This window comes from Coccinella septempunctata, chromosome 2, assembly GCF_907165205.1.
Source record: "Coccinella septempunctata chromosome 2, icCocSept1.1, whole genome shotgun sequence".
Classification (NCBI taxonomy): domain Eukaryota; kingdom Metazoa; phylum Arthropoda; class Insecta; order Coleoptera; family Coccinellidae; genus Coccinella; species Coccinella septempunctata.
Window position 1 is genome coordinate 42,901,975 of NC_058190.1, and position 70,318 is coordinate 42,972,292.

General features: G+C 33.3%; 11 protein-coding genes across 13 annotated transcripts; 4 read left to right on the top strand and 7 right to left on the bottom strand.

The window, feature by feature from the left end:
• Nucleotides 1-4,377: 4,377 nt before the first annotated feature.
• On the bottom strand, nt 4,378-14,478 carry LOC123306739 (adenylosuccinate synthetase). Its single transcript, XM_044888860.1, has 7 exons — nt 14,209-14,478; nt 9,909-10,011; nt 6,664-6,949; nt 5,728-5,933; nt 5,159-5,565; nt 4,943-5,063; nt 4,378-4,881 (listed from the first exon to the last, which is right to left on the bottom strand). The coding sequence occupies exons 1-7, from the start codon at nt 14,386-14,388 to the stop codon at nt 4,820-4,822; spliced, it is 1,365 nt and encodes a 454-aa protein (XP_044744795.1). The 5' UTR covers nt 14,389-14,478; the 3' UTR covers nt 4,378-4,819.
• On the bottom strand, nt 11,150-12,464 carry LOC123306740. The gene is made up of 2 exons (XM_044888861.1): nt 11,404-12,464; nt 11,150-11,226 (listed from the first exon to the last, which is right to left on the bottom strand). Exon 1 carries the CDS (start codon nt 12,399-12,401, stop codon nt 11,583-11,585), a length of 819 nt encoding a protein of 272 aa, XP_044744796.1. The 5' UTR covers nt 12,402-12,464; the 3' UTR covers nt 11,150-11,226; nt 11,404-11,582.
• Nucleotides 14,479-14,889: 411 nt separating the features above from the next.
• Nucleotides 14,890-16,433, bottom strand: LOC123306741 (N-alpha-acetyltransferase 40). The gene is made up of 5 exons (XM_044888862.1): nt 16,218-16,433; nt 15,914-16,161; nt 15,571-15,732; nt 15,326-15,481; nt 14,890-15,125 (listed from the first exon to the last, which is right to left on the bottom strand). The coding sequence occupies exons 1-5, from the start codon at nt 16,221-16,223 to the stop codon at nt 14,957-14,959; spliced, it is 741 nt and encodes a 246-aa protein (XP_044744797.1). The 5' UTR covers nt 16,224-16,433; the 3' UTR covers nt 14,890-14,956.
• A 549-nt stretch (nt 16,434-16,982) lies between these two features.
• LOC123306742 lies at nt 16,983-17,608 on the bottom strand. The gene is made up of 2 exons (XM_044888863.1): nt 17,265-17,608; nt 16,983-17,147 (listed from the first exon to the last, which is right to left on the bottom strand). The coding sequence occupies exons 1-2, from the start codon at nt 17,485-17,487 to the stop codon at nt 17,041-17,043; spliced, it is 330 nt and encodes a 109-aa protein (XP_044744798.1). The 5' UTR covers nt 17,488-17,608; the 3' UTR covers nt 16,983-17,040.
• Nucleotides 17,609-17,802: 194 nt separating this feature from the next.
• Nucleotides 17,803-19,794, top strand: LOC123307986 (tubulin--tyrosine ligase-like protein 12). Its single transcript, XM_044890502.1, has one exon. The coding sequence runs from the start codon at nt 17,969-17,971 to the stop codon at nt 19,790-19,792; it is 1,824 nt and encodes a 607-aa protein (XP_044746437.1). The 5' UTR covers nt 17,803-17,968; the 3' UTR covers nt 19,793-19,794.
• A 280-nt stretch (nt 19,795-20,074) lies between these two features.
• LOC123306588 (trafficking protein particle complex subunit 13) lies at nt 20,075-21,957 on the bottom strand. The gene is made up of 7 exons (XM_044888649.1): nt 21,771-21,957; nt 21,456-21,709; nt 21,280-21,404; nt 20,988-21,202; nt 20,716-20,930; nt 20,473-20,573; nt 20,075-20,423 (listed from the first exon to the last, which is right to left on the bottom strand). The coding sequence occupies exons 1-7, from the start codon at nt 21,802-21,804 to the stop codon at nt 20,165-20,167; spliced, it is 1,203 nt and encodes a 400-aa protein (XP_044744584.1). The 5' UTR covers nt 21,805-21,957; the 3' UTR covers nt 20,075-20,164.
• A 155-nt stretch (nt 21,958-22,112) lies between these two features.
• Nucleotides 22,113-27,150, top strand: LOC123306589 (endoplasmic reticulum junction formation protein lunapark). 3 transcript variants are annotated; one of them, XM_044888650.1, is made up of 6 exons: nt 22,113-22,266; nt 22,362-22,554; nt 22,608-22,837; nt 22,933-23,189; nt 23,829-24,155; nt 24,252-27,150. In XM_044888650.1, exons 2-6 carry the CDS (start codon nt 22,528-22,530, stop codon nt 24,581-24,583), a joined length of 1,173 nt encoding a protein of 390 aa, XP_044744585.1. In that variant the 5' UTR covers nt 22,113-22,266; nt 22,362-22,527; the 3' UTR covers nt 24,584-27,150. The 3 variants fall into 3 exon arrangements, with proteins under 3 accessions (XP_044744585.1, XP_044744587.1, XP_044744586.1); XM_044888652.1 differs by having other exon boundaries at nt 22,120-22,266; nt 22,348-22,554; XM_044888651.1 differs by lacking the exon at nt 22,113-22,266 and having other exon boundaries at nt 22,307-22,554.
• A 263-nt stretch (nt 27,151-27,413) lies between these two features.
• LOC123308138 (probable 3-hydroxyisobutyrate dehydrogenase, mitochondrial) lies at nt 27,414-29,550 on the bottom strand. Its single transcript, XM_044890687.1, has 2 exons — nt 29,346-29,550; nt 27,414-28,312 (listed from the first exon to the last, which is right to left on the bottom strand). The coding sequence occupies exons 1-2, from the start codon at nt 29,398-29,400 to the stop codon at nt 27,423-27,425; spliced, it is 945 nt and encodes a 314-aa protein (XP_044746622.1). The 5' UTR covers nt 29,401-29,550; the 3' UTR covers nt 27,414-27,422.
• An 11,666-nt stretch (nt 29,551-41,216) lies between these two features.
• LOC123307341 (dynactin subunit 6-like) lies at nt 41,217-42,887 on the top strand. The gene is made up of 4 exons (XM_044889603.1): nt 41,217-41,422; nt 41,479-41,649; nt 41,894-42,161; nt 42,716-42,887. Exons 1-4 carry the CDS (start codon nt 41,409-41,411, stop codon nt 42,818-42,820), a joined length of 558 nt encoding a protein of 185 aa, XP_044745538.1. The 5' UTR covers nt 41,217-41,408; the 3' UTR covers nt 42,821-42,887.
• Nucleotides 42,888-43,566: 679 nt separating this feature from the next.
• LOC123307386 (dynactin subunit 6-like) lies at nt 43,567-45,187 on the top strand. The gene is made up of 4 exons (XM_044889666.1): nt 43,567-43,728; nt 43,811-43,981; nt 44,033-44,306; nt 44,779-45,187. The coding sequence occupies exons 1-4, from the start codon at nt 43,712-43,714 to the stop codon at nt 44,860-44,862; spliced, it is 546 nt and encodes a 181-aa protein (XP_044745601.1). The 5' UTR covers nt 43,567-43,711; the 3' UTR covers nt 44,863-45,187.
• Nucleotides 45,188-60,405: 15,218 nt separating this feature from the next.
• On the bottom strand, nt 60,406-68,127 carry LOC123307596 (homeobox protein unplugged-like). Its single transcript, XM_044889968.1, has 2 exons — nt 67,536-68,127; nt 60,406-61,258 (listed from the first exon to the last, which is right to left on the bottom strand). The coding sequence occupies exons 1-2, from the start codon at nt 67,813-67,815 to the stop codon at nt 60,780-60,782; spliced, it is 759 nt and encodes a 252-aa protein (XP_044745903.1). The 5' UTR covers nt 67,816-68,127; the 3' UTR covers nt 60,406-60,779.
• Between the last annotated feature and the right edge of the window lie 2,191 nt (nt 68,128-70,318).

The window sequence follows — 70,318 nt, forward strand, 5'->3', positions numbered from 1 at the left end:
AAGGTAATTTTGTTTTTCCAGGGGTGGCACACATTAGGAAAACTCAAAATGGCTATATATGTTTATCAGGGCCGAATCGGAAAAAATAGTACATATAAGAAAAAAGTGTTTCTTTTGACCTCAACAATCTACTGTTCAAATATTTGTACAAGTCAAAGACTCACCCTGTATATGATCTACAGGTCAACCATCAACAAAATACCTGATTTTACCTGAGGCTTGCATTGAATTCATTCAACAGTAAAAATTTGCAATTGTAGAAGTCTAAATTTCTAACTGGAGAGAACATGATTTGTTCAAGAGTAAATGGTCCAAATAAAAGAGAAATTGAAAATGATCTCTCAAGACCTTTGCATCTGAGTATTCCTATTACTTTCATCGAAAAATTTTGTTGTTTGAGTCTGGCTCATTTCCTTTAAAATTTTGCTATATACAGTTTTTTCATCCTCTGTATACAGAAGCGTTTCTTCAGCAATTTCATAACAGTATAAATAAATGAGACTGGATATCCAACCTATTATAGTTGATCACAAGTTATCCTTCCTATTCGGCAGATCCATATACAAGCAAGATCGAGATAAAGATTTAACACGACACATTGAATCCTCTCCTGATGGATGAACCTTACGGTTGATGACCAATCAGTTCACCGTTTTACAAGAATCGACTACCGCAGCGAATTTTAATTATGTTGCTCATCGCATCGTGAGTAACACGTTCGAACAGGCCCATCCTGGTGGTCTTGATCACAAAACTGGTCCCCCTCGGTCTCACGTGGAGCTTCCATTCGGCGATCCCTCTGATATTTAAATATTCATTCATCGATGAAAGTGATACCATTGAGAAGGGGCCTACCGAATTTCCGATTCTGATTCGCCACTAAAATGTGGGACTGACGAATGGGGATGTTTCGCAGGCAACAGTTAAAGCTTGTACTTGTTCTTTCGGTTAGATTGTGGGAGATAAATATATAATGTAGGATAGGAAATTTTGGTGGTAATTATTCTGCGTTTGGTCGTAATACTTTTTACGATACAGGGTATATCCACCCGAAAAAGGCCCTGTATACCTCATACAGGGTCTTTGACTCGTACGAATATTGCAACAGTAGATTCTTGAGGTCAAAAGGTACAGTTTTTCTCTTTACCATTTTTTCCGAATCGGCTCGGTTTAAAAGATACAGGCTGTTGAAAAACTATAAAAAAATGTTATTTGTAGTTCTCACAAACGGTTTCATCGAATGAAATGAATTTCAGAATATAGTTTTTCATTTATTTAATGAAACTTCTTCGAACACAATATATCACCTACGACTTCCAGCTTTCTCATTATGACCATTACGTATCATAAAATTACCAAAAATTCAAAATGAGCAACTTTTGAAACTAAGTTGGACGCTATCTTATAAATATTTAAACGTTTTGTAAAATAAAAGTATTGTTCATATTTTCTCATATAATGTGCCGTTTTCGAATAATTTTATCTAAAAATTATTATTATTATTACCTATTATATATTATATTATATAATTTTTATAGAAAATATCTGTGAAATTCGAAAAATTGGGTACTTTCGACTGAAATCAACTCTTTTTAAAAGATCCACAGATGTGTACTATTACAGCTTAAGCTAGTTTTTCTGAAGGTAATTATGTTTTCCAGGGGTGGCACAGCTCATTATGAAAATTTAAAACATCTATATCTTTTCATCAAGGCCGAATTGGAAAAAACTGTAGAGGCAAAAAGTGTTTCTCGCAAGCTCAAGAATCTACTGCTAAAATATTTGTACAAATCAAAGCTTCAACCCTGTATATGCGAAACTACATATACCTATAGATTGTCAGAAAAAAATTTCTAATAAAAGACGTTCTAGATTAATCAGTCCTCAGAATTTAATGACACAATATAACAAAGTATAACCTTCTTATTTTAAATGAAACACGCTATATTTCATCCAACGTTTTTAAGTACCCAGAGAAACGAAAAAGAATTATTGCCCAGTTTTTTTATGGGTACCAGATTGTCCGTTTCGGGTTTATTGATAATTCTAAGGAAAAATGGATAGGTTTCCCCTGTAGCTATATAAATCGCAGTTTGCGACAAGAAATTTCAGGAATATTCAACTTCTAAACTATTCCATAAACAGTAGGTTTTCAGAAACTTAAACCGGATTTCCACTTCAAAAGTAGGTAATCAAAAGTTTCCCCTATTCCTCAAATGGGACACTTTATATGAAATTTCATCTTTGGGGAGCTTTTTAAACACTTTTCGCGGTTTTTCTGTATAGTACATAGAAGTACTATACAATTCAAGTTCAACTACTTGAAATGGATTCTTATTTTAGGAAATATTGCGCAAATATAGATACCCAGCTATACCTACAAGTATTCGCAAAATTTTTACTTTCTGGTGTTTTCGAACCATGGATAGTTTACAGGAGTGGCTTTCTCCCACAAATTTGGTAAGTGATACCCCATCATTGTTAAGTCACCGCCAAAAGAACATCTTTGCACATGCACACACGTAATACTTTAAGATGTCCAACCAACCGTAATCTGTGGCGAATGATTACCACAATATGCGGTGTGCTTTCACCTTCAGCGAAACCTTTAGGTATCTTCTCTAATCCCACCTAATCTACGTATTGAAAGTGTATAAACATTTGTAAACTGAGACACCCTACGCAACAATGGAACTAAATCAGGGGCAGATTGCAAAAGCTGCTGCCGACAGAAAAATAATGGCTCGTGCCTAAGTAATCTTGTATATCCGAAAATTCGGTGAATTTTGTCGCAAAAAGATCATAGATAAACGGAGGACAAAAGTTCCTCTCCAGCTTTTACAAGTTCATCTAACTATTTCCTACAATTAAATAATAATAAGCCAAAACGAATATTGTTATTATAGACGTTAAGTTGAAAACAACTAATTGGCTAACTTTGGTTTAATATAACGTTTTGAAGGCCAATTTGTCATCCGGCGAATACTTTCTGAATAAGCAAAGATTGCATGAGATTTTTTTTAGTTTTGTAGTGATACGAGGATGTATTGATATCTAGTTAGCCTAGACCAATTCCAAGCATGAAAAAAATATTCCGTTACCATAGCAACGAACAATAACTCATTAGAAGTGTCAGTGTGAAGTTTGAGGTCAAAAAAGTAAACCAGAGTTACGCAATAAATTAAAAGAAAGAAGATGTCCACTGAAATTGTGAAAATCGAAAAATTGGAGTATGGAGCCATAATCAAGTAGCTGTATTTAAAAGGGTTAAGAGGTAAGTAGATTTACGAAGATATGCTTAATATCCTTGGTGATCAATGTCCTTCGTATGCGACCGTGAAAAATTGGACTGCAAGCTTCAAAAGAGGTAAATTTTCCATTGAAGATGATGACCGATCAAGAAGGCCAGTTTCTGTGTCAGTCCCCGAAAATATCGATGCAGTTCATAACATGATTTTATCAGACATCAGACCCCGTCGAATTGGGCTAAAACGGTTATCTGAAGCACTGAATATTTCATACGAACGCTTTTATCTTAAATTTCACGTCAATTAATGGACATGAGAAAAATTGCTGCAAAATGGATCCCCAAATCTTTGAATGTTGACCAAAAGCGTGCAAGGGTAGAAGCATCGCGTTCGATCTGTGCTCGATTTGAAAACGATGTAGACTTCATAAACCGAATTGTTAGTATGGATGAGACTTGGGTACATTTCTACGATCCACAAACAAAGCAACAATCGATGAAATGGCGAAACTCTGGTTCTTCAAGATCTAAGAAGTTTCGTGTCCAAAAATCTGCTGGAAAAGTTCTTGCTTCGGTTTTTGGGATTGCCATGGAGTAATCATGATTGATTTTTTGGATAAGGGTAGAACAATAACCGGAGATTACTATTCGACATTACTGACCACTCTACAGGATGAAAAGAGATTCGATGCGTAGGATTCGGAGAGGACGCACTACCAAATCCATCCGAAACGCTTTCCAACGGTTCGATGGCGACATCAAAGGGATGTTTGTCTGGATCTGGTCGACATAAAAATCAAAGATTATAGACTCTATAATCTTTGATAAGAATGTTTTCAGTCAAACCAATAGTTTCGAACTCAAAATCGAAACCGATAGACAATTTCGGATCGCTTCAAATATTTTTGAATCTTAAAGCCTATTGGGGCATTCGAATTATTTGAGTTTGAGCTTTGGTCTGGACGCGGCACTACGAAAAACAACAATTGATCTTCTTAAATTTTTTATTATACGCGATCGATGCATAAATGATCATAATTTATCCATTTTTTATCCTTATGACATTCATAAATCACTACTGATTAATGAGGCATTTTGGTTGGGGAAATAAATACACAATAAGACACTTATTAATAAATATAAGTTGAAATATATTTTGAAAGTCAAAAGTGATAACAGAATACATCGAGTTTAAGTACAAAAAGCAATCCATTTTGTGCATATATTTTAGGCACTATATACTTTTTACAGATAAAATAAAGTGATGGACCATGAAAATAGCTCAACTGAGCAAGTCCTATCAACAAAATATATTCAACTAGACTTCAAAATACTATTTATTTTCACTGGATGATATACATTTCAGAATTATCGTTTTGAATTTGGTATCTTCAAATAACATCAGTTTCTAACGCTTTGTATTTGTGCTGGAAATTGATTAAGACATCACAAGATTGTTTGAAAGTTAATTTTGTCTCTTTACTACACAGGCCTGAATTCATATTGCACAAAGTATTATATCTTGGCTTGGAATAAAAAACGCAATTCGGAATTTCAATTTGTAGGCATGACTCAAAGTTTTAATTCTTTGATGATGATGGACTCTCTTCCTTTGCCTACTCCAATCCATCTCACTGAAAAAGAAGGTATTAATCAATAAGCTGCAGCTTTTATTTTTATTTCTTTTCAGCTTACCGGGAACATCCAAAATTTCCTCGATTTTTATTATGTAATTTTTAGCATTCTGAGGAAGATCTTTGAAATTTCTTATATTTTCAGTGCATTGCTGCCATCCCGGCATCTTCAGATATTCAACCTAAAAACAATAATTTCCATGATATAAGGCTCACTGCTATATTTAATGTTTTGATGTGCATCAAATCATTTAATTGTATATTTCCTGACACTCACTTGCACTTTCTCCAAATCCGACGCATTTGAAGGGAAGTAATCAATTGACTTTCCATTGAGAGTGTATCCCACCGCCAATTTGACTTCTGGAAACTGGTCCAGAATGTCAAGTTTCGTCACACAGATGCAGGTGTAACCATTTATCATGTTGGTGTACTTCAATAAGGCCAAATCCAGCCATCCACATCTTCTCTTTCTCTGAGTCGTTACACCGATTTCAGCTCCTCGTGTTTGTAATAGTTCGCCTATTTCATCCTTCATTTCCGTTGGGAAAGGACCGTCACCGACTCTGGTAGTGTATGCCTTGACAATACCGATAACATCACCCACTCTACATGGGGGAATACCCAATCCAGTGCAGACACCACCAACACTGCAGTTTGAGGAGGTAACATACGGATAGGTACCTAAAAAAATAAAAGAATAATAAAAATTTAAAATTCTGTCTGTGTGTATAACCTATTTGAGCTACAAGTCGCTGTTTGAAGCTATCGAGCTAAAATTTCCGAGAACTTGTTGTGGGCATGCTTCAGTTCGCAATAATCTAAAAATCGTCCTAAATTACTTACCAAAATCTATGTCAAGCATGGCAGCATTAGCTCCTTCCACCAAAACTTTTTTGTTTGCTTTCACAGCTTTATAGAGGTATGACACAGTGTCCGCTACAAAAGGTCTGACTTTTTCTGCTAAAATCTTGTACCTTTCCAACTCTTCTTCGACATTCACATTCAAACTTGGGAACATTCTTTGGTAAACTTTCACGAGTGTTTGGAATCTGGAAGAAAATGATATCAAGATATTTTATGCATATACGCCTCATAATGAAATACTATAGAGTGACTACAATGTACCTAAAGCAAAAAATTCATACCTGCAATATTTACTATAGTATGAAAATGATTGAACAGGACAATTTCTATTTCAAATTACGCAATATTTTTTGTGTAATTTTGTACCAAAATGGATAGACCTCATATTCCCAGGGATGATTTTTTTGTACGTCATTGACCTCAAAATGCATACATACAAAAAACAGTAAAAATTAATAAGTTGATAAGGTTGATATAAACCTTATCAATGACCAAATTATTCCAAGCAACAAAAGGTCTATCCTCTTTTGCCGCAAAAAGTTAGGATTGCCATTTGAGGAAACTCAATTACCCTTCTCAGTTATACATGAAAAGTTGCGTAATTTGAAATAAAAAGCATTTTCTACTACAAAATAGTAAATATCAAAGATACGTATTTTTCCTTATTCTGTAAAGGACCATCAAATGGAAATTACTTTTCATTTGCATTGAATTCAACATGGATCTAGCTTTTATGACAATGATTCAATTCATATTTCTAACTTGTGTTTGTGTGAAGGATAATATTGAAATTAAAAAATTACAAGGTTGACAAGGTTCCAAATAAAAAACCTTGGGAACTATAAAATAAAAAGCAGTATTCCGATTGTTGACCACTCGCCATTAAATTTCGAATAGCAACCGATGACCACTCACTTTTTACTGAAATCTTCGAAATTACCCAGTAAATCTCCAATTCTGATACCGTTCCTTGTGGCCTTTGAAGAATAAGTAGGACCAATTCCTTTCTTGGTCGTACCAAGTCCTTGTCCCGTTTTTGTGTTCTCTTGTTCCATCAGACCGTCGACTTGCTGATGGAAATCGAAAACAAGATGTGCCCTATCGGAGATGATCAATCTGCTTTCCCAGTCCTTCAATCCTTTGGCGATGTTCTTATCCAGTTCTTCGAATAAACCCGGCAGATGTATTACCACACCGTTACCTGGAAAAGGCTACTTTTATACGGACGTAAATCTAGTTCAATTCTGCTCCAAATTACAGAAAAGTTCGCAAAGATAGTAGGTATAACGTGCCATACTGCAGAAATATTATTATATCTGAACACAGCCCCATAAGATGGCATAATCTGAAAAGCAATTTTTATTTTTTTCTTGGAAACCAGAAAACTGTGCGAAGTGAAACTGGGCAGAGCTGCTATGAGGGCAAGAAGGTTATAAAAAAAATTTGTGTTGTTTCCCTATAATGTCAACATGATATCCGCCCCTACTAGGTAAATTTAAATTAAACTTATACGACTCACGCTACGTCACTTTTAGCATGAAATTACAAGACCTCATTTGCTCAAATTGAATGAGGCTATAAAAATTTAATGTTTGATGGTGCAATATGAATAAGGAAAAAATTTTAGGGGTGGCTTTTAAACCTATTGCAATTATAGGGGAACACTACCAATTTTTTTTTATTGCCTTTTAAGTTCCACAGAATGTCTGCCTCATTTCAGTAAATTTTCTGAATTTGAAATTGCTTTTCAAGATGATTAGAGATCTGCGTCTAAGCAGGGGCTGCACGCACAAAATCATATGTAAAACACACACTATTTTTTGACAAGGGATGACTCCTTAAAAATTTTTGCAACTATTCATTTACAACCTTATATTGTCAAAAGGAAATAAGTGGGCTAGCAGCAGAAAAATCATCTCAAGATGACCTATAAGAAAGTACTGATAAACCTTGTATCCACTATGACTATATCCTACATACACATATAATTGTCTCCGTTATGATGTGAGAGTAAATTTGTATTTCAAATTTTAAGCAACGGCCCTAACCTATATAATTGCATGTATATCGAATTTCGAATAACCTTAACGAGTTCATCCTGGATACTAATTTTTTTTCGTAACAGGATAGCTCCGAAAAAATCCGGAGAATTATTGGGATTACGTCTTCCTGGCAATTGGACTGTTTTCGAATGGACCTTTAGAAATGAAACGTATTGTGGAACTCGTGACACTGACACACATAAATTGTATCCGAAATTAGATCGGTCATGTATTCACGCGTAACAGCCAATTTTGCACGAGGTTCGCGACGATCTGTATACAAACAACGTTGCGCCCGATAATTAATGATAAAATTCTGTTTTTATCGAAATTCGAAGATAATATATTAATGATATAATACACCTTCAAAATTCGTTCAGCTTCCACATTTACTATAATAACTGAATTACATAATTTTTACTAACATGGGTTATTTAACCACAACACGTGTTTTGCTATCTCTGTAGCATCTTCAGGTGGTTGAAGGTAAACTGAATTATTTGGTACCGATATATAATAAACAAGCAATTAACTCTATTTCTAAATATTGAGAAGGAGTAAGGATACTTATTATATACATACATACTTACGTATATGTATACCGATATTGAAATATATTTTTTCTAATTATGATTACAATTTTTTCCTTTAGTTTGCATGTAAGTTTTTCTAATTTATTGTGAGCAGTTCCTTTCTAAGTATAGGTAGTATAATGGAAATGGAAATAACATAAAAGCTGAATATCAGAAAAGACAATCCACATCCCGTATTATTCTTGAATCAAAGGTCTGAATTTCGATCTACCATAAATGTCGCGAAAATTTTTCATAGCATTAGTTATATCATGTTTATTGCCTAGTATAGGGTCTGAATATCTATTATCTCGTGGCATCTATTAGACGTATAGATTATAGATATTCCTGCATCTAGAGTATAATTTGAAGCATTACTAACGATGTCATTTTGTACCAGGTCGTAATAAATTGAAACGACTCACGAACATCAACAATCTACGGGTAATGAATGAAATTTGCAACGAAAAAGTTATTACCCAGTTTTCGGAAGCTTATCACAATCAGACACGAAATGACGAATCGCTATATAGATTTATTACCGGCTGAAATCGCTATTTGAATTAGGACTAAAAAATTCCCACCGGTTTTATCCTCCAATATTTAATTAGGTAAGTTTTAGTAACACAGTAATTTCAGCGTTGTCCCTTGTAGTTATCTAGGAGTTTCGGGTAGCTTTTCAATATTTCCAACGCAAATTCAGGAGTTTTCTAAAGAAGAAAATTTCAACGGAAAACGAGAGAAAACTCCACATTTTGGAGAAGAGGGGTATATTCGTCCCTATATGTCTCTGCAAGAAATAATTAATTTTTTCGGTCAAGGAGTAACCACCCACAATTTACCGAATCTTTAGTCAACCTGTATAGCACGAGAAAAAAGTTTTGAGCCGAAAATGGTTGGACTCATTGATGCAGAATTCAGGCAGAAAATGTAGTGGGTGGCAGCCAATTGGAATACTGTCAGCCATTGTACATATATCATATAGTATATAGTAATATAAATAAATGATCAGTTTTTGTGCCAGATTGTTTTGTCTGTGAAAAGCGAGAGATTGTTACAAAGTGCGATGTTGGAAAATCCGTTTGAGCTGTTTTTTAGACCTATAGCGGCAGACTTTTTTTTTGTTCGATAGAAGTCGATTTATCTATCAGAAGAAATGCGTCTAGGCCAAACAGAACTCTGAGTACAGAAATGTGTGCATGGTACCGGAGGGATATATACAGGATGCAAAAAAAAAACTTCCTGATTAATTTTGGATTTTGACAGCTTTTTGATTGTTCACTCAGTAAGAAACATATGTATACATAACCGACTGGATAAATCATTATTTTATTGCGTAACGAGAAATAATTAAACATTCGAATGATTCTTTCTCGGTGCTATTTCCCATAAATTTCCTTTTAGTAGATTTGGATATTTCCAGATTCAATAACTACAACATGCGTCAATCGCAGCATCTGCTAGAATTGGAATTGAAATTATGGCTGTGGCAGTAGCATTTACAATTTCATCGGTGAGTATGAGATCAATTATTGAAATAACTCACCAATTATCGATGTGCATTTTGGGTTAATAATGCCGCTAGGAAGAAGGTGAAAATCGTATTCAACTCCATCGGCTACAACGGTGTGTCCTGCATTGTTACCACCCTGAAAAAAGAGACATATATCCAGGATTTCATAAGAAACTAGAGAAAAAATGAAACAAGATTATAAGGAAAGATTTTCTTCAATTGAAAAAATAAGAAGGTACACGATGTCGTACCAAATTTTTCTCTCAAAGTGTGCAGTGATTGTTATTTTACCATTGATTAAACCCAAGTCACAGTTCTCAGAGTTCAACACACTCCGTTTCTAACTATCCAATCTTTTGTTTTATTGAAATGTCTCAAGCGTCTAAGGAAATATTGATTAAATTGCATATCAAATTTATACAGGGTGAATAAATGAATACCTGCGACAAATTTTAGCAAAAATTAGAATAGGGTATCAATTTTTAATATTTTTTCTTAGAAATGGGAAAACTGACAGAAATTATATCCGCATATGATATCCGCCTACTAGGTAAATTTAAATTCAAGTTCGAAGATAATTCCAGTCTATACGATTGACGCTACGTATATACCCATGGATAATATTTTTTTTCTCAATTATCGTCATTTTGAGGAAGAAATTACAGGAAATCTCATTTGTTCAAGAATGCATGAATCAAGCTATCGAAAATTAGTTTTTCAATAGTATTATATGAATAAATAAGAGTTTCTTGCAAAACGAATTCAAGGGATCGCTTTTTCTAACCCTTAAAATTATAGGGAGCACGCTTTTTTTGTAGTGAATTATTTTCCACCTCCTGTCCTCTGTAATTTACAATAAGACTCCCTAGTAGGTGAATGGGCGAATTTTTGTATTCGTCTGGCCTATAGGATATTGATGATGATGAGAACTTTTTAAATTTCCAATGTCTACTACATCTTTTTTGCCATTCAATGGTATAAAATACCAAAAATTATTCTCAGACTAGTCAAATGAAAAAATGACGAACTGAATATGAATTGAAAATTTTTCAAAATATACAATATATGTACATATATCAAAACCACCGTGCTGTGCTATATTATCACTTCCTCATTACTTAACTGAAGTAAATTACGATTTCTATTAATCTTATCAAAAAAAAAAAGGTCTTCCTTATCGATGTCAGCATGATGTATTGAAGCTAAATGAATGCACAAAGCAAACGATTTTATATATGTAAGGTGTATCGTTCCAAAATAATTGAAGAACACAATTTTCAGTCTTAGGAACACTTTATTTACAATTTATTCACGCAGCAACGTTTCGAGAAAAATTCTTCTCTTCTTCAGGCTGAAATTACAAGAATGGTATGAACAAAATAGATCTAAATACCAGGACAATCCAGAAACTAAATTCAAGAACAGAGCAACAAAACAATGCAACTACAGTTTACGAACAACAATAGTGGAACAACAAAGACTAAGAACAATGACAAAAAACTATCAGAGGAAAAATCCACCAACTCACCTTATGAATAATGAATTAAAAATCGTCTGAAAAATTCAAACTCGTAAAATCATTCGAAAAAAGCAGGTTCATCTCGGGGTCTCAAATTAACGTGACGTACAGGTAGGTATGGACGCATTGATATGAATGAAACAAGAACATCGCACATACGCGGTCGGAATGCGTGCACTCGAGAAAAACTATTTATTTATTTCCTTTATCAAATTCGAATACGCAATACTGAGTGAACCAATATCAGATCTCGAGTTCACAGAATTGGGGTGTTTTCTTATAAGCAACATCTCTTTGAAACTACGCTTGAACCAATTGGTCTCCTTGGTTAGAATCTTCGCATTTTCAAAATCAAAAAGATGTCCCTCATTCTTAGCATGTTGGGAAAGTGCGGTTGCCTCAGATTGTCTTTTACAATCTAACTGATGTTGCCTCAATCTGGATCCGAAATATTGACACGTTTGTCCAACATAAATAGCATCACAATTCGAACAACCAACCCCATACACCAAACCGGATTGTCTCATTGGGGGATCAATATCTTTCAAACGGGAAAATAGGCTCTTAACAGTTTTATTATAATATGATACCACAATAGTAGATGTTCCCTTCATCAATCTAATCAACATCTGACTCAATTTGGGAATGTAGACTAATTTGTAATATCTGAAAATCTCTTTATCGGAACTATTATCAGTCGAAGGTATACTAGTTGAGTATTTCGAACCATAAAAAATTTTATTAACTAAAGTTTTAGGATAACCATTTTGACATAAAATGGTCGCTTGCTGTTTAAAATTCTTCGGATGAAATGATGTATCAGACAAACTAAGAATCCTCTGTTTGATACCCCTGACGACAGCAATTTTTTGCGATGTTGAATGCAGAGAATTGAAATGCAATGTACGGTGGGATGCCATGGGTTTAGAATATAGGTCAGTTTTTATACCACCACTATCCCTTATCAACAATAGGTCCAAGAATGGAATTTTACCATCTATTTCCATCTCATGTGTGAACTGGAGATTCTCATGGAAGCTGTTGAAAATCCTCAATACCTCTTCTAATCTACTCATTTTTCCTCTGATAGTTTTTTGTCATTGTTCTTAGTCTTTGTTGTTCCACTATTGTTGTTCGTAAACTGTAGTTGCATTGTTTTGTTGCTCTGTTCTTGAATTTAGTTTCTGGATTGTCCTGGTATTTAGATCTATTTTGTTCATACCATTCTTGTAATTTCAGCCTGAAGAAGAGAAGAATTTTTCTCGAAACGTTGCTGCGTGAATAAATTGTAAATAAAGTGTTCCTAAGACTGAAAATTGTGTTCTTCAAACGATTTTAGTTCATTGCCCGTTCGAAAACCGATTGAAAGAGGAAAACAAAATTGGGAAAACATAGTATGTACAACACATAGATGTTTCCCCGTTCAATAGGGATGAGAATTATTCGAATAGGTTCACCACTTCCATGACAGAAACTCAAGTCCAGGCAAAATATTTCCACCTATAAAATGTGACCAGTCAAAGGGGTTTTTAACTCAAATATCTTTCTGAAATGATAAACCTCATTGAATTATTTTTATGTCAATGACGATTCGATAAATCTAGACGCATTGGATAAAATATTTTTTGGCTATTTCCTTTATTTTATGAAATCAAATATTTCTCAGGGTCTTTATAAATTATTATTGTAACATCGTACTCTCGTCGGCTTTGAATTATTCTGTTCTGCTCCTTACTAAAAAGGGCTTAAACCGTGTTCCATAATGCTTTGCGGTGGCAGTAAAATTTTTTCTTACTTTGCTACTACATCGATTTTCGAGTTTTACACTCAATAATTTATGTAAAAACATGCCCTAGTATTGAAGTACGGAAAGCCCTTCAAAATGTATTGCCCTCAAGCACTTAACTGCAATCAAAACATGTGAAGTATTACTTAGAAATATGTCAAAACATATATTAATAAAAACAGCATAGCTCTGTTGGGGCCTATCATAAACTAATAAAAATTTGAGAAAATGTTCAATTTTCAGTTAGCGTTTCAATTCGAACACGGTTCTTAGGATATCTTATCAGCAGGACGAATATTTATTTGGAGATAATTCTCCGTTTACGCATTTTCTAAACCATGACAATATTGTCATAGTTTAAAAAATTGAATATCATATATTATGATAGTGAATTTTCTTTTGTGAGAACTGAATAAACGTAGGTTTTAAGCATATTTTTATCGTGTTTTCTTATCATCATGATACAAGATGAAACAGAAAAATATTCCGATTTCATTTGAGAGATTAATGGAATGATAGTTATAACATGATAGTTACTAAAAAAAAAACGCAATAGCGTATTAACAGATACGCCACTGGTGAAACTTCAGCACCAAAATGTGAGTCGCATATAATTCCCTACTAACTATATTTAAATTCGATGAAACCTCAATAGTAAGCATTACTCAAAATAGTGCTGATATAAGGAATATTCATACACTTATTATTATTTTATATTAGGTCTATGTGAATATTATATTATATATTATATCAGAAACGTAGCACCTATGAAATTATGTCACATAGGTAATGGGGTAATAGAATCACATGACAATATAAATAAATTTGGAATTATGAAAACATAATTTCAAAAATTCATAGAACGTGCTGGAAAACAATGTTGAAAATTCAATTTCAGGTTAAAAATCATACTAACCTAAATCATGATCTACAACTTACGGAAATTCGTGTGAAGCAGAATCTACAGTTGATCTACCCGATTCATATCATCATCATTATTTGATATTAATAAAAAGGGGAAATCTCACCTGGCAACGACACACAATATCCATTGAAGTGGCCAGCATGTCCACCACCTTCCCTTTACCTTCATCGCCCCATTGAGCCCCCAGAATGACTGTCACCTTAGAAGCAAATTCGTCGGTTCTAGATTTTTTCCTGGGCGACGTGTTTTTTAAGCACCCATTCATTTCGGTAGCATTTGCCATTTCAGACAGGGGATTTGGCGGAAAAAGACGGAAAAGTGAGTCAAGTTAGAACGGCAACGACCATTCCGTAGCACAGATCGACTAAAAAGTGCGATCACAGAACACGAATATATATATATGCGCAAAATGAAAACCATGCAAACTTTGATTTGTTGCGCATGTTGACAAACTCCCCATTGGCGTACTTAACAGAAGTAAAAACAAATGGAAATTAATATAAAATGTTAGCAGGAAATTTTTATTTCAGATGGTCTAGTTAAATTTCTTGGAAAAAAACTAAAATACTCCTGTTAGTTTTTATGGAAAAATAGCAATCTTTGATATTAAAGGAAGGAGTGATTCTTGATCACTTCTTATTCCAGGACATTCAAACCAATTCAATCTTGAAGTTGAATACGCTTTAGAAATGGAACGAAGATACTTTTTATAATTATACACATAAGTTGGACATCCTATTGTTGTTATCAATTATCGTCAAATCTGAATAAAAAACAACCCAAAGAGATTCATTAAGATTTTATTCTTGGTCTTATAATCTTTACATCATGGAAGTTGTCTTATAAATTAATTAATGATGATGATGACCTGAACAGCAATGTGAATGTACATGTGGAGTTTTACTTAAACTAGTAGAATTAGATGTTTTGGCAGGTAAAAGCTTTTTATTTATTTTGCTCAATATTTCATAAGAATAATCATCTTCATCATCCATTGGAGAGGATTCGTCTACTTCATAGCTGAAAATGAAGAATTACTATGAAATACTTGAAAGCATTCTTCTGATTGTGATCACATAAGGAAAATAAATTATTATATCTACCAAATATTGCATGATAAAATTGAATTTATTATTTTACTCATAATTCATTCTTACTAATACTATAAAATGCGAACCTATATGTTTACATTGATGGAAAATGATTACTATTGCACTTACTTGATAGCTTTGAAGAATTTTGAATGAGGATTGTTCTTCAATACTGTCAAAACAACTTTTCTCATATTATTTTTGAATGCAATTAGTTCTAAAATCTGCATCATAAATTTTCCCAGTGATTTACGTTGAACACTCGTTTCTAACTGCAATTCATAACTAGAAATCATAAAAACATTAAAAAACTATAAAAGTTGAAATGGCTGATAATCAAAATAGATTTTCTAAAAAATTAGAATGAATCTTACCAGTATAATACTTCGATACCTTCATCCATATCAAACCTAAAATGGGAAAAGCCTAACAAAGTACCATTATCAATTGATTTCGCAACAAGATACCAGGCTGATTCATCATTCAATTCTTCTAATTTTTTTGCATCTGACCATCCCCAAGAGCAAGATTCATATCTAAAGAAATGTTATACATTATTGGTCACAAGAAATGAAAATAAGTTTATTTGAATTTTGACATAGGAAATTTTATGATTCAAGGTGAGACAATATAATGATATCTCCTTTTAAACTTTCCCAGATTATTCTTCATTCCAGCTTTACATCATAAAAATTATAATGATGTTTGTGAACATACTTTTGTTGCATATTTTTCTTCGTTAAATTGAAAGCCCATTGTTTGAGCCCTTCTTCTAGATAGCTGCCTTTTTTAACATATAATTCGGCATTTATTCCATTTTTGTTGAATTTTCTGAAAACAGGAAAAGGCTCCATTGGATCCTCCAATTTGTTAGCCACAGCAACAGCTTGCATAGCTTGGCTTATTCTTATCTGTTCCTCCTTCCTCTGTAATCTTTTTTCTTTGCTTTTAGGATTAGATTTTCTCTGAAACACGGAAACTTGCAATACAGAACTAAATTCTTCATGATTAAGGTTATTACCCCCATTTTGGATTATCAATTAATGAAAACGCTCAGAAATAATTATCTACGTCCAACACAAATTTTATGAAATATTACTAGGGACAATTTCACATTCATACAAACATGTTCAATTAAAATTCTGAAATAACCGAGAAGCTATAAAAAACGTTGATTATTTTTAAAAACATAGCATAACCACAACCAACAAGCGGCAATTCTACTGAGCATAGAATAAAGAAGTGAGGAAAGAGCACAGAACACTAATAAATTGCAACAACTCTTTTCTTTTACTTTAAACCACAGAACAGAACTTTAATACTTGTCGTCGGTCTCTGGTTCGTCTTTGCCAACAATTTATACAGAATAATTAATAATTTATACAAAATCTTCTAATGATGAAAAAAATCAGAGTACGCGAATTAAACGTTCTAAAAATTCGGCGTAAAATTTAAGTCTTTCTCTGTTCAAATTGAAATCCCACTACTTCATCAAAGTAGTATCTTAAAATGTTAATTAATTTAAAAGATAATGTGTATAATATGTCTATATATGCAACTACAAATATTACAGCTATAATGAATTCGAATTTTCCTCTTCCCTGAAAATTACACCTTCAAATTATTGTTAGTCGAGACTGATTTCTTCATATCATTATATTTTATCATAGAAATTGAGATGCTTAAGTTTTATTTGTTCCCCTCATTCTCCCCACAATCATGAAAAAGAACATTGAATTATTGAAACAAAAAATATTGTACTGGGTCTTGTACATTATAAAAAGGGTTATTTCAGCTATACTATTTAATCTATATTACACTTCTCAATTCAAAGTTTACACATTTTATTTCTCGTTTTCTTCCTCATTTATTTCATATTTGCTTACGTTGAAACCTCGGACCTTATAAACTTCTGCTTTTTTTATACCAGCAGCTCTTGACCAACTCTGAGCTGGAAAATATTTCAGTTGTCTGTTATCAAACATCAATAGGAATTTTCATTAATTATGACCTACTCCATCAAATAATGGAAAAATATCACATTTATTGGAGTGAACCGCAAATTTACCTGGCGTCATTCGTAACTCTTCTTCCGATTTTAATCCATGATATGCCGCCCAGTCTAACTTTCCTTGATACATTTGATAACATACGAATCCAAAAGCATTCCATGCTAATAGCATGTATCCTACAGCTAGTCTTTTCTTCCAAAGAGCAGCCGTATCTTCCTCAATTGGTTTTGTATGTCGTCTGATAATTCTGCGAATGAATGGAAATTTGAATAAAGTCATTATTGTTCATTACCGTCTTTCAACAGTAATCTTGTTGAGATCGAACGCAATTTTCTGTTGAAGAATCTAAGAGAAAAAATTATATTATGCAATAGAGGTTAATAATGTTTATACCGTAGATCATAGAGAAATGTCAATAATGTCATAGAGAAATGTCTATGCCGTAGATCTATTAGCAGTATCTGCGGTTACATACAACTACAACACAGAACCAAACCAAATCAAAGAAGAATAATTTATTAAAAATAAGTTAGTCTATGGTTTGATAAAAAATCTATAGTTGAATCAAAGAGGATTAATCTTTATCTTTGGTTGAATATTAACAACAAAGAGGTTCCTCTCTGTTAACAAGGAGGAATAAAGAATAACCAATGTTTGATAAAACTCCTGAAACCTGAAGATAAGTAAAAAGTAGAGACTGGTAAAAATTATCAAAAAATTGCGTTAACAGTTAACACTAAACTGGTAAACAATCTTCGAAATGGGCCATGCATGTGATTGGGACTTCTTCATCAACATACATAAAGAGCAGTTGGTTTCATCTGGAGTTCCTCAGATATTTTGGCGAACAATTTATGAGAAACTTCTTACTCAAACTTTTGATATAGGTAACGTAGTACAGTTGTTGCAATTTGAGAAAGAAGAAAATTCACCCCTACAGGATCACCCAATCTGGGGTTTGCAGTGCACGTCTGCAATCAATAAATCTGACTCAAAAAATGTATTCCTTATTGATCATGCATGGACTTTCCGGTTGGAGAATTCTAAAAATCAACTTGTAGAAAATGAGAAATTGAGAAAAAGAATGGCATCACTATTAAATTTGGACTGTTCTCTACCTGTCAAAGAACTTTGCGAGAGAATATATGACAATATGTGGCCTTTATGTTTTAGTTATACAATATCGAATGCATCAGAATCAGAAGATCGTTTACCTGTATGGTATATAATGGATGAAATAGGGTCAGCATTAATTCATAATAATGAGCCTAACTGTCGTATTGTTCCATTTTACTTCAGTAATGAGCAAATAACTTATTCTATATTATTTCCCTTGGAAGATATAGATGAAGATGAATTTCTTTATAGAGATTTTGCCGAGGGTGTTCAGAATGAACAAGATAAAAATGTGTTATTGCTACCTTGGAGGAGAAGTGACATTCATTACAGCTTGATTCCGAGAAAACCTACAGTAGAATATTTTCTTGAAGGACATATAAGGGAATCTCTTCCTAACTTGGAATATTTGCAAAACTTCAATAAAACTCAATATCACCATAATAAAAAGTTGAAGGTATTCGCTCAATATTCCTTAGTAAGGGACTACTTGTCTCATGATCTCTTTGAACTGGTTGAGGATAAAGATGCAGCCGACATTTCGTGGTTAACTGAACATTTCAAAAATTTTGAGGAATTCAGTGATAACCCAGAAAAATTTGTTAATCAGTTTCCTTTCGAATATGTAATAACAATTAAAGATCTACTCAGCATAACATGCAGAAAAGATGGTGAAGAAAGCATTGAAAACTTTTGGCCACCTTGGATGCCCATAACTTACAACCTGAAAACAGAATTGGGCAATTTTGTTTCATACTATCGTAAACGTGAATTAGAATCTTTGGATAACACCTGGATAATAAAACCATTTAATTTAGCAAGAGGAATGGATACTCATATAACAAACAATTTGAATTGCATCATAAGGCTTTCCACTACTACTCCAAAAATTGTGCAAAAATATATCTCTAATCCAGTTCTATTCCACAGACCTGACTGCAATGGTTACGTAAAATTTGACATACGTTATGTTTTACTACTGAAGAGTGTGAAGCCTCTGAAAGCCTTCATATATAAGAAATTTTTCCTAAGGTTTTCCAACATACCTTTTGAATTAAATGATTTTGATGTTTATGAAAAACATTTCACAGTCATGAACTATAATCAAAACAGTAACTTGAAGCATATGTTGTGTGAAGAATTTTTATCAGAATGGTCTGAGCAATATAGTCAGCATAGTTGGGATGAAATAGAAAATAAGATAACATCGATGTTGAAGCAAATCTTAGAGAAAGCAACTTCATGTGAACCACCCTGTGGTATTGCCGAGAGCCCCCAATCTAGAGCCTTGTATGCTGCTGACATAATCCTTGAATGGGATAAGAATTTCAAGATGCAGCCGAAAATTCTTGAAATCAATTGGACACCTGATTGTAAACGAGCTTGTGAATATTACCCAGATTTCTTCAATGATATATTTCAATTATTGTTTTTAGATAGGGAAAGTCCAAATATAAAAGAAATATGATATATTTATTCATCATTCTCCCCTTCAATTCCGAATAAGAAATAAAAAATTCAGAAAAGTGTAAAAAAGCATGCGAATATCCTTCACTAGTATTTTTGATATTATGTACATCACTTAATACTCCCAGTAAAGTAATGAGAAGCAAAATTCTTGAGGCTTTTACATTCAAATATGCACATAATTTTCTGAAAAAGGTTCATATATTTATCTCTAAGTTCCCAGCCAATTCCTCTCAATGCATAAATAAGGAACAATCTGATGTTTTGAAGAAGTGGATAGAAATAACAGTCAGTAACTCCATATAATTTCTTGACTTAACAAATCAATAAATAAAAAAATTTCAATGGTGGATCATATTCTATGGAAAATTATTCAACTCTTACATAATTTATGATCATCAATAACTGCAAACACTTGGCCTAGTGGATCACAAGAATATGATTTTTTCAAAAAGGTATCTGTTAATGTAATGCCAGATATAGTGGTCAAACCAGGAATTAAAGGAACAGCCTTAAACTCTAAGATTTTCTTGGATTTTGGAGCTAGAGGTTCTAATTTCTTCCCAGATATCCCACACCATGCAATTCCTTTCACATTTTCAAAATAGAGCATTAATTCCACAGCTCTTTCGCTGAAACTTGGTAAATCAGTTTTGATAACTTATGAATTAACTTTCTTACCAATTATTTATCAATTCACATTTCATCACAAAAGGTTCTTCTAACACCACAAAGTTTGGTAATTCTTTAAGTAACAAACGAATGTCCCCACATTCAGGACCCTAGAATAAATTATGAATTGAGACAAAATTGAGCATTCCCATAAAATCCCATATTACATAACTATATATAACATGAAACATAAATAAATTCAACTGCACTGACAGATTATTATTAGAAATTATACCCATATCAAGTTTTTACCATTCTTGAAAGCTGACTGGTTTGTAATCTCCCTTTTTCACCTAAGTTAGATCTCCATACAATATCCAACTTCCCAATATTTGGAGATTCACGCAGAGTTTTAACATCTTCATTTGGAGTCAGGCAATATAAAAATTGACAGATAGACTGTGGATTTACTAACATTGAAGGTCCAAAAATGTTCTCACCATCAGTAGTATAGTTCAATGATGTAACTGAAAATAAAACAGAAATAATAATAATACATTGAAGAAAAAAATGAAGTATTTCACCATTATAGCTTTGAGAAGCATCTAAATCAACTTTTTCCAAGTATATGGGACCCATTGTAATATTTTCAACCTGAGCTTCTAAATATACATCATCATTTTCAGCATTATAAAATTTTGTTTTCACCTCCAAAGGCTTCAATACTTGAATCTTAAAAAATTTCCTGAAGGTTGCACTCAATCCCATCACATTGTTATAAGATACTTCACAAACCAAACTGAAAAAATTTCATTTTTATTTATTAATCTTGAAGGATCAAAATTTGAGAATCGAATTAAAATATTTACCACCTACATATGCATTCCAATTTCCTTCACTTCATGATGGATAATGATATTAATTGTGTCGTCAGGGACCAATTCTGGAATTGGTGGATTTGAAGATAATGATAATTTTTGGGCACTTGTTTGAAGATCAACCTAAGAAAAAACAAGAGGATAAAATTTTCACAATATTAACTTGGGTTGTACCTTGACTTGAATATTTTTAACAACTTGTTGAGTTTCGCTGAAAACACAAATGTAACTAGAAAAAGTCTCTCCCAAATAAATATTCACAGGACTCTGTGGGAGTAGTAAGAATTGTCCACAGCATAATGTTTCAACTCCCTCAACTGAGGTTGGATCTTGCTGAAGGGCATTGTTGAATAAATTTCCAGGTAAATCTTTGCTTTCACAAGTTATGGGCAAGGGACTTGTCAGAGTGGGTCTAGTCAGTCGCATTACTGAAAATAATGAATTAATTAACTGTCGACAAAATTAACAGCTTTACAGTTTTTCATCCACCTTTCAGTGCTAATGAATGCTCTTCCATCTCCATAATTATAGGTACACGAAAAACCTCAGATATAAAAACCTTCAAGCATATCAAATGAAAATGTTTTTATCTGAATGGATCATCATTCTCATATAATATTCGTATCCACAACAGTCATTACTTTTATCATTGAAAGCAATAAAGCAAAGATTAATCTTTGATTGAAAGCAGAGACAACTCTGATAGAAAGAGTTGCCTTTATTTACAAAAGTGACTTGTTTTGCCACACTGACATTTGAAATTTCAAATTTGAAGTAACAATCCTTTATCCTTTTGAACTACCAGCAAATATTCTACCAGTTTGATAGTTCATGTTCATGCGCTTTCCATTTTTGAATTTTCTCCGTGTTACTTTAATAATAATTTGATTTCGGTAGCTTTATCCCGCGAATATTGAAAAACTTTTTTAGATACAAAATGGACCCAGAATTCTATTACCTATCACGAACTTCCTGAAAGTTTAAGGTAACTTCGGTATTTCCACTTTTTTTCGATTTTCCTGGCCACTATGCACCAGATTTCTGACAGGTGTTGTAGTTTAAAAAGGTTTTCAATTTCAGTTATCGAAAAATTATAATAATGGAATGAGATGCAGAAATTTGTTTTGCCAGACTTGAATGGTGGAATTTTCTGTTTGGAGAAGATTTTGATTGATTGTTTATAGTTTGAAAAGCTAAAAGTTTGTGAAGATTTTCATTAGAAGTCCTAAGTTAATAAATATCAATAATGGGAAATCTATGGGGAAAATTCAGAGTAAGTACTGATTGGATTGTGATTATTTTGTAATTTTAATCTGACATTTTCAGAAAAAAGCTACAACATACGAACAGTTGGAAAAATTAGATTCCCAGATAAAGGCAATAGAAGAATATGGGGTAACAACAGAACTCAAACAACGAAAAGTAGCTGGTCGTTTTATGCTCGTGTCGGTATTTCTGTATTTGGTGACAGCTTTGATATTTTATTTCTATCTATTCCCAGAGGATATTTATCAAAGGATACTTTATATTGTTCCCTTGATTGCATCCCCTTTAATGTGAGTATCTCTTTAATTTATGAATTAGTTTGATCTCAAAATGAACTTTTTATGACACATTTTCACGTAAATTCAATTGAATTAATTTGTTACAGAATCATTTTCATAAAAAGAGTATTAACTTGGTGGTACAACCGAAAATTAAAAAAGAATCAAGAAAAATTGTCATTGCTCCGAAAGAAAAAGAAGGAAATATTAGATAATGTTATGGAAAAGGAGACTTATAAAGTAGCAAAACAAATACTAGAGACATTTGCTCCAGATGAAGTTATAAGCAGGAAATCCCTTAATGGAAACTTCGAAACACCGAAAAGGGATAGTTCCTTTATTCTCTCAAAGCCATATCCAGTTGGTGAGTTGCCAAACTTTTTTTCATTATATTCTCAAATAAACTTGTTCTAATTATAACTTCAACCTAAATTTTATTTTCCATTCTATTCTATATAGAAAGGTGTTTGACCTTGTTATTTAGTTGCCAATTCAGTAAGTTTTGATTGATAATAATGTTTACAGTTCACCTAGTTAGGGAATGAGTTTCTAAGTTTCTAGTGAAAGCTGAGCATTTATTGAATTATAAATTTATCTTATGAATTCTATTAACCAAGAGCAATAACTCAGACTTTCCTCTTCAAAAGTTTTATATAAATTTTTTAGAGAAAACCTTCACTATTATGGAGTTAGTTGAAAACAACTGATGGAATATTTAAATTATATTCGTCAAGAAACGAAAATTTGGTAGTTCAAATAAACCAGTTAAAATTTTGTTATAAAATATAGGGTGTCCCATTTAAATTAACAAAGTTAGGCTTAACTTCTAGTATAACCTGTACCACAGAGAAGAAAATATTTTAGTTGAATAGATCCTGGCCATTCAATATGTTCCACAAATTTTCTGAAAATATCTCATTTGGTTCTGTAGATGCTTCAATTGGACACTTTTCGTGAAAAGCCCTGTATAATAAGTATCATTATCTCATTAATCTTTTCACAGGTTTACGCCAGAGAGCTCTGATGCAGAATGCTGAGAGGGCTACAAATATGTCTGTAGGCAAGTCAGCGATATCTGATAAAACAAAGTTTTCTGAGAATCCTATGGTATTGAAATCTGCAGTCCCAAAGTCAATGAATAACAGAACACTACAAAGTGACAATCTGAATTTTAGTACAAATCTCTTGTCTTCAACTCCTAAACTACCCATGGTTAGATCTTTGCTTCCACGTGAAAGATCAGCTTTTGATAAGTTAGTAGACTTCTTAGTTGGAGATGGACCTTCCAATAGATACGCACTGATATGTCAAAAATGTTTCAGTCACAATGGTAAGTAGACTTCACAATTTATCAGATGATTCTGTAAATTTGGGATTAAACTTTTTTTCAAGCAAATTAGTCACTTTTTTTAATTTAATTTTCTAGGTATGGCCTTGAGAGAAGAATTTGAATATCTGAGTTTCAATTGTTGTTATTGTCACCACTTTAATCATGCTAGAAAACAAAAGCCCCCAGCTCCAAAACTAGGTATTAGAAACAGTCCAATGAGGACTTTGAAGGAAGCAGATACTTCGGATTCTGAGAAAAATTCATCTGGTTCAGATTCTGATTTGCAAACTCTGCAAAAGAATGAAGAAGACCAACCAAAAGCATCTCCATCTTCAGATATTGATGCCGATGTTCCAGATCATGTGAACGAAACAATTTCTTCAACAATTGAAGAAATGGATGTATCAGAAATTCCTGAAAGTTCATAGCTAAGTAAATCAATTATGAAAATATCGTAAATTCTTTTCATGAAAATGTTGAATATTTTTTTACATTTTGCAGTCCTATTGTCTGACTGAAAATGGGAAGGGAAAGAGCTGTTTAAAGTTACAAATTGATACAGAGTTTTCTTTGTATGAGAACAATAATTATCAATTATTTTATATTTTATTTTTTTAATTTATCCTTAGGATTGATTATTAAACAGTCTGATTTTGCTCAAATTTATTGGGTTACTTCTCTAAAGTGAATTAAACATTGAAATTCCAAAGTTCGAGTCACATTAATGTCCTTGGAGAGGATTCAGAAATGTTCATATGACAAACTTGGCTTCCATTAGGTTATGTATCTATTCATATTCCAGTTTACTTCCTCAACTTTAATTTTAATGATTGTTGCTTAAAATTATGTTCCATAGTATCAATATATTGACAATTTTCCATATTGACTCAGATTAAAATCTTGGGAATTCACCTCAAGACACTTTGCCAGATATTGACTGGATCCACAACAAGGGGTTATAATTTTTAAATTTTTTATCTCTTAGCTGGTTTTGCTTTATTCCTGATGACTAGAATGAAGAACAGCTCATCTTTTAACGTTTTATTTGAAATTAATGTGTAAAATTTACCTTGTTTTCTTTTATTGATTGTTTTTAACTCCAAGACTGACGAACGTTCATTGTTCGATATCTATTTTTGTTTCCATTGAAATTGGAAAATGAGCGTTATTTTGGACTTCAAAATATAATTTTCTTTAAATTTTTAATTTTCGATTTAAGAGCTCTTGATTGAATTGTTCTTTAATAAGGAAGGGTTAAGTTTTGTAATAGTCAGGAAATTTTCAAAATCTTCAAGAACCTTACATTCAAAAGAGAAATACACTGAAGGGGCTACAAACCTCCATGCACAAACATACAATTCACAACGAATATCAAAATTAAATGAGGATTGATATTTTTAATAAGCTAACATAAAAATAGCGTTTTCAGGACATAGAAACAAACATAGACAAGCATATTATATTCGGTCATAATGAGCAATTCATGATGTGGGCCTTCTACTTTATATTTTTGTTCCTGCTCTATTCTGACTGTACGAAGCAATGTATTCAAGGGATATGTTTGATGCTTGTAACATAAACATTGCCTCATAAAAGTTTCAGCACAGTCTTCAGATAAAGTAATGATTTTTAGATCTGTTGATGCCAAACGTAGAAGGACACTCAAAGTTTCCACAGATGTATCTAAAAAACCGAATGAATTTTTTTTCTGAAAAGTTTTAGATCATAAAGAATGTCCGGGATCGATTTAACTAAAATATTATTATCTCAGTGATTCCGGTTATACCAGAAAATGAGCCGAATTTTGTTTTTTCAAATGGGACATCACATATTTCATCACATTTTCAGATTCTCCACAAAATTCAGTTCATTTAATCTTTTTCATTTCCAAATTTCAAGGTTCTGTAGATATAAAGTAATTTGTCTCAAATCTGACATGAAGATTTGTCCCATTCGAAATAACAAAATTTGGCTCAACTTTTGCACTACAATTTACAAAAAAACAATTCCATTCAGTTCTCTAGATACTTCTTTGTAGTGAAAAAAAAATACAAATTGTGTCATTATGTCTGAAAAAAAAACCTTACCTTTGAAACCATACTTGAGAAAATCGGCTTACCTTATCTGTGGAAAATCTCATCTGACTTCTCATCCGATTTCAAATAAGTTTTACATGGTTTTTAACCCAAATCGAATTCATGTAACAAAATAACCTGATGGGGAGAGAAGCTTAATGGACTTGCTAACGATAAATAACTTTTTTGTAAATATTAAGTTACAGGAAAGCTCGATATGTTCTTGAAATCTCTTTTAAAAGAGTTGATCATGAGCTGATAATTTATTTATTGCATCATCGAAACACTCTGCTTTTTCTTTGGAAACAAAGGATTAAAGTTGGAATCTTTGATATTTTCTAGTCATTAGTATCGAGAATCATTAGAGTAGTTTTGGACCAGAATTAAAAAATAATTTTCTTTCGACAAAACATATTAAATAGAAATAGATATTTTAAAAATGAAATTAGGAAAATTTTCTCAATAGCCTTGCTTTGAATTAGATTTTTTGTACAAGATAGCGTTATTGAAATTTCCAGCAATAATAGATCTTAAAGTTTCCTTTAGTATTCCATCATCTATAATTTCTTTTGCTATTCTGTTTTTATTAGTCATCTAGGTAATTTAAACAACAGTTTATAAAATATGTAGACGGGAATGTTAAAATGAAAATCCTGATGCTCAAAACGTTGAATCATAAAAATCCATTATAAATATCTGATCACTAATGTAAGTAATGTTCAGTATTCATACATTCAATTGCTTTGTTGAATTTTCTCTTGAATATTTATGAAATACTTCCCAATTCTTTGCTATGAAGAGAGGAAGCTTATTTCATTTTACAATTGGGTGTTCTTGATACTGTGGACTGTTAGTAACTGATTGCTTTGTGCCTTTCGAAATTTTATACCTAATAATTGGAATAAAGATATTATATTTGTCTTCAGTGTTTGTGAAATTTTCTTCCTATCTAATTTTCCTAATATTCGAAGCTTTCATCTGGTAGCATTTAGTTCTGCCATACTTTATGAAACAAGATTAAATGTAGATCTCCCTTCTAAGTGTAACAGACGATATGTAGGTTTAAGGACACAAACTTGAATATAATTGGCCTTACGGTGATCAATAAGACAACGTTCTGCTGGTCAGTTAACTGAACAATGAAGTGTATAGTGCAGCCAACCTTGAAATGAAAAAACCTATATTTCGTAAATCATTTATTGCCTCTTAAGAATTTATAAATTACAGAAAAATCTTTGTCGCCGTATCCGTTACTGATAAGGGCTCTATAAATTTGATGTGCAGTTGCAGCTAGCGGAACTGAAGCCTCGCAGTTCACTGCTGTAGCCTCCGCAAGTCCTAAATCTTTGGACATCAGTCTAATGTTGAATCCGCCTTTGTAGTCATTGGAACTAGGCACATTTGGCAATAAGTCAGGCACTGGACTGTAAGTTTCTGAGGACCAGCATCTTCCTGTAGAAACATTAACTATTTCGTGGAGTACTTTTGGGTCTAAGCCTGCTTTGATCCCAAGATTCATACCCTCGGAAACTCCCATCATACAGACACCGAGGATCAAGTTGTTGGAAAGTTTGGCAATTTGTCCGGCTCCTGCTTTACCGCAATGGAAAACTCTGGCGCCCATATGAAGCAGTATTGGTTTAACGTATTCGACATCTTCTGCATTTCCTCCTACCATAAATGCTAAAGTTCCGGCTTCCGCACCAGTCACTCCTCCGGAGACAGGAGCGTCTATAAACCTCACATCTTTCTCTTGGGCTATTTTAAACAACTCTTGCGATACTTTCGGTTCTATTGTAGAGCTGTCCACAAGTAGAGATTTTCTTGGGATTGACTCGAGAACCCCTTCGTCTAATAATGTTTTTTTCACTACTTCCCCATTTGGCAACATTGTGAAAACGATGTCGGAATTTTGCGCCGCCTCAATTGGGGATGAGCAAACATGAGCGCCTTTTACTGTTTCGGCTGCGGCTTTCGATATGTCGAATACTTTCACCTTTTCACCTTTCCTCACCAAATGACCAGCCATATGTGTACCCATATTACCGATTCCGATGAAACCGATAGTACTGGCATTTCTCCCTGAAAAGAGGAAATACAGTGTGATCCTTTCTGAACTCAATAATAGCAAATTATCATGTATAACATAAATAAAGGGGCATGCAGAAGACTGGCTGTCAGAACTTTGGGATGTAATCTAAAACTACTGCGATGGATTTATGTCATGATTTTGAGACCAATAATCACTTAGTCTGGCACACCAAGGCAAGTCGAAACAGTACTAGGTAAACCCTCGATATAGAATACAAAGGCTAGCCTGTGGAGCTATGAGAAACGAGTCCCAATAAGACATTAGAGATCATTACAGATGTCATACCCCTTCATTTTGTGATAGATAGATCAGACCAGCCCATAGGGTCATTCTAAGAATATCAAGGGAATAAGGTATAAGTACGGGTAATGGCATAATTAGGAATCAGATAGCCTGGGTATCTCTGATGACGAGATGATAAAGAACAGCTCGAGCATCGAGAAAACATGCAATACGATGCTGAGCAGAAAGGAAAGGGAAACCACCCCTGCCCACCCTAAGAAGGACTGGCGTAGGAGTATTCAGGGCTGGTATGAGATCCTTATTGCTTACTATTGCTAGACCGGCATTCAAGCGTCCTTCATAAATAAATATGTGCAATCAAAAGATGCATATGGAAATTTGGAAACAATACTGATAATGATTTTCAGAAGATTGGCATATTCTCGGAACTGCACCCATCCAACGCTACGCCACTGCCTGTTATGTATATTAAATAAGCATAGACAGTCTAGAATTAAAAATGATGCACAAAATGTCCTGTTTTTGGGAATTTTCTTCATCCAAAAATGGAATGTCATAAAATTTTCAACAGAGTCAAGTTTTGCATGGAATGAAAAAAATCCATTCAAATAAAGACTTAAGTCATATTACTTAGTGGTCGACTACCGACTTCCCAATCATCAGCTTATCCGAAAAGAATGTGCTATGCTCTGAATAACTAATAAAAATATATCCAGTATTTTGAATATTTCACCTCACATAAGTAAGATTCAAAAGTGGAAAAGGCTCAAAAAAACTCACTGGTTATTTCATTCTGAAAAGAATGTTGAACTATTTTCAATCCCCTTTTAAGCATGTTCACTGGTTTAGGTATCAACTGCACTACTCGGAATAGAATAAATCAACGCAGGTTCTAATGATTTCAACTGGTTTCTTATTGTGTAGTTGAGAGGTTTCAAAAGCAGTGGCCTGACCTATTGCTGTATAAATGAACCTCTATCTAGTATCAATCAAAAACAGAATTTCGATTTTCTTGAATGTTTTGAAGGTCGGACGCAGTGGCGTATTTGTAAGGTGGGGCGAATAATATTAGAAAATAAAATTGTTCGAGAATTTATTTGCACTCAACTGCATGATGTTTCAGAGCTTCATATTATGTCATTTTATCACTTTCGCAATCTAATATATTATTTCTTGGGCTTGGGTAATTTAAATAATAATGAAAGAATAAAGCTATAATAATAACGATTCGTTAGTAGAGACAAAAGTGATTAAATAAATCAGAAAATTAGAAGAAATCCACAAAAATTCTATAAAACGATAAATTTCGCTGAAAATGTTAACATTATTGATTATTTTGCCCTAAAATAAGAAGCAAATAATAGAAGAGTAAGACTAGATATTTCAAGAAAGAAAAAACAGACAAGTAATTGAATGCGAACATTATTTATCGATGCTACGTCCATTCAATGTAGTAATTATTATGGCAAGATAATATCATTAATGCATAACAATCCATTATATTTTGGGAATTTTAATGCTTCCACCAGATTTGAGATGTACGAGATAAAATGTAGGTACTTTTGCTTTCCAATGTTCCAATGTGCTTTCAGTACTTTTACATACCATTGATTTAAAAATAGTATATTTTCTGAAATAGAGATAATAAAGATTTAAAACTTTCATAAAGCATAAGGATTGAGGCTTGATTTTGACATAAAAGTTGACACCCCCCATACATAGTATATAGTTGTTGCATTTTACAGGATGTTGCAAATTTCGGTTGAAAATACATCTGCCCATTTATTACAGAGTGCACATGAAACTATAAATCAAAATTGCAACAATACAAAAAAACTGTTACCAAAAAAATCATCAAATCGAACGAGTGGTTCAAGAGATAGCCACTTTATTTGAACTTTGAAAGAGGGTGTGTCGTTAGTCACTGTATTTACAAATCAAATTTCAACTTCTGCAGTTCCGTAGATTACTAGAAAACATGTTGTGTAGAATGAGAGACCTATAAGTTTTTATATAGGATATATTTAAGGGGGTTGAATTGTAGGATAGTTGTGTTCTAAGGAATAACTTGAAATTAAGAAGTACTCTAATTATCTAAGACTTGATATCTGCAGGTATTAGTTTGTTTGAGTTGGGAATAGGGAATAGCATTATCAAATCTTTTCAAATGATGTATTATTGGGTATGGAAAGTTCAGATTTCCTTCGAAATTTATTTTCATCTCAATTATTTGTCTTTCACCGTTCTAATTCATGAACGTAGTTTATGTGAATGTAACAATCGTATAAAATGATAAATAGAATTATCTCATCATTCTCAACGTGAGGGATTTATAAATGTTTGCTCTTCTGATAACCATTATTATGTTGAAATTTACATTTTTGTTTACCATCGAGTCTATAAGAATGGTGCAATTCGAAAAAAAATGAAGTTGGATGTGTGTAATAGAGTTATGGCATTGTTTGATGTATTTAAATCAAGGATCAGAAGTGGTGTGGAAGTTTCCACAAGATTCATTCAGATTTATTTTAAAAAGCGGTTGAAACCACTATTTCAACCGATTCGAAAGAAAATAGAAAAGTGAAAAAATCTCTCGAATTTGTAATTAATTTTTCCACTTTTTAATATGAAAAATTAGACTGAAATTAAACTGACTAAGTCTAAGTAGTCATTCACGTCCACTTCCTCATTCCCTTTAGTTTAAGTAAGGTTTGAGAAAAAAACGCCTATATATCGATATAGTTTTTGTTTTGCCCATTAATTGCAGTGCTACATTGAAGACTGAAATAAACACCTTGAATTCAACTCTCAATCAAGTATTCAAATATGTACCTAACAATTATTGAAAACGATCTCGAAATTTTAGGTAGATACATACCTACCTATAACGTATTAAAACCGTGTGAGTAAAAAGTAACGCACATCCATATCTTCATATTTTGTAGAAAATTTAACAGTTAAATTTTTATTAAAAGCTACGAAACTTTCCAAGAATAATTGATTATTGAAAAGTTTTTCATCAACTCTATGGCGAGTTCTTTTGAAAAAGAAATCCTATTTTTCATGCCAGAAATCTATGGACCTTGTTGGTCATTGTTGGGGTTTTTCATCAACCCGTTTTTTACTGTATGGATAAAATTCTTGAATTGCAGGAATTCAAATTTTTATGTATTTTTAAGGTCAATGACATAACTACACTTTAGAATTTTTATGAGAAATGTGCCTTTTTCGTAAGGTGCATGGTAACTTATTGAGTAAATTTGAGTTAATACTCAAGGATGGTAATGATAATGACTCATCTGAAATAAAAATCTAAATTACAGAAATAAAGCATTGATACGTCCTATTCAATGAAATAAATGTTTGAATTGATTAAAATTAGAGACTGTCGATTACATAAATACCTATGTTATTTATTTCTGAAATTGCGAATTTTATTTCAGATAGGTAAGTGATTATAATTGTGTACCACCTTAAGAAAAAGGCCAGTACCGATGAAACTTCTGAAACAACAATCACTTCTCAAGTGTTTAATAAGTGTAATGACTTCATCCCTTTTACTATCTTCTATTTCTGACACAAAAAGTTAGAATGTGCAGGAAAAACTCCCCAATCATATAGGAGAAGTTGATCTGCATCTTCCTACAAAATAGTGAACACCGAAGATATGAATTTTGTGAGTTACTTTTCACTGACTTGCTGTGTAGTCGCTGTAGGTATCTTTAATTTTATTAGTTGGTAGTGAATCTGAATGAATAATCAGAGACCCTTTCTCTATGTGAATAATGTTCAGAAAGTATATTTATTCCTCCCGAGATATAAGTCGTAATAAGTATCATCAGGATTCGCCATTCATTAAAATTTAAACCATAATAAATTCCTGATTACCAACTATTGCCTCTATATGGTATATTCACAAAATTCTCATTATCGGCGAATCAATGATAAGATTGATAAAATCCCACATTTTATTTTTAGTATGATGACCTTGGGAAATAACGAAAAAATTTAGATGAATCGATACTTAATTCATCGTCATATGTACTAAAAGATTAATTCCATACTTATAAAAAGAACGAAAATTCACAAAATCGGACAAAGAAAGATTAATTGAATTCTGAGAAATTCACAGTCTGGGATAATATACATAGATGAAAAATACCAAAAAGGTGAGATTTTGAAGAATAATTAGTCACTGAATTAATATAATAGCAATCTAAAATTATATTGAGAGTAAGTATTAGCAAATTGTCCATATAGTTTCCTCCTTGGCTCCAAAAATACCTTGAAGTCCATTTGAAATGCATACTATATTACAACAACCAAGGTCTGTCGTCTGCCAATAAGTTGATTTGATAGACCCAGTAACAAACCATTGCAACAAGATTGCATCAGATTGCAACCAGAAATGTTTTGGAAAAATTACCAACTCAGCTGAGGTTTAAAATTTTCTACAAACTCCACTTCCTTGTCACTCCTATTGGAGCAAAGGAAATTGATAAATAGATCTTGCAGTTATACTATACCTGCCTGCGAGTATGAGGGGTTACTAAGTATGAACATTGAGTATTAAATGTTTTTTAGTTTTGAGTTTAATACTCCAATGCACTCAATGGTATGAAAGAACAAATGGTTCCACTGATTCCTTTCAAAGAATAGTGAGGACGTCTTTCATATAATTTTGTTTTGAGCAGCCCCTGATTAGATATAACTTCCTAAAGATGGCACCTGAAAAATAATTTAATATTTTTTCTTAGAAAACTGACAGAAATGATATTCTTCCAGCGTGAAGGCAATCAAAAAAATTTTGGTGGTGCTCTCCTATAATTTCCAGGGATACGATAAAAGAGTCAAGAGCCATATCCCCAAACTTTGTTTCGCAAGAAACTTTATCTTTGTTCATGTTACCTATAGGTTCCATTGAGAAATAAATTTTTGATAGCTTGTTTCATTTTGAACGGTACCTTGCAATTTCTAGCTAAAAATAACAACGATTTTTGAAAAAAAAAATAATTCATCAAGAGCACCTATCGTGAGTTGTATGAGGCTGGAATTCACCTAGAAAGTAGATATCATAATGACTTATAAGGGAACACGACAAAAAAAATGTATTGCCTAGCTCCCATAGAATAACTGCTCAAGAAAAAAATTGATTTTCCAGTGCCATCTTCAGGGGACTGTTTTCAAGAAGGGGCTACTCAAAAAAAAATTTATCTTGACAAGGAATCACCCCTTAAACTTGTTCTAAACTATTTATTCTATCCTGTGTATAAACATTGAAGCACAAACAACGCCAACAACGATTTTCAGCTACAAAAAAATTAAGGCCAAAGCCAGTTAGTTTTGATTTACGTAGAGAACTTTTCGAATCAGCCTTCAAAAAAGTATCTTGACTTTCCATTTGTTGTATTTCTCTTGATTATTCAAAAGAAAGAAAGAATTTTCATATTTTAGAGGGTTTGATCCTATCTATCCTTTTGGCGATGAAGAATAAGTCTTCTAAAAAAAATATGGCGAATATGGAAGCATCCCACTACAGAATTAGTTTTGTGGGCGTCCGAATCGATATTAATTGAAATCCAGGGTTATTTCCCTACTTTCCATATTTTCATACTGCTCCTATTCCTATTCTGATGGGACACCTGAAAATCCCACTACTACAGGTGCTTAGTTGATAAGATATGACATCACTAGGGAGTACTTATGCATCGACTGAGCTACGTGTTGTTGAGTGTATTTTATAGCGGTACAGGTGGAAAGCATTTTCTTCACCGTGTTCAGTTCATCAAGGATGGTTTCCTCGGCGTCCAATAAAGGTAAACCACCACAATTTCTCATCGTACGAATTCTGTTCTTCTCGATGTCCATTTTGATTTCCGCTATTCTTACATATTTATCACGTATTCTGGTGAATGTGAAGACATATTGTTGAAGTTTCCGTTTCTTCCAACTATTCCTGAATTGTTCTAATTATAATCGGTTTAGCATAAAAAATAAATATCAATTAATATTGAATAATTTTACCTAATCGTTATGGGTGTTAATTTTTTTACCATGAGAATTAAATTGAATACTCATCCTGTTAAATGATTTTTAGTCATAAAAAATAGATATTCACACTCAATAACTAAAATACATAATTTCAAATACTCATACAAGAAGAACATGATAAATGTTAATCATACTCAAAAATAATTTTCTATACCCAAACCGGAGCATCAACTTAGACAGTTTTCATTCATAGCATCCTCAATTACCTATTCTATTTCTACAACCCCTGCTTCCAAGAAGCCAGTCAAAAGCTTCTGCGAGTTAAAAAGGAATAGTTCTCAATTTTGTCGTCAACATTTGAATCGATAATGTCTCAAAGCAACAGAGGTTTAATTTAAGACCGTTTCTTTCTTTACAAGATCGATCCATGGATTTACTTTTTACGTGAGGAAAATCAATTTCCATTTCTGAATTCATATGATGATATACGAAAAAAATAATCAGCTTTAACCCCTCAGCTAGTGCAAAATTTCTAAAGTAAGCCATTGAAATAATTTCTAATGAAAAATTATTCTGTTCAATCGATGAAAAATATCGTTCACATCTAGCTATATAGGGCATGCCGAAACCTTGTATCAAAAATCTTCGTTGACTGAACTTTTTTTTAGTTAAGAAATACACTTTTGCTTTATTCGATTATTTTATGTGTTGATTTTCACTGTTTGCGAAAAAGGGATTCTCGGGAACTTGATATTCACTTCTGAAAGGTTCGACTTCGAATGAATTTATTGTTTGACACGTCTAGAAACGTGTTTCTCAATACATTGAAAATGGGAAATAGCTGCAGTTTATAATCACAATACCTGTGCCATAAATAATACACATTGTGCGCTAAATTCGAAACTGCACGACTATGAACATAAAACTCTTATGACTGCCCAATCAAAAACTTGCGTTTTACTTCCTCAGAGGAGTGAAAATGTCCATACTTAACAATAATCTTGAACCAGGAGCCAAAGCTCTTCAGTACAGTATTAAGAGATTTGGAACTGTTATAAATTGGAAAAAAAATCTTCTTTATAACAAATACTTCCCAATCTATTAGTTTTTCTACGAAAGCGATTTTAAATCATTCATGATTGACATGAGAAGTTTTGAAATTTGAAATGTTTTTTTTTACGATTATTTATTAATCAAACTAAAAGCCAAAAACCAGCATGTCTGGTGCACAAAATTCCTGTCTTCGGTATTCATTATTTTGTGTATATAATTGGAGAGTTTGTCATACACCCTCTACGAGTACTAAAGGTTACGTGAGTTTTCAAATAGAAACCCTTACTTTTTGTGACAGAAATGTATGAACCTTCTGGAGGTCATGGGGATGAAATGGTTACTCTATGGACTATTCTGAGAATATTTTGTTCTTTTATGATTTCTGAAAAACCGCTTCCTAAGAATAGTCTAGGTCTAGGGAATAACCCTTTGACTTTCTGCAGCATATTTACCTAACACCCTGTATAAATACGGTAACACTATTGTTTTTCGTGTCCTTCAAAGTTTAGTTTTATCTTAAGCAAGCTTGAAAATAGATTTAACGAGTCAGAAATTAGTCTTGCATTAAACTGAGATGAAAAAAAAAAAATAGGTACTGATTGTGGCCACAGAAAACTAATGCGCTGTGCTGATAGGGATATTATATTGGCTTTACGATATTTGCTCACAGTTGTTTATGAGAAGTTGGGCAACATTTCATTCAATTTATCACAATTCAAACAATGATAAGCTTTATTATCTACGGAGAATGTATATTTGAGAGTTGTAATTAAATTTTCAGATCTGGCCAATCTCTCAACCTGGAATGGGTCTCTCCAAGATTAGGAAAGTAAGAAAGTGTTTTATTCTCTCAGTTATCAGGATTACGGATTCTGAACAAGGTGATTCAAAATTTATAAAAAATAAGGATTACTATTTCATTCCCAAAGTAGTGAGAACAATTCTTTAGGCAGATGGCGTTTTGCTAATGGTATTGTTCATTTCTTGGATCGCATATAGTTTATAGGAACTCACCATTAAATTGACCATTCGGCCATATGAAAAGTTTTTTCCAAAGGAAAAGTTTTTAGGACTTGGGTAGGTTGAGGGTCAAAAAGAATCTGTTAAGTTTGTTGAGGGAAAGATCAACTAGATGGTTTCGGTGTTACAGACATATACTCATCCAATTGGAATGAAATTCGCTTAAAAATGGTTGGGTGAGAAGTACCTACAGCCCTGGTTATAGATTTGAAGAAGTATTTAAAAGCTAACTTCACGTTTCAAGAAAAAACCAGGACAATTCCATATCAATTCAATACGGACCCTAAGATATTTTCAATTTTTTTAAGTGTGTCAAATTCCCTGATAGGGCTTCATATTGAATATACCTTAGGTACTATCGCAGCTAAACGAACCTCGAATTGCTGGAATATACGCATGTAGATAAAATATACGAATAATATTCACACAAAGGTCATTTGAATAAGTCCATTGGCAATTAGGTTTTTCGAATACAGAAAAGAATTTTTTAGTGATATCATATCGTCCTTATCGTACCCCAAGTAGGTATGTCAAAAGCAATGTCGCTTGCTCGAATAAAAGGCGACTGAAAAGAAAATACGTTTTGTCTACCTATCTTATTGTCATAAACTACATAAAAAGAAGAAATAGTAGGTACTATGGATTTAACTCTCATGAACCAATCTTCACAGCAGAAACGTTTTAAGAAAAGGATAGCTCAATAATGGTACTTCAGGAAATCTATACAGGGTGAGTCTTAGACGTACAGTATATTTTTGAGGTCAAAAGAAACACATAACAGAAATGTTTTATTTAGTTCTATCTCACAAACGGTTTCATCGAATGAAATGAATTTCGAATTATAGTTTTTCATTTATTTGATGAATCTTTTTCGAACACAAGATATCACCCACGTCTTCCACTTTTCTCATTATGACCATTACGTACCATAAAAATACCAAAAATTTGAAAAATTGGATATTTGGGCTGAAGACAACTCTGCTCAGAAGATCTACAGATGTGTATTGTCACAGATTTAGCTAGTTTTTGTAGGGGTGGCACAGCTCATTATGAAAACTTAAAATGACTTTATCTTTTTATCAAGGCCGATTTGGGAAAAATGGTAAAGGAAAAAAGTGTTTCTTTTCACCTCGAGAATCTACTTATAAAATAATTGTACGAGTCAAAGACTCACCCTGTATACTTGTTTAGCGAAGTGTAGTTTTCCTTAGTCTCAGTATTACTTCAGAGCTTTGTGGGTAATAAAATCATAGTCAAAGTCAAAAACTACTTTATGGTTATAATACTCAGTTTATATTATAATCCACATCAGTTATTCCTTTTATACCCTCATCATATGCTATATAGACCCATGTCGTATAGCTAAATTCGTATTGCTGACACGGTTGATCATCAAGTACCTAGCCATTTAGTAGTTCAGGAATTGAAGTATGATATTATTCCATTCGGTAAAATTTTCACCTCGGAGTTATTCAGTATTCCCGGAAAATCCAATTTAAATTCCCTTCATTATGGGATGATGGATAAGCCTGAATCGATTTATCCATTGAGGATCTATATCACCTACATATACTACCTTCCAAGAAATACAACGTGCATCTATTACTCATTGCAAAATCGAATTTCTTGGAATCTGCATTGGAACGAGATGACTTAAGACTAATAAAATTCTAAAAATACCCAAGTCAAAGGTTTATATCTGAAAATGCGGATAGTACAGTGTTCCTAGTATGTACAAGTGTTTTATCCCGATGTAATTCGGTAAACAGTAAATATTTACCTGTGATAAGTTCACAATGGTGTCCGAATTAAATTGAGGCGATGAAATTTTTTGTGTTGATTTTCAGAAGATAATTTATAAGCATTGGTTTCAACATCAGTACTACATCAAAAAATTAATCCGATATAGAATAATGAATATTTGAAAAGCTTTTTCTCACTAAAAATGTTCACAGGGACAAATATTTGTCCCATTGATATCAATGGGTGTATCAAGGTATACAGATATAATGAACAGTGCTTGTAGGAAATTTGGAAAAGAAAGAGTTTGATATAAATAAGCTGTTGATTTCATTTTTAAAATAGAATTTTTTGTAACAAAATATTATTCCAAAAAATTCTCCATGCCAGGAAAAAATATATTCTGTTTATCCGAATAGGCATTTTTCTCTTTTCAATGTAACGCACTGAATGTTACAAAAGATGAAGAACACCTTGATAATAATAGTTGTCATGGAGTCAGAAAATGAAAATGCATTCAATATTATCGACTGGTAGCTCTTTCAGTAGTCGAACTGCTGATTTAGCTGCGATGTTCTAATGTTTAATAACAACAAAAGAATATGGAGGTTGACTAGTTACATTTCATATTTGCACACTGTTTATGAATACGCATTCTGATTATATCCATCTTATATTCAAATATAAATGATGAGAATAACTCTCACCTTCGACTAGTTATTTTGCTTTTATTATTCTCAAACTTTTCGAAATATTCAATATTTTCTATTCTCCTCTTACCTACTATTAAGCTTGAATGTTTTACCTTTATTGCTCTAGTTCTAGTAGTCAATTTGTCAATTAGCATTTCAAAATTAAGGAGGCATAAGAGCAGAGATAAGATTTTTGATCTTCCATATATGTATGTGTAGATTTTTTTAACTTTCTTTGTTCTTCTCTTAAAGGGGTATTATTTCCAATTCAGTTGGATTTCCAAATTTGTCGGTCAGTTAAAATATTGTGCATCTTTTGTTAAACGAAAAGTGGAACTATCCCGAAGCTTTCACAGAATTGTACATGCGTTGTTGAATTAAAAAAAAATATTAAATTCTGTTTTGCATATTTTTCTGGAAAAGGTTCAAGGAGCGAAATGGTGTCAAAAATCTTAATGAAGTTGCGTCTTTGGCATTTGAAATGCAATTTCTTCTCAGCAGTAACACCTATATTGGCGGAAAATGTTACAGGAGTACTTCTAGACAAGGTGAGCCTAATGTATTTCACCTCAAATCAGTTCAAGACATAGAGAACTGGTAACCAGGTATCGATAATACTCTTAGCGCTAAAAAGGAAAACAAACAATGCTAGATGCAGGTGAAAATGAGCGATAATTACAAGCAGTAGTTAGCTTAACAAAACCCACATAAATTCAACATTGAAACGAATTTTACATTCATTATTATTCCCATTTCACATGGAACCCATTGGATATCCTTCGTTTGAAAAAAGTGTTTGTGTTGTTCACCCGTTATTCGACGATTCGATTCGAAAATCTAATATATCTGTGAACTTTGTTTTATGGTTTTTGTGTTGTGAGTGCAATAGTTATTGAGAACTAAGCCAAATCGGCGCTTTATTGTATTTGAAGTATTTGAAAGGTAATATCATTTGTTGAAACACGGTTGAATGGAATAGATCTGAAAATAATTGATGACGTGAGTGAAATGAATATAAATTCCATGCAATATTTCATCGCCTTCTGGATGGCCATTTAGATAACTCACAAAAGTTCGAGAAGAATGTCGTGGATTGAAAATTTCATTAAAAGAAACGTTTTCCTGCTGAGAGGATTTTTATCAGGATATTTTTTTTGAAATGTATTCCTGAAGTTGTTTTATCAAAAACTAAGCATTAGTTACAAATCATGTAATATTATATTCAGTTTCATTGTTTGAATAAATATTTTGGTTTTCATCAGTTCCGAATATTATACCTAATTAGGTATTCGAAAATAGGTATGATAATTATTTGTTTCATTCCTCAATTTTCAACCCTAAAAGTTGATGTAAGTATGTATTTCAAATTAAGTATATATTGGAATTTGTCATGTAGCAGTTTTTGGAAAATTTTCTGGAACCATGAATACTTTTTTCATACGTAAATAATATCGCCGACATTTAAATCGATCGTCTATGTCTATGGGACCCTTTAACATATCCCGTTTTTGAGGTTTTCCACAAATTTGCGTTTATGTTTTTTTTCAGATCTAGCTCAGATACAAGGCTGAATTTTGAGGAATTGATGATTCGAAAATAAAGAGAGCTATCCGTCGACAGTATATATTTTACACTGTCATGGAGTTGCTCTCTTTATGGACGAGTTAATTCACATCTTTAACACCAGCATGAAGTACCTGCCTCTCATTCATATATCCATATAGTGTTTCTTTGGTTTTTATTTCAGAAAAATTTAAAATTAACATGGATCCTGTAGGCGAGGGATTTGAGTGACAGTAAAAGCATTTGACACTGTACAAAAATAAAAAGTTTTATGTCATTTTCGAACCTGGAATTTCTCTGTCCGCTGAGATGGTTGTTGCAATGTTTTTTGCTATTTCAATCTCGATGTATAAAAATTCAATATCAGTGAATCAAATATAGCTTATTTTTGGGAGTTTCCACAATTTTCAAGTAGCACTTTACCTTTTAGGTCTTGGTTTTTAAAACAACCTTTATTTTATTTTTTTCAAAATACTCTATACACTTGATGAAAGCAACAATGCAAAACATATCTATATCTAGCAGTATATTTTCATGAATTTATTATGTAATGTAATTCCTGAAACTATTTGTTTTTAATATAGATAGGCATTGTACTAGTTTTCACATTCGTATATTTTTGAATAAAAATAAATGTTCGAAATTCATCAGTTCGACGAAGGTGCGAAGTATGCATGTTCTCTGTTTGTAATTTGTTTTGGAACATCTGTTCATTCACTGCTAGTTGAAAAGAGTAAAGAATACATATCTAATCTAAACGAAAATATACAAATATTCGATTACAATGAACAAGAGCCGGTAATTTCTTCATTTGTGATATTTTTAGGTGCTGACTTGAATATTTTCATTTTTAGTGTTAAAATATTTCCTGGCAGTAGTATATGCGCTGAAACTATGCTCATAGGTGATATCTCATTTGGGAATAATTGTGTTGTACATCCTTATGTACAAATTCTAGCTGTAGCAGGACCTATTATCTTTGGGGAAAATTGTTTGATAGAAGAAAGAGTGCAAATAATACATAGGTGAATAATAATGCCTATAAGTGAAAATAATAATCTACTAAATATGTCAATCTTTTTTTATATTTTCACTCCACTTTTATGTTGATTAATTACATTTCAATAGCCATTTTTTTATTATGTTTTCATAAGATTTTTTATTTTCTTTTTACCCTTTTTTATTATGTTTTCATAAGCCTTTTTGTTTATTCGCATTTTACTATTACCTAATATCATTTCGCTAAGTTGAAATCAAATTTAATTTTAGGGGACCCCCTGGTGCAGCAACAAAAAAAGGCCCACCGCTGGTTATCGGATCGGATAATACTTTCGAAGTGGGCTGTCGAATAGAAGCCAGAAAAATTGGAAACAACAATATATTTGAATCGAAATCGTTGATAGGCAACCAGGTTACAATTACCGATGATTGCATTATTGGAGCAGGTTGTAAATTGAGGGAAGAGTCTGTTGTAGGTAGAAATTCTATTGTTTATGGGAGTAATTGTAAAATAAGGGAAGTAGAGCATCAACTATCGGTAAGTGATCGTTTCGGAAATTTTTTGTCGAATTCGCAGTTATAACATTTTGTGTGTTGCAGTGCTAATATCTACCTACATATATCTAGTAGTAGTAGTAAAAGGTTAAGGTGGTAGTAGTAGTATATAGGTAGATTATTTGTCTCTAGGGGTAGTAGGTAGTCGATGATTGTAACGTTCATTTTCGTTGAGTACCTACTTTTTATTTTTATTTTTAATTTGATGAAATACATTTCTTCGTGCCATATTTCGAAGTAAAACTATACAATATTGTTCACCAGTAAGTTACACCAACAAAAAATTATCAAAAGCAGATATATTGAGACTCTTGAAAGTATTTGAGAAGATATCAGGTTATCGAAGGACTAGTATGAAAATAAAAAATAATATCTCAAAAAAATGTTTGGGTAAATGATGATTTGAACAGAATATCTATTTATTCTTCGTTGAGTCGTACCTACCAACCTCATGTGAAGAAAATAATTTTAAAATAATCTCAGAGATTTGTAAATCTCTTTTTTATCTGCCTATCTCAAGATTTTTTCTTTTTACAGCGGCACCCTGACTTCATGGATACAGTTAGTCAAATTCTATACAGAAATCATAGGATTTTGAAAGTAACCCACCGTCATCAATCCTCCAGGTGTCATGTACGATAATAAATGAAATTATTCAAAAGAATAGTGCTGATAAAATTTTGTTGCTAATAAATTTGATTATACTAAGTTTTGTTTCCTTTTTTTCTACCCTTGCCTATTACAAGCATTCCTTCTCTCGGATTAATGGAAGATATAGGTACATTCTTGTTTGGTCCACTTACAGAAAAAAATAAATATTATGTATGTTATCTGTTTTCGCAATTAACTAAAGTATATAAAAATACTATAATCATTTTTGGGATTGCCATTACGATAGATCGATTTTATATAGGTTATATATAGGTTCAATAACATATTTATCATCTTTGGAATAATAACATAACCTATCGGATGATCAATAATTCAAAGAGTAGAATTAATCTTGATTTGTAATAGAACTATTCAATTTATGAAGATTGAAACAGGAAGGCCCTAGGAAAGTATGAATCATTATTAAAGCCAATGGAAGCTTATCACATATCTGGCAAAGAATAATTGCAAGAGTATAGACTCTAACACAACCCTCTTTAAATCTCCGCCACTGGGATGTCTTCCCAACAACATAATGTACAAAAAATGAACTCAAGTAACTGAAGTAGTTAAATTTCATTCAGAAATCAGATATTAAGTCCTCAAGTTATGAATTATCCTTAAATTCAGAGATTTTTTAGGATACGACTTGAAAGACAAAACCAAAGATTAATTTGACAAAAATCATCTGTAGTTACATTGTGAAGTAGATCTACTGTGCCTTCCTCTTCTGTGTTTCGTGAACTGTCACCATAACTAACCTCAAATTATACTTGTTTATGTGTCGTTTGTTGTGTAAATTCTTGTTAGTCTTTTAATCAATTACTGACCCATATAATTCTTTTTATAATTGATAGATAATATTTGACAGAAACCGATAACATGTCTAAAACATCCAGGTAATCTGAATATCTCCAATGTATTATTTATGAAGGCTGAATAACTAATCCTACATATATTTATTTTCTGCAACATTTTCAGTATCAAAATATACCCAGGAGCTTTAGTGTGTGAAGAAGCCAGGTTGAGAGGAGATATAACAATAAACAAAGATTGTATTGTCCATCCAATGGCAACTATTATTGCCGAGGCTGGGCCTATTATTATAGGGGAGAGCTGTCTAATTGAAGAACAGGCCAAAATAATTTATAGGTAATTCCTCACTACCTCCATAACTGTTTTGTGTTCATTTCAAATTTGTAGAATACCTTTTGATAAAGCACAAGATAAGAACAATGTTGAACCACTTGTTATTGGACCACATAATGTTTTTGAAGTAGGATGTCATGTTGAAGCCAGCAAAATAGGAAGCAACAATGTTTTTGAATCCAAATGCTTTGTTGGTAATAAAGTAATAGTTACCAATGGTTGTACAATAGGTGCTGGTTGTCAGCTTAAAGAGGAGCAAGAATTGAAAGAAAACATTATCGTATATGGACAACAGTGTCATACTCGGGAAGGTTTGAGCAAACCTTTGGTAAGTTGGTTGAGGTAATTTGGTTTAGGCTGGTGTGAAATAACATTAAATCTTACTATTTGACTAACCCTAGAACTAGATCATAGTGGAAATTGTAGTGAATATTTATTCCTTTACATGAAAGTTCTCATCTTTTCTCTACTTGAACCTTGAATTTGTTTTGCAGAATTGCATTCAAATATTAAATGACTTCAAGAAAATTCAACCAGTTGTTTGAAATTTATATGTAAAAATCTATTCTTCTTCTCTTTATTACTTTCTGTTTCTTATTTCTTCTTCGATTCAACGACTCTCATAACTATATTTGAAATTCCACCATAAGTTTCTTGAATTGGCTGTAATAATTTCATTACAATTGAGGTTCTCTTAAGATGCATGGTTTGGCTGAATTCTATAACCTTTTTGGTTCATTATATTTGCTATTTATTGAATATTTTTCAAGGGATGATATTCATGTATTATCATATTTCAGCCTCAGTTTTCACAAATGGAAACACTCATGAAGATAATTCCAAATTATCATCATTATCGTAAACCCAACATTAAAGCAAAGTAATCCTTCGAATGAAACTGATTTTGCTGGTCAACTCATACACATTCTTTATTTAGACAAGTTCACAGCAGATGACTGCTTAGAAGCAAAATTGATTAGATGTAGATTTTATATTTAACTATATTTTAATATGTATGTATCTATGTTATGATTCAATGTTCTAGGTAATAGGTTTTAGATTGACTGTGAACATATTTTCTTTGTTACATGAAACATGTAATGAATACTTTTTATATATGTTGTATATTTAATTATTTGTTAAATGTATCTGTACAAAGTATTTAAATTTTAGTCAACTAACATTTGAATAAAAAAGTTGTAGCTTAAAGATTTCCGAGTTTTATTTATGATTCGATAAATCTAATGTAATAAAGAAGTCATTAGCTGTAGTCACGGAATTTTTAACATTAGAACAGAATATATGTATATGATGCATTTAGGTAACTAACAATAACAATTTCATGAATTGAAATCTCATTCATTGGCTATTTTCAAACTTTAGATGTACTATCATTATATGGTAAGTAGAAATTTCATTATTCATTTAATTATAGTGGATAAATAACTGTTCATCATTTCTTTGGCTATGCTGCAAAACAAAATTGCGTCAAATACAGGATCTCAGCCAAATTCAATGGCGATTTTTATTCTGATGTATACACAGGTTAATTCAACACAAAAAGAAAATCCAGAAACATGTATTTATATAAGGTTTGAGCCAAACTCTGCTTATACAAATGTTGATAGTCTATTATTTAAACAGGATGTGAAAGTTTTTTTTACAAAAATTGAAAAATTGCCATAAATACGAAAATTTTGGCACTAACAACATGAAAATTTATTATCAGGGTTTATTTTAGTTGGGATATTGGAACATGTAACTCGATTCAGTGAAACTTGAAGAGGAAATTATTTGAAACAATAAGCGTGTCGTAGTTCTATCTGTAAAGAAGCAAATCTAAATGAAAAAAGGATCATGTATGGCGGTCAGAAGTTTTAACTTAAGGTGGATGCGCAAATATATGTATGAAAAATTAATTGCAGGAAATTCAATATTAAACGAAAGTTACGAAGATGTGTGTCCCATAGATAGCGGCGGCAGTTTGGGTGTACCAATAGAAAATAATTCGAAAGCACAAACAAAAGTTAGGTCTCATTATAGCATAATATAAAAAAACATGGCCTGTACAATATTGAAAAAAACACTTATTTTAAATTAGAAAATATTATTTTTCCACTTTCATTCACACTGATATCTAATCAGTTTTTAATACTTTTCCCTTCAGAGTAATAAAACATGAAGATATTTCGAAGTTATGTGAATAATTCCCAAAGGAATTTTTTATCCGAATGACAATAAAATAGAACCCCCCCCAGAAAAAAAACATCAAGTATTGATAGGTTCCCGATTGCTTAGTCCAGCAGATCTTCCCAAACGCTTTGCGGATTTTGTTTTACGGCAGATTCGGCTGCACAGGGTGTAGTGGGCGTGTCTCTCCCAAATTGCGACATTGCGTCCGTCAATTTTGCCTCAGCACAGCTTTTTACGACCGTCCAATTTGTGGGAAAAACTGTCCCCTCTAATGTGACCAAGCTAACCACTCTCTTCTCCCTTTTCCCTTAATTCCGCCGATAAATCAGATGTTTGGACATGGAATAACTGGAGTTGGTTATTTTGTGTGTTCGGTCTACGTTCTACAGGGTGGGTTTTTTTTGTAGCTATTGGGAATCGAAAAAAATTCGAGATTCAGAATAGGGCTGAGAACTATTGAGAATTATTTAGTGGGTTAATTAAAATCAGTTTTAAAGTAGGAATTATCTTAAGAGTAATCACCTTATTGGTATTGCGGAGCCCTTTCTATCCAGTTGACACATCGGCAATTCGATATTGGTAATTTGACACAAGTGAGAATTTAAGTAAACCTTTGCTGTCCCTAACGAGCCGCCACTGCCTGTGGCGCTTTCATCCTTCTACGAAATTATCAGGAGATGGAATATAAAACTGCTACCTGCTACCTACTTCTCTTTGATTCTTATTGTACTTATTATTGTTGATTTTATTTCATATAGTATAATATCTTAACTACTGTTCGAATTTTTCAGCCTCCCGATGATCACATCAGTACTCTTCAGATTGTTATTCCAAGATTTCAAAGGGTATACAAAGCAAAAACTATCGTATGGCGTCATAACTAATGGATGATGGTGGACTTAAATCTTTTATAGATTTCGCATAATCATGTATATTGTGGTACGATATAGAGAGAATAAATTATGAGTGAAATAAAATTGTTTTTCTACAAATGACATTGAGAATGTATTCACCTCAAATAGTGGACTTTTTCTGCCTATAGGCAGGAGAAGCTCATTAGGTACTAAGCATTGTATCAGGTACCCAATACTTCTTATAAATCAAACTGGACATTAAAATTGAAAGCATGGAAGTTCGAAGTCCTTAGCAGAGCAGATTTAGTGATTGGAATTAACAATAATTATTCCCTAATTCCCTTGGAGATAACCCAAAAAGGATCAAATCGTCAATGATTTAAAAAAAGAATGTATGATTCACCCCAGCAGTTTTGAATCCAACACTAGTTTTGAACAGCAAGGACGAAATTCGTTAGAAATTTTGAAAAAGTAGGTATCTCATCAGTGAAAAGTTTCGAATTCAACGACCACTCACTTTATCCTGGCGCGGCGCCCTAAGATACTATCATCGTTTCCGAAGCATAAAATAACTTCTCGATCACAAGGAAAATAGCTGAAGACTCACTCATTGTTATTCATGCTTACAAAGAGAAACGTCTTCAACAGAAGTAATATATTCGTCAGTTTGAAAGTGACCGCTAACACCGAAATCTATCCAGTGAATTATGCATTCAGGACCAACAATAAGAGGTTGGCAGACATATCTCTTTCGATATGAACATGAATTATCTGCTGGATCAAATGAGGCTATGAATAACCAATGAGGATAGCATTACTGAGTGTATTCAGAATCACTTCAGTATCGATTACATTTATCGTATTTCAATTATCTCATTATGACATCAGATAATTTCGAAAATGGTCCTGAGGTTTTCGAGGTGTTGTTCTCATCTTAAATCCGATTAGATAGAAAAATTTTCAGTGGGAAATTTACAGTTAGGCAAAGCAAAAAAGAGCATGTTTATCATGCAAAGCTCCAGCAACATCAGAATGTTACAATTGTAAATGATTACCTATATTTATAACCTAGACTTTGTCACATTTTTATATTGAGGAGTTATACAGTTGAAAGGTGAAATAAATCATTTCACAAAAAATCCCCTTAAACTCAATGCTATTTCATTAAATTTCTACTGAACCGAAACATAATTGTTTATAATTGTTCAGTACCTTTGGGACAATCTGAATTGTTGTGAGTCATCTAAAAAAATTAAGAAAGGTAAGGTAAAAAGAGTGTAGAAAATTGAACCTCTGTATTGAAAGTGCTTGTGATATTCTTCGTTGAGAAGTGGAATCATTGCTACCGTATTCTTATAAATCGTATATATTCACATTAGGGTAATACTGTGTGGACAACTCTGACCAAGAAAGAAGCACGTTGCATATATAAGTGGTACAGTTCATTGAAAAGCGGTTGAGATTAGGTGTAAGATTTGCATCTCTCCAAGGTACTAAACCATGATTTTCTCTTGATCGAAATATGGTTGATTCTCTTTCGAATAGGTCTTTGTTGAAAATGTTGATCCAATTGATAAATCCACATCACAGCCATAGTATTCAATATCTGCTCGTGTTACATTACAATCGATAATTGAATAAAATTATAGATTTGTTCCACGTAATATCTGAAATTATTTCTAATAATCAACCGTTCAACGAGAAGAGCACAACAAACGATGGATGACAATTCGATATCGCTAATACACTTTGCCGTATTCATCAAATATTCAGTAATTGAGGGCACAGTCATTATTAACCATGGGTTTATGATTGTGGTTCAATTAAAATTAATATAACAGTATCCTAATTTATGACAGGATATGCTAACGATGTTTTTAATAGGGGTAGTTCAGATGATGTTCAATATTGAATGCAAACTATCAATTTCCATAATGTGGTTCATTAAGCGGAAAATGTTTCTTGTAACCTGGTCTCTTTTACAAAACGATATTCTTTTAAGTGCTTTCTTTCTTTCAGGGATCGCGTAGAAGCAAAACAAAGTGAATTGTATAATTAACTTTGTAAGTTTCCACTGCGGAAAAAGGATTCCACTGAGCATTTTCACTGTTACATATGGAAAAAAATAATTGTGGAAAAATCAGTTCTGCCTTATAGATATACCTGGCTGGTGTTCCAGAACTCGTGGTCAATAATTGCCACCCTATTCTACGATCAAAAATATTGGGGGAGGCTCAAATAACTTTTTTTCGAAGAATGTTGGTCGATGGAGTTGCACATCAGCCCTATAAAAATATTAAGATAGATTTTATTTTCTTACTAAACCAGTAAAACGCATGAAGGACAAAAATTTAGGTTTCTGAAATGTTAACCCAATATTTTACCCACCTTTGAGACGCCCCTAATTGAAATCTTCATAGCATGTTCACAGTTTTAGTTTGAACACCTAAATAGTAAGAATCATACCCAATTTCATGATTTTATAGCTGTATTTAAGAGAAAATGAATAAAATCCAGCTTAGGAGTACCTAATATTGTGCTGGAGATCTATTGAAGAACATTTCTGCTAAAAATTATTTGAGTGTTGACCATCTTGAAACACCCTAAATACAATTTCTTTTCGATTAAACGCGCTGGAATTGATTAAACCAAAATATGAACGAAGTTGCGAAGAAAAATATTGAACAAATTTAAGCGTAACCTTAATGTTGAAAATAAAGATTCTCTAAAATTTCCAAACATGAAATCTGAACAATTTAATCTTTTTTTAGTTCTGACCCAAATATCTATAATTTTTTTATGTTTTTCTTCCCTTCAATGATTTTCGTTTTGTCTTGGTAAAGAAGCGATGAATCGAACGTCAATGTAGTCAATTAAGAAAAGTTTCTTCCCGGGCTCTATAAGAAAATAATAATTTATCGGTACAATCATCATTTCTCTTTTTTCCCGTTATTCGAAATACTCCCAATATTACAAACGGATGAAGTGATCAGACAAGATATTAAATAAGAACTTCAGGCGTACGTAACTCAAACAAAACCACCTTGATGAATAAAAGTAGTAGTTATCCAATAAAATATTCAAGCTGTAATTTTAGGGAACTGTTATGGATGTTTTACGTTAACAATTAATGACTCATTTCATTGATTAATTCATGGAAATTAATTTCATGAGAGGGGGATTCCCAAAATTTTCGGTGAAACATTAGAAGTGCGGATTATTCCTTATGAGAGAGCTTGATAATTTTTTTTGATATTCACTAGAAAAAATACATTATTTCTTGACATCTCAAGTTACCACTTGTGCTGAATTTTTACCAATCTGAGACTTATCAAGTATAATTCACATAAAAAGGGTCCCTACATTAATTAAACAAAATTTAATCACAGATTCTTGAGACAAATGCACGTGACCCCTATTTTGATTTCTTTTTATCTCAGAGTCCGGTAATGCAGAAATCACTGTATTTGATACTGAGGAGTTTTATTATATGCGAAATCATAGTGCTACCTATTTTGCGGATGGACCACTTTGATACACTTTACTGGGCCACAATGACAATATCTTTGCAACTAAACATTGAAGCACGTTTGAATTCCTTGAAAATTGTTTAAACGTTAGAAAGCCCATTCAATTGAAGAACTTTTTTGTCTCTTGCAGTTTTTTCATGAAAGAGTTTTGTGAAAAATCTGAAAATATGATGAACATGCAGAATTCCATCACATTTTCAATAATAAATATAATATAATAAAGGATTTATTGAAACGTGATGACTTTTGAGTTCACTAGCCATATTCAGCTTCGAAAAAATATTCTGAATGCGTGCAGTTCCACTATACCCAATATTACTCCCCCCGTTTATGTGCACACCCATTTTTGCAGATTTGCAACACTTCTCTTGCATGGATGACTTACTCCTCTCATCGTCGACAAGTGAAAAAGTCGAGCTCGCGTTTGATTGACACCGTAACAATGGTATGACAGCAGTGACAGGCTGATATGGCAACAATGAGATCTTCTAATATGACCGTCAGACCGGCACAAATTGCATTAGCTAACCATCACAGATACCCAAATGGGAGTCGGTTTTAATTGTACTGTATTTTTCATCATGAAAGGGGATTGTGGATGTTCTATGGAGAAAACGGAAAATTGGGGGAATCTTTTTCATCGATCGATCATTAGGAGTTGTAGGGGTGATAAAGATGATGAAAATGGATTCTGAATTTCCGGTTCTCGATTTTCAATGAAGAAGTTAATTTATGCCCAATTCTTTCAAAGATTCATGTACTAGTTCAGTCGGAAACAAAAAGAGGCTGCATGAAAGAGACGAATCGAGTGACCTGGCTGCCTTAGGTCATGTAGTAATGGATCCGATCTTTACTACTAGGAAATTGTCCGATGTATCTGGTGTTTCAGGCAAAACAATCATAAAAATTCTTAAACAATATAAATTCCTTCCTTAAAAGATACGATTGGTTCAGGAACTGGAGGATGATCCCGATCGCCGACTCCAGTTCTTTGAGAATTTTAACTGGAACTATTAGATCTTCACCTATTCAATGGTTACCGATTTTATCAAACATTGTACCCATATTCGTAGACAGACTGCAGTTATAAATTCTTGGAATAAATTTCACTCCTTTCCCGATACATTTCCAATCCTGTCCTTTATTTCAGAAAATTCTATTCCAATTCTATTCTCTTAAATTTTTATGGCCCAACTCTTTTCTTAATTCGAATGTAAGCGACAAGGACCTTTGGCAGTATAAATTATTTGAAGACAAAAACTCATTAAGATAGTGAATTCTTTTGGAAAAAGAATGTTATCAAGAATACAAGTAAAAGTACCATATATTTCAGGAATTATATAAACATAAAACATTCAGCACCTATACTTCATTCACTTTTATTTTAGCAGTCGGTTGGCCATGGAAATTTGACACATTTCACTCTGTATAGTACGAAAATGTGGGGTTATGAAGCTTGTCAAAACATTTTTGGGTTTTAAATCAACGCTATGTTGCCCGTTCTACGTAAAAGTTTCTGTTATTACGTATTTTATCACAATATCGAATCTCTTCGGAAAATATGTGACGAACATAATTGAAGTTTATACAAACTGATTGAAGGCATACCAAATCCAGTTATTTGCATGGAAAATACAAGAGATCAGTATAATATCATAATATGCACTAGCTTGAGGAGAGTTAATGTTCGTTATCTTCTTTGGCTTACATCATTTGTAGATTTCAAAAATATTAACCCGAAGATGAAATGCATATGATGCAGTGTTTGGGAATGGGTATCTCCCGAAGGAATTAACAGATAATTACAAGAATGTTAAATTCTTCAACCAAAATCATCTTGCATCAATAAGTAAAAGGAATTGAAAGAAGTTTCAATTAAGTTGAACTTCACCTTTGAACAAAAATTTCACATGAATAAACAAGTAACAGGGCAACTTGCGCGTATTTGTGGCTATTCATCTTAATACGTTGATGTAATAATAATAATTAGGTATTATATTTATTAGTACCTTAAGACATTTACATTGTATAGAACAAGTCAAATGAAAAATAGAAAAATCCCTTTTAGGGAACTTATTCTCCGATGACATTTATCGAAAATCCTGTAGTAAACTTTTCGCATTGATTCACTCAAACATAAAATTCTCAAATGCCACCACTTTTTTGGGTCTCCCAATAGAAGGAAATTCTTTGTCATCCTCTTCATTCACAATCTTTCTGATCGTGGAAATATCCAGCTGAAATATAAGTCGTTTAGATTCAGATGAAACATTATATAAATTCTCTTACATTGAATATGTTCGCTACCGTCTGAAGTATTGTGGATTTTATAATATCAGGGTATACCTATTTGAATGAGCAAACTTGAATAGCACTTCCTGAAACCCTGTCTCTTTTTTCAATCACTTTCGGCATTTTCGTAATAAAAATTGATATAAGTTGTGGCAACGGCGTTATGACATTAACGACATTTCATGAGTGCCAACCTTACTTCGTTCTAGTTACAAAAACTTGAGAAAATTATTTCATGGCCAACCGACTGCTAAAATAAATTTGAATGAAGTATATATATCGAAATACTCATCAGTTAACTTCGGTGGCATTAAACGAAATTCGATAAATCTAATTTCATTCCCTAGAGCAATATGAAACGTGAATGCACGTGCGTATCTGTTATGACGCGGGCGGAAATTATTCAATAAAACCAACAAATCGAAACTGCGCAACATTTAACTCTCCCGGGCACGTGCCGATTTTTAACTCGTTTCACCCTGTATGAAAAACCCAGTCAGCTTCTCACAGAGTTCACAAAGACCCCCGACCGCAGCATTCTCCAGATATCGCACAGCATCAGCAGATCGTGGGACAAATGGGGTGATATACGGCCAGGACCTCCCACAGGACAATTTGCCAACATTATAGCCGGACTAATGGTGCCATTGTGCGTGCCCTGTACCCACTTTGCCCCGTAATGTTATTCTGATGCGCCGAGAGCCGAAAGCTGGCTCTGGTAGTCCTTTAGTGAATGGAAAACCACAAATATATGTGACGAATGGAAAGGTTGAAAAGATTTGCTGTTTTTCGATACTAAACTTGTCATCTGAACACTACGTATACTTCATTCAAATTTATTTTAGCAGTCGGTTGGCCATGAAATAATTTTCTCAAGTTTTTGTAACTAGAACGGAGTAAGGTTGGCACTCATGAAATGTCGTTAATGTCATAACCATAGATTAATCTATGGTCATAACGCCGTTGCCACAACTAATATCAATTTTTATTACGAAAATGCCGAAAGTGACTGAAAAAAGAGACAGTTTCAGGAAGTGCTATTTAGAATTCAGGTCCGCTCATTCAAATAGTTATACCCTGATATTCTAAAATCCACAATACGTCAGACGGTAGCGAACATATTCAATGTAAGAATTTATATAATGTTTCATCTGAATCTAAACGACTTACATTTCAGCTGAATATTTCCACAATCAGAAAGATTGTGAATGAAGAGGACGACAAAGAATTTTCTTCTATGGGAGACCCAAAAAAGTGGAAGCATTTGAGAATTTAATGTTTGAGTGAATCAATGCGAAAAGTTTATTACAGGATTTTCGATGAATGTCATCGGAGAATAAGTTCCCTAAAATGGATTTTTCTATTTTTCATTTGACTTGTCCTATACAATGTAAATGTCTTAAGGTACTAATAAATACCTAATTATTATTATTACATCAACGTATTAAGATGAATAGCCACAAATACGCGCAAGTTGCCCTGTTACTTGTTTATTCATGTGAAATTTTTGTTCAAAAGTGAAGTTCATCTTGACTTGAAACTTCCTTTTATTCCTTTTACTTATATTGATGCAAGATGATTTTTGTTGAAGAATTTAACATTCTTGTAATTATCTGTTAATTCCTTCGGGAGATACCCATTCCCAACCACTGCATCATATGCATTTCATCTTCGGGTTTATATTTTTGAAATCTACAAATGATGTAAGCCAAAGAAGATAACGAACATTAACTCTCCTCAAGCTAGTGCATATTATGATATTATACAGATCTCTTGTATTTTCCATGCAAATAACTGGATTTGGTATGCCTTCAATCAGTTTGTATAAACTTCAATTATGTTCGTCACATATTTTCCGAAGAGATTCGATATTGTGATAAAATACGTAATAACAGAAACTTTTACGTAGAACGGGCAACATAGCGTTGATTTAAAACCCAAAAATGTTTTGACAAGCTTCATAACCCCACATTTTCGTACTATACAGAGTGAAATGTGTCAAATTTCCATGGCCAACCGACTGCTAAAATAAAAGTGAATGAAGTATACGAATTATAATTTTTGAGGAATAATATACAGGATGACTCTTGGACTCGTACAAATATTTCAAAAGTAGATTCTTGAGGTCAAAAGAAACGATACTATACAGGGTGTGTCTTTATCGAACAAATATTTTAACAGTAGGTTCTTGAAGTCAAAAGAAAAACTTTTTTTCCTTACCATTTTTTCCGAATCTGCTCGGTTTAAAAGATACAGGCTATTGAAAAACCATAAAAAAATGTTATTTTTAGTTTTCTCAACCGGTTTTTATCGAACTGAGTGAATTTCGCAAAATAGTTTTTATTTTTAATTCAGTTAATGAAGCTTTTTCGAACACAAGATATCACCCACGTCTTCAAGTTTTCTCATTTTGACCATTAGCTACCATAAAAATACCAAAAATTCAAAAAAACCCAACTCTTGAAACTAAAGTTGGAATATTCTAATGAATATTTGAACGTTTTGTAAAATAAAAGTATTCCTCATATTTTCTCGTATACAGAAAGTTGAATGAGCTGTTCGCAACATTTGATATAAGAAGACCTAGTTACTGGATAAAGGAATCTGGAACACAGAAGCAAATTTTGTTCAATTATTATGAATTATTAATGATTATTATTCTTACAACTGAGAAAATTCCAGATCAATAGCATATAGAGGGTGAGTCTTCGACTCGTACAAATATATCAACAGTAGATTCTTGAGGTCAAAAGAAACACTTTTTTCCTTTAATTTTTTTCGATTCCGCCCTCATAAAAACATATAGCCATTTAATATTTTCCTGATGTATTGTGCCACCCTTGGAAAAACAAAATTACCTTCAGAATTATTGGCTGAATCTGTGACACTACACATCTGTGGATCTTTTAAACACAGTTGCATTAAGCCAAAATACCAAATTTTTCAATAGATACCTACTTTTGAATTATTCGAAAACGGCGCATTATACGAGAAAATATGAAGAATACTTTCATTTTGCAAAATGTTCAAATATTCATTAGATAGCGTCCATCTTAGTTTCAAAGAGTTGGGGTTCTTTGAATTTTTGGCATTTTTATGGTACGTAATGGAAGACGTGTGTTCGAAAATTATTCATCAAATAAATGAAAAACCATATTCCGAAATTCATATCTTTCGATAAAACCATTTGTGAGATGAAAAAATTAAAAATAATATTTTTTATGGTTTTCCAACAGCCTGTATCTTTTCACCAGAGTCGATTCGGAGAGAATGTTGAAGGAAAAAAGTGTTTATTCTGACCTCAAGAATCGGATGTTAAAATATTTGTACGAGCCAAAGACTCACCCTATAAAGGATGATAACATGAGGCAAATATGGCTCCAATCACTTCAGATTATAGTTTAGAATACTCATCAAACCTTCTTTCTAAACTCTCTCTCAGTTATGATAGAATAACACTGAAACGCCCCAAATGGCAATACTGCAACCGAGCTTATCTGGTTGGCAGAAATTTGCAATGGTACTTTGTCCTCCTAATTTTTTCCATAGCCTCCATAGGATATTTAGAAGATCTTGACGACATTTTTGCTTGGCAGAAAGATTAATTACCCTGCCAGGAATTCGATAACCCAAAAATCTCAAAAACTGAATCTTCCCAGATATGGCATCTGTTTATAGGACGGCAGAACAATTGTTACCCTGAATAAATTTCAAACACGTATTAGTATGTCAATTAGAAGTAATTATACTTCCTTTCCCAACCCTGAGTACAACCCTGATGCCCATATTTCGGAAGCATTTCCCAAGGCTTCATTCCCACAGTTTTCCCTGTGGAAATTCCATCCCCTTCACATAATTTCTGTATCTAATAATCTGTCAAAAGAAACACAATCATCTATGAGCTATCAAATTCCACAGTTTTCGAAAGCCTCTGGGTAGGATTTTTTGCAATTATCATAGTTGGCTAAGCTGTCAAGCCAGCGCCAAGTCGTCATTGAAAGACTATGAGATCCATTTCTTTGATTTTTTCGAAAACTTTTTGTCACGAATACAAAATTAATGCTCTGATTTTACGCGAAATGTATCAGCCTAAACCGTTCCCAAATTAGCCACTCTGGATGATAAACTGAAGTAGCCCCATCATAACAAATTCGACCAATAATGAAGGAAAGAGGAGCCAATCTATTGTTTCCTATCTTGTTTACGATTATGCTTTGTCACGAATATCCGTTACCATAATCCTATTATTCTCCAAGACCAAAGGATGCTGCGGTTTATCAGGACTGTTCTATAAACGGAATAAGTATGTAAATTCGAAATTACCGTGTCGGTTACATCGCATTCGGTGTCATATACAGAGCGGGGCCTTAAATCCGATACGGCTTGAAAAGTCACGGAGCAAAGAATGAAGTGGGCGTGGATAGATTTGTAGCCCTAGTGTGCTTTTGGTTGCCAGGTGCTGTACCCCACGGTCACATCTGCCTTATCTTTGCTAATTCATAAATACGATCAGAGTGCAACGTTGCCATATGTGGACCTGAAAGATTTGTCCTTACCTTGCAAGAAAATCTACAACTACAACTTTCCAACCCAAAACAAGAAGTAGTATGCTGTTTCCGGTGTTTCCGGAATAATCGGAAGTTGCAAAGGACTGAAACTATTTTAGGGAGAAAGTTCATCATCGAAATTAAACCTCAATATGGAAGTTTACAGCACAAAGCCATTTTTGATTTTCGTAATAAGGTATATCCCGGATATATATATTTTTTAATATGAAATGATTTCAACAGTTGGTTTCTTTGAATTTTTGGTATTTTTCATGCTATATTGCTATATAGGTATATCTAACGGTTATAATGAAGAAACTGGAAGATGGGGTGAATTTTTGTATTCGGGAAGATTCATCACATCAATAAAAACTATGTATTCCGAAAATCATTCCATTCGCAACATATAACTTAAAATTACATTTTTTAAGGATTTTCAACAGCCTGTACCTTTTCAACCGGGTTGAATTGGAAAAGTGTTTCTTTTCAGTTTCTTTCTCAGAAATCTTCTGATGTACAACTCAAAGACTCACCTTGTCCTTGTATCTGTGGTTGATCTGTGATGGCGTTTCAGAATGCTTTGGGTACCAAACCTTATAACTCTCTGCAAAATATTCATTTTTAACACATCCAATATTTCCTTTCTTTTTCATCTATTTCGTACCCAGAAATTTCTTTAGAAGTCGCAACACTGTTTTGAGAATGTCTCCCACAGTTCAGAGTAGACTCCGCACAAACAATTGCAATGACAATTACACGCATCACTAGGCCCAACACGTCGCTATAGAAAGGATAATTAGGCGTGTATCTAGTAAACAGATGGTCCTGATATTCTGGAGATCCATTTGCCTGAGTAGGCCATCCATCAAATTATGTATTATATGGCTAAATGTGATGAGGCTACTACAGAAAGCTACTCGAGCTTTTTTGAATGAACAAGAGGTTGAAGAGGGTGAAAGATTGCACATTTCCCTCTATACTACAAGTCCGTTGTCCAGTGCTAAAGAATTCAATACAGAATCAGTATGTATTCGTTTACATAATTCTCAAAGTTTCTGGGGGAGAATCTCAATCATTTTGTGAGCGAGTTGTCAAATTAATATGAAGGTACCTACTCTTCGTTATTTTTCAAACGGTAACTGACAATTTTAGCATAAAAATACCTTCCCTATTTTCCCATTTCCAATAATAACTAAAACTCCTTGTTATTGATTGGGAATTGGAAAAATTCATCCTATGGAAGCCATTAATCAAATGATTGCGACCATAAAATATTATAATTCCAAGATTCTTGGGCTATTTCTATCGTTTTTTGAATCTGGCGCAATTTTCCGAGTAAAAATGTACTTCTTCAGGTAAAAATAAGATAATCCCTGAAGGCGGCAAACGAATGCTTGCTGAAACATTGGTAAAGAGTAAGAGTAATCGACTATGAAGGAAATAGCAACAACAATAAACTTTCCATATTCGATGAATCCACCTCAAGAAATGTAAAATGTACCTACTTTTGAGTCTTTTAATTTTACTAAGCAGTCATTTATCGAACTACCTTGGAGCTTTAATGCTCGCTTTTCCACTTTCTTTCATCATTTTTCTTTTTCTGCAACATACTCAGAATTACACAAGTACATTTTTGTTCTTCACACAAAACAAGCCTGAAATTAATTTTCATATGTTTTCAAGGGTTTCTGAAACAGGGTGTTTCATAAACATTGAAAGCCTGAGTTATTTGCAGTCGGCAAGGTACTTGAGTCCTTTGTACGCAAATGCTTCGTTTACAAGATATTGCGTGTTGAATGTATTCCAAATAAAAAGAGAATTCCTCTATATTTTTGAAACGGCTTGAGATACTTGAACGAGATTTGGTGATTATTTCTCGTTGAATACCTAGTTTTCAGCAACAACAGTAGCGTTAGTACTGGAATTGACTTTCATATTTTTGAAGAAAAAAAGAGTACGCCAAAGTCTTTTTCCACAATCAATTTCATTTCTTCAAATGAGGCCAGTTTGAAACAACAGGGTCACTGTGTTTTTTCTCTAGAATCTAGAATGCACCACTTTTCAGTAAAGAATTGAAAACCTGCTGTTATTCAAAAAAATATTCGAGTAGCGCAATCGAATTATGAATTTTATTACATCAGAAAGCTTTTCGAATCACAAGAATTGTTAGAAATGGCCTCCTCCAGCTAGGATGTCCAGGGTCCAGTCTTCTATACTCATGGATTGCCGAACTCTTTCAAAAACATCAGGGATGTCACTTATTTTTGAATAACATGTAATAAAAAGGCCTACAGAACCTTTCCAACTTCAATAAATAACTCAGGAATTAATATCCTAAATTTCTTCGGCAAGTTTATGGAACATCCTGTATATTCTTCGTGAATTATCTTTTACTACACAAATCACTGAGAAATTTTACAAAAAAAATATCTCTCCTTGCATTTCCCCCTCTATAAAGAATAAATCAGAAAATCATACATCTGAAGAAGAGTGCAAAACTATTCAAACATTAACACCTATAAGTATGTATTGGGACTTGGGAGTAAGTAGATTTTGAGATGTTTTCTTTCCATTTTATAGAGTATAATAAAGCTCTATCCTTATACCAAATTTCCCCCATAGTGTACGATACCATTTGCCATGGAATATTTTTATTCTCATTCATAAAATTTGTCATAATCAGAAATCGGATATTACTACGTGGCTAATGGATCATCCATTTGTGTGAATGCCAAACTCTCTACCGAAATATAGAGTTGGAAAAAAAAAGATGTGACAGACGTGTGATCTTTGTTCACACGTTCACATCTCCTTATTGTTTCCACTGGAAATTTTTACTCATCTAAGATACCTACCTATGTCAAACACTTCACACAGTTAAGGTAAAAAATAAGCCATGTGTATGCTTCATATTTGAAGGAATAGTTCCTTTTCTCAATTTTCAGCAGTTTTAGAAAACGTCTTGTTGAGCTAATAAAATATCTAGGTGACGAATAAAGGAGGACGATAAAAAACTTTATATATCAATAACTTTATTTTACAATATATATATTTACAGCCGTTATTTCATATAAAGTGGTATAGTGCGATCATCATCAATCATTCTAAAAACTATTGCACAAAGTCAAATCTAAATGTTATTTGATATCAAGTACATCCACGTTGTTGAAACCGTGTAGATAAAGTTTTCTCTCTCCAGTTTTGCCTGAATTGTCTCTTAATTACATCTTCATACTATAACTTTGATGATTTAATTCGAAGAACACTATTAAATAGCTTTAAAATTAAAACTTTGATAACGAGAATCGATTCCGTCAAATATACAAGTCATTTCGAAATAGGTACACTCAAAACCATCACTAGAATCGAGTTTGTTCAATCACTATCAATGTGGGGGTCCCGGCGGGTGATACCCATGGTGCAGTTCTAGGCCCGCTCGTAAAGACGCGTGACTGGCAAGCACCCTACTGGCCAAATCGCCAAGCGCCCTCTCCAGCTGCTGATGTTGACTTCTCACTGCGAACCTGTTCACGTGTACCGGTATGGGCACCACTAATTTGCTCTTATTTTGACCGTTCTTGGATTGATGAGGGCCGGCACCAAGTCCCGCTTTGACCCTTTTCCATTTGGCCCTTCTGTTCTGGAACCAGATTTTCACCTGGACTTCGCTGAGCCGCAACGCTGACGCTATCTGACTGCGTTCGGTTAGGGATAGATATTTTTTGGCGTGGAACTCTCGCTCTAGCTCTAGAAGTTGCTCGCTGGTGAAGGCTGTTCTTCTTCTTCGCGCTTTGGAGGAGGCTGAGCCTTCGCAAGGTCCGTCGGAGTTTTGCGTGTCGTCCAGGTCATCTTCGTTCTCTGAACCTGGAACAATAGAAAATAGTTTTGAGTAAATAAAGCCAGGTGATTCTGTATTTTCCAAGGAGAGAGATAGTTGTTCCGCCCAAATGTTTGCAATTTTCGAATTTGAGCTTGAAATGGTCAAATGGTAAGAAGAATTCTTGGAAAAAATCAATTCTCTCCGTGAACAGTTCATTGTCAGGCAACAATTTTTTCTACTTGAATTGCTGCTGGAAATTTAGGGCAAGAATTTAAGCAGGAGCAAAGGTTATTTCAATTTTTCAATTGGTTTTGTTCCAGAGATTGGGAGTGACAACCCTAAAAAGTTTCAGAAGATGCAGAATCCTCCCAGATTAAATTTCAATCGATATCTAGCATTATACTTGTTGCAGGGCCAGATGATGGTATTATGAAAACAAACTAATCCAAAGTCTCTTTCAAATGTTACAATATTTGATGTTATTATTTTGATATAAAGATAATAAGAAATGAAATAATTATCTCTATACTAATTGAGTAAATTTCCTTTTCAGAAACTCAACAACGAAGTGATTCATTTTATACGAGAATGTATTGATATCTAGTTAGCCTAGACCATTTCCACGCATAAAAAAAATATTGCGTTACAATAGCAACGAACAATAACTCATTAGAAGTATCAGTGTGAAGTTTGAGGTCAAAAAAATAAACCAGAGTTATGCAATAAATTAAAAGACAGAAGATGTCCACCGAAATTGTGAAAATCGAAAAATTGGAGTACCGAGCCCTCATCGAGTAACTGTATTTAAAAGGGTTAAGAGGTAAGCAGATTTACGAAGATATGCTTAACACCCTTGGTGATCAATGTCCTTCTTATGCGACCGTGAAAAATTGGACTGCAAGCTTCAAAAGAGGTAAATTTTCCATTGAAGATGATGACCTATCGGGAAGGCCAGTTTCTGTGTCAGTCCCCGAATATATCAGTTCATGACATGATTTTATAAGACCGACGAATTGGGCTAAAACGGATATCTGAAGCACTGAATTTTTCATACGAACGCGTTCTTCATATAGTTCACGTCAATTTGGACATGAGAAAAATTGCTGCAAAATGGATGCCCAAATGTTTGAATGTTGATCAAAAGCGTGCAAGGGTAGAAGCATCGCGTTCGATTTGTGCTCGATTTGAAAACGATGTAGACTTCTTAAACCGAATTGTTACTATGGATGAGGCTTTGGTACATTTTTACAATCCAGAAACAAAGCAACAATCGATGGAATGGCGACACTCTGGTTCTCCAAGACCTAAGAAGTTTCGTGTCCAAAAATCTGCTGGAAAAGTTCTTGCTACAGTTTTTTGGGATTGCCATGGAGTAATCAAGATTGATTTTTTGGGTAAGGGACCAACAATAACCCGAGATTACTATTAGACATTACTGACCACTCTACGGGAAAAAATGAAAGAGAAAAGACGCGGAAAGGTGTTTTGTTTTTGCAGGACACCAAAGGACAACAAAAAATTCGTGATTTAGGGTTTGAATTACTAGAACACCTCCCTTATTCACCAGATTTGGCTCCATCCGACTATCATCTCTTTCCTCAACTGAAACAAAGTCTAAAAGGTCGTAAATTCTCTTCCAACGAGGAGGTAATAAAAGCTGTGGAGTTCTGGTTTGCAGAGCAAGAAGAAACATTTTTTTTTTTAAGATCTAGAGACGTTGCAAGTTCGCTGTAATAAATGTATACAATTGAGAGGAGAATATGTTGAGTAATAAAATATTTTGACATTGAAATTTTGTTTGGTTCTATAGTAGGCTAAGAATTTTTCAATATATACTCGTAGTTATATAGGGTAGGGAACTTATTTAAAATGGCATACTCTGTGTGAAATCAATTGGATAATTCATCGAAAATTAAAATATGTACACAATCGATAATGACAGAGGGATTCCCTAATGATTCTTTCTGACATGCATGAGTGAAAGTACTGGATTGAAACCCCCTACGAGATTGAACTTTAATTGGATCGTACTCAAATTAGCGTATTATATATACAACCTACACCATGAAAAGATCGAATACAAATAATATTTTGATAAACTTAATTGAATTAGCGATTACAGTTCAAATGGAGGGGTCTCTAATAGGTAATATATCAACGTTTTCAACAAAAGGACAACGATGACGGGGGAGATGGAAATTATCGGACAACATAATGAATAGTTGAGTATAATCGCTCATCCACCCGTTTTACTATTGAATTATTCACCCCCACGGCCACTTTTTCAGTGATATCGTTATTCCTCTAGCGATAGGGGGAGCTTAGTACGTAATTGAATATTCGGAGATTGATTTTATTGCTTCGGCGGAGGTTTTAATGTACTGGTGGCCAGTTCGAGTAATTCTGATCCGGATTAAAATGATTTAAAACCTCTAATCGTTGTGGTATACACTTGAGAGAAATCCATTATGCACTAACGATACCTACATTCTACTACTAAATCAACATGCCATGTGTCAGTTGGCGTTGAGGTCAATCAAACACTATAGTGTATGTTGACATCCATCTATTCGTTCTATTTTTATCGAGGCGTGGGTTGTGTTGCTCTGACGAGATCAAATAAGACCGAAACCATGTCAGCATCTACTCTATCTAGATGAAATGGACTTTCTATTGATGCTCCGAGATGTTATACAGGGCGAGTCTTTGACTCGTAGAAATATATATAGCAGAATTTTGAGGTCGAAAGGAATACTTTTTTCCTATACCATTTTCCGATTCGGCCAAGATAAAAATATATAGCCATTTCAAGTTTTCATAAAGCTATGCCATCTCTGGGAAAACAAAATTACTAGCTAAATCTGTGACACGCATATCAATGGATCTTCTGAAAAGAGATTTTTCGAAATTCACAGATATTTTTTAATTTTTCATATCAAATTACTCGAAAACGGCGCATTATACGAGAAAATATGAAGAATAATTTTGTTTTACAAAACATTCAAATATTCATAAGATAGCTTCCAACTTAGTTTCAAGAGTTGGGTTCTTTGAATTTTTGGTATTTTCATAGTACTTAACGGTCTTAATGAAGCAACTGGTTTGTATCTCGTTTTCGAAAGATTCATCAAATAAATGAAAAACTATATTCCGAAATTCATTTCGATAACACCCTTTGTGAGATAGAACACTAAAAACAAGATTTATTTATGGTTTTTCAACTGCGCCGTGTTTCATATAGCCGGAATGTGATCCTATTTTCCTTTCAAAATTAGGTACCTTATTTTTCCAACAGATCTCCTTGTTCTCCTGAAAATTCTGGATATTTTTCAGACACTCATATGCAGGGTGTAAACGAATAGTTACAGAAAAATTTACTTTGTAATTCCCTGTCAAAAAATAGTTAAGTCTTTCGTATGACTTTTTTCAATTTTATAGACCCTGCTTAGAGTTAGCTCCCTAAAAGTGGCAACTGAAAAGCAATTTTAAATTTTTTTCTTAGAAACCAGAAAACTGACAGAAATGAATTGAATGAAATTAGGAATGGACATTCTATGACAGTGAGAAGGCAATGAAAAAAATTTGTGGTGCTTTCCATGATTGCAAAGGGTAAAAACAAATAAGGTCCCTTGTCATTTCTTGCAAAAAGTAATGGTTTTCGATAAAAAATATTAGTTACATAGCGTAAATCGTACAGGCTGAAGTTTTTAGAACTTTAATTTTCCTAAAGAGAGCTAATATCACGCTGACATTAAAAGGGATCACCACTAAACTTTTTTCATTATTTTCTCGCTCCCATATATGTTTTGCTCAATTTCATATCTGTTTTTGACAAGGATTCACCCCTTAAATTTGTTCCCAACTATTCATATATACCCTGCATATGTTATAAAATATGTCAGATCAAAAAAATTCAAAAATTTGAGGAAAATGAAAAGATCAAATAGAAAATATAGTATATAGTGTAGTCATACTAATTCGAATGCGAGAATGGAGCGCCACATAACAGTTAAACTGTCCCAAAGTATCTTCTAAATCAACTTCTCACGTGACTAGAGAAGAACTTCTGATTATTTATTGCTCGTATAGCAAGAAGCTTCTTTTACGGAAGCCGAAGAATATACACGGAATACAGATTACATAAAGATCCGAAGCTCATTTCAATACAATGCATAAGGTTGAATATAATAATTCGCGTATAATCATTTAAGGAATAATTTCAGCACATATGCATTCATGTCATTTATAGCATTACTTTTACGAGTAGGTACCTAAAATGAGAAGGAGACATTGAAGGATTCAGCCGTTATTCGTTCCGTCATCCTGATTGAGCCTTTTTCATTTGAAGAATGTTGAAGAATGAAGAAGAATCTTAGCAAAAAACTGAAGCAAGAACTTTTGCAGCAGATTTTTGGACAAGAAAGGTCTTGGAGAACCAGAGTGTCGCCATTCCATCGATTATTGCTTTGTTTCTGGATCATGGAAATGTTCCCAAGTCTCATCTCATCCATAGTAATAAATCGGTTTAAGAAGTCTACATAGTTTTCAAATCGAGCACAGATCGAACGCGATGCTTCTACCCTTGCACGCTTTTGGTCAAACATTTGGGGATCCATTTTGCAGCAATTTTTCTTATGTCCAAATGCCGTGAACTATATGATGAACGCGTTCGTATGAAATACTCAGTGCTTCAGATATCCGTTTTAGCCCAATTTGACAGTCTGATAAAATCATGTCATGAACTGCATCGATATTTTCGGGGACTGACACAGAAACTGGTCTTCCCGATCGGTCATCATCTTCAATGGAAAATTTACCTCTTTTGAAGCCTGCAGTCCAATTTTTCACGGTTGCGTACGAAAAACATTGATCACCAAGGGTATTAAGCATATCGTCGTAAATCTGCTTACTTCTTAACCCTTTTATAGGTACTTGATGATGGCTCAATACTTCAATTTTCCGATTTTCATAATTTCGGTGGACATCTTCTTTCTTTTAATTTATTGCGTAACTCTGGTTTACTTTTTTGACCTCAAACTTCACACTGACACTTCTTAAGAGTTTTTGTTCGTTGCTATGGTAACACAATATTTTTTTATGCATGGAACTGGTCTAGGCTAACTAGATATCAATACATCCTAGTGGTTTACCAGAGGTCAATAGCAGATTCCAACTAAAATATGGTAAACGACAGAGACAAGACTCTTTCCCTGTATCTATGGTCTATCTATGGTAAACAACAATAAAAAGATCGCTGCGCGCTTTCGCCATTTTGTAACAATGTTTATTTCTATTTATCTAATCTCATAATTAAATTGCCGATTTATGTTGGAACAGGAACAGACAAACCTGCTTATGCAACATGTTTGTCATGGTTTGCGATGATTCATAATAAAATGAGAAAAAAATTCAACAAAGGAAATTTAAGGGAGACAGTTCCTAACAATAGATATCAATTTTATTGCTCTTAGGCAAGATGTCAGCAACTGATTAATTGATATTAAAAGAAGGAATAACGAAGGCGTGAAGGAGGATCACTTTATTCCGTGCAGATTTTTACTTTTCTTGGCTTTCACTCGACATAGCAAATCTTTTAGCTTTTGTGAAAAATGTAAAGTAAAATTACAATTGAAAGCAGACAGCGTATTGAAGATACAGTGTCTGATCTGACAATGGTGTAGGTTCTATATTTCCGATCCCACTTTTTTTTTCGACAGGGTTTCTTCTTTCCGGGTATGCAAAATATGCGAGGATGTGCAAGCAGCCATAAACAAGGAAAGTTTCCCATTCAGATACACCTATTTTTCTTGATGGAACTTCAACAGTAGAACTTTATAAAGAAGAAATGATCATGCCTTTCAAAGCTGAATTGAATTTTGATGAAAAGTCCAATAGTTATTCTCAATTAGATGGATCCAGAACACACACAGCAGCAGAAATCTTAACTAGCTTAACTACTCTAAAAAATTTCCTCATCAGAGATCGTGTGATCGTGTAATCTAAAACTCAATAAGAGAAGAGCTTCTTGTTTGGAAGAAAATCATTGAACTTTTTCTGAAAAACTACCTTCCCATACAAAATTATGATATAGGTACAGATTAAAGTCATGAATGTTTACATATTTCCATTTTGGTAACATGAAGTGAATCAAGGAAAGAATTACATGTGGTCATAGAGCATCAATCAACCTTCAAAAATCCACAGCCTACTTGAGGACGAATTTTTTTGAACGCCTATTAGCTTTAAAGGTATAACTATCCTCATGTGGGTACTTATATTATAGCTTATCCTTTGATGACTTGAAGGTAATTTAATACTCACTTTCTTTACTTCTCCTGGATAGATCCTGTGCATATTCCATGTCCAAACTGCCATCCTCAGAATCTGTATCCCTCATGATCTGGTGCTGAAATTGCACAGGGTAGTGCTGGGTTGTCAAATTCCAAGCGTTACCGACGTTGTTACTACTTTTTCTCGGTCCACAGTCACTCATCAGGGCCTCGATAGAGAAAGGCCTAGGCACAGGTTTCGTCGCAGTCATCGTCAACTCTTCACAGTTTTTCCTATCTTCCGGTTTCGGATCACTTTCCGCGATATCCATAGCACAAGTCTGTTTTCCAAAACACCGTTCACCCCAACATCGGTTGAAACCTCTCGTGTGTGTCACGGTTAGGCCAGGATGCGTCACTGGATTTCAGAATCCGGTGCGAAGGACCAGAAGGATAGATTTGGGTGGGGTTTTTGGACGTTCCGCCTCTGTCTTCTCATTGGGGGAATACGGGCCAATCCACGTGCTTTGATCGTAGTTACTGATGACAACAGCAATTAGGTAGAGGAAGTGTTCATTTCGGTGGATGTTGATTCCCACATAATCAAAGAGTTTGTTGAGTCCACCCTGTTGGTGGTGAAATTCTAAAATTAAATAATGATGTTGGAGCGATTGTCATGAATTTTTCAACGGTGCTTTGTTCGATAATGAGATATATAAAGTGTTGATCTACTTTTTTGTTGAATTGTTTTTCAATGGGTATTTAGGGTGGGCACTTTCAGATATCTTGAAAACACAAGGACAATCGCCATGAATTAATATTTCATTGTTCTGCTATCTACTATCTACATAGGTTTCATAATCAATTTTGAATTCTCTTCAGTTTTTGTGCTTTGTTTTAGTTTCACACTTTAGTGAAGCTGAAAGAGGCTTCAACATTTATGGGACTTCAAAATTGATTATGAAACTGGCTGAAAATAACATAATCGATCTGTTTATTTTCACGAAAATGATGCTCAAAAGCCAAATTTAATGGAATTGATTCCTTACACAAAAACATATAAAGAAATCTTACATCCAATAAAACATTTATGTCCTTCATGAGTGCTCACTGCAATAAACCTATAGAATAAAATACTGAGGGTCAAAAATCTACCAAAAATAACTAATTCCTTGGCTAATAGAACGAGGAACAGTGGATTACATCTTATGAAATTTTTTACAAATCTCGAACTTTTTCTCAGCATTACCTGCTTGCTTTTTGCTTGTTGCATTATTGAAATATTTTCATTAGGTCCTTTCGTTTGCATAAAAAGTGTAGCACTTTTCTACACTCGATTTTAGTATTCGTTTGCTGATTGAATTCACACCAGTGTCGAGGAGGTGTAGTTTATCTACATCTCCTTTTGACTATGTGTAGATAAACTACAATTCCTCAACACTGGTGTAAATCATATCGAGTGTAGAAAAGTGCTACACTTTTTATGCAAATGAAAGGACCTAATGGAACATTTGGATCATCTATATCTAGATCGATTTCGAGATATTGTACTCAATGTAGATAAGTTGATGAATATAACAACTATATACGAAAATAACTTCAATTATGTTTTTGGTCTTGGATAATGCTGCATGCAAAATGATTTTAAATGTTGATAAGAAGATGGCTCATTTTCTTATGGGAAATATCAAGAAGTTATTCGATAAAAGGACCAAATCATAAAAAAGCCTTTAAATTCGAACGAAAAGAGAGTCGAACCTCCAATGATTTCCTCACAGTTTACATGTTTTGAACTAATGAGTTAGAATTAGAGCAGCTCAGTTATTATGCTTTTGAAAGCTGTATTTAATCACCACAATCGAATGCCAATGTAGTTCGGTATTTTATTCATTGGCTATTTCCATTGCGGGGGCTATTATAGGGCAAATGGTTTTCATCAGATGTACAGTGAGTGGCCTTTCAGTGAAAAGAAAAAAGGATAATTCCAGAATTTCGTTCATTGGTAACTCATTAAAAAGCTATTAGAGTGAAATCAGTATACGAAAAACAACTTCTGTGTATCAAATTACTGTCGAATTTTCCACAATAAGGAGGAATTTTTGATTACCGGGACCAGAGGAAAAGCGGTGAATGGTAAATGTAGGTTTATCGATTATTTTATCAGCTTATATACCTGTTTTGGTGTATAGGATAATTACAGAATTTTCAGATAGAAGAAAAGATAATTTGATTGGATAATGTCTGGAGAAATAAGATAAAGAGTGCATGTTTGTCTTATTGTCTTGTAAACAGTGGCGGACTCAACATTTTCTAACTCTTATTGCCTTTGAGCGTTTCTGTAATTGAACAAACTTGAAAGGAAGACTTTCGAATATGTAGAGTTATTCGGGGCAACTGTGCGCACTTTTGCCTTTCAAGCCATACCCTGTTTCAAATGTTGAAGCTAGGAAAAATAAAACATATTCATAAGATAGAGAATTTTCTAATCTATAAAAAAACATCAAAAAGCAAACAAACAAAAAACGTTTTCTTTCCGCAAAAAAAAAATTAATAGTGAAAGTCGGAGTGCGTTCACATGCCCCGTATTGCGGGTAAGTGTGCGCACTCTCACGGGGTAAGTGAACGCAGAGCTTAGTGAACTACACAGTCAAAACAAATCACAAAATAATGTCATCAAAATATTACAATATTAGAGAAATGCTGTTTATTGTCAATACAGAAGCGCCTTTTTACAAGCGCTGCATTATTGTTCGTGCCACCATTCCTGGTGAACACAACACTTGATACATTCCCCTGTTGATCGAATAAAATATTGTTTAACACTGTCGGATTCGG

Coding starts and splice junctions, on each gene's coding strand:
- LOC123306740 (XM_044888861.1), bottom strand. CDS start 12,401: ATGGAAATAGATGGTAAAATTCCATTCTTGGACCTATTGTTGATAAGG.
- LOC123306739 (XM_044888860.1), bottom strand. CDS start 14,388: ATGGCAAATGCTACCGAAATGAATGGGTGCTTAAAAAACACGTCGCCC. Junction 5,566..5,727: donor CATGCTTGACATAGATTTTG/GTAAGTAATTTA, acceptor TTATTTTTTTAG/GTACCTATCCGTATGTTACC. Junction 4,882..4,942: donor GGAAATTTTGGATGTTCCCG/GTAAGCTGAAAA, acceptor CTTCTTTTTCAG/TGAGATGGATTGGAGTAGGC.
- LOC123306741 (XM_044888862.1), bottom strand. Junction 15,733..15,913: donor AAGAAAAATATGCAACAAAA/GTATGTTCACAA, acceptor ACATTTCTTTAG/ATATGAATCTTGCTCTTGGG. Junction 15,482..15,570: donor GGTATCGAAGTATTATACTG/GTAAGATTCATT, acceptor TATGATTTCTAG/TTATGAATTGCAGTTAGAAA.
- LOC123306742 (XM_044888863.1), bottom strand. CDS start 17,487: ATGACTTTATTCAAATTTCCATTCATTCGCAGAATTATCAGACGACAT. Junction 17,148..17,264: donor AGAGTTACGAATGACGCCAG/GTAAATTTGCGG, acceptor AATATTTTCCAG/CTCAGAGTTGGTCAAGAGCT.
- LOC123307986 (XM_044890502.1), top strand. CDS start 17,969: ATGGGCCATGCATGTGATTGGGACTTCTTCATCAACATACATAAAGAG.
- LOC123306588 (XM_044888649.1), bottom strand. CDS start 21,804: ATGGAGATGGAAGAGCATTCATTAGCACTGAAAG. Junction 21,203..21,279: donor AAGGAAATTGGAATGCATAT/GTAGGTGGTAAA, acceptor AAATTTTTTCAG/TTTGGTTTGTGAAGTATCTT. Junction 20,424..20,472: donor TGTGAATTGATAAATAATTG/GTAAGAAAGTTA, acceptor ACCAAGTTTCAG/CGAAAGAGCTGTGGAATTAA.
- LOC123306589 (XM_044888650.1), top strand. CDS start 22,528: ATGGGAAATCTATGGGGAAAATTCAGA. Junction 22,838..22,932: donor TTGATTGCATCCCCTTTAAT/GTGAGTATCTCT, acceptor AATTTGTTACAG/AATCATTTTCATAAAAAGAG. Junction 24,156..24,251: donor AAAATGTTTCAGTCACAATG/GTAAGTAGACTT, acceptor TTAATTTTCTAG/GTATGGCCTTGAGAGAAGAA.
- LOC123308138 (XM_044890687.1), bottom strand. CDS start 29,400: ATGCTTAAAAGGGGATTGAAAATAGTTCAACATTCTTTTCAGAATGAA. Junction 28,313..29,345: donor TTTTCAGAATGAAATAACCA/GTGAGTTTTTTT, acceptor TCCTCTTTTCAG/GGAGAAATGCCAGTACTATC.
- LOC123307341 (XM_044889603.1), top strand. Junction 41,650..41,893: donor AGAGTGCAAATAATACATAG/GTGAATAATAAT, acceptor ATTTAATTTTAG/GGGACCCCCTGGTGCAGCAA. Junction 42,162..42,715: donor AAGTAGAGCATCAACTATCG/GTAAGTGATCGT, acceptor TTCTTTTTACAG/CGGCACCCTGACTTCATGGA.
- LOC123307386 (XM_044889666.1), top strand. Junction 43,982..44,032: donor CAGGCCAAAATAATTTATAG/GTAATTCCTCAC, acceptor TCAAATTTGTAG/AATACCTTTTGATAAAGCAC. Junction 44,307..44,778: donor AAGGTTTGAGCAAACCTTTG/GTAAGTTGGTTG, acceptor ATCATATTTCAG/CCTCAGTTTTCACAAATGGA.
- LOC123307596 (XM_044889968.1), bottom strand. CDS start 67,815: ATGGATATCGCGGAAAGTGATCCGAAACCGGAAGATAGGAAAAACTGT. Junction 61,259..67,535: donor ATCCAGGAGAAGTAAAGAAA/GTGAGTATTAAA, acceptor CTATTGTTCCAG/GTTCAGAGAACGAAGATGAC.